The sequence below is a fragment of the Schistocerca gregaria genome, chromosome 3 (assembly GCF_023897955.1).
Source record: "Schistocerca gregaria isolate iqSchGreg1 chromosome 3, iqSchGreg1.2, whole genome shotgun sequence".
NCBI classification, from domain to species: Eukaryota; Metazoa; Arthropoda; class Insecta; order Orthoptera; family Acrididae; genus Schistocerca; species Schistocerca gregaria.
The window spans coordinates 499445938-499518026 of NC_064922.1; positions in this window are offsets into that span (position 1 = coordinate 499445938).

Here is a 72089-nt window from a genome sequence, read left to right on the forward strand (position 1 = left end):
ATCATTAGGACGGCCTATCCTGTCGGCTTCTTTAGGTGTTGCGAACTCAGTAGTTATGCCTCCTTGCTGACTGGAATCCAATGGAACTGTGAAATATTGTTGGGGTTGAGCAGATATTTATAGCTGATTTCGATTCCTGGCGACCGCCACGCCCTTTCATGCTCATTTTTTTGTCAGAGTACTCAGTGTTACTTTGTGAAACGCTCATAGCTACAGCGTTCTCCAACTCCAGTAGATGAAATGACGGGCGAGGTCTTAATAAACTGAGTGCTGTATCCCAAGCCTTGTCTAAATTGACTATTCGACATCTTTATTTCCATACACTCCATAATTACGTTTACCAGAGACTAGATGTTTGCATGACACTGTTCTCGTCATACTTCATTTCATGACTGTTTTGGAAACGGTGTTCAGCGACAGCCTATCTTTTTGGTTGTTTTAGAAGCGTATGTCTCAGATATTCTACACACTGTTCCTCGTCTGTTCTAATTGTCCGCCTGACGTAAGACATGCTTGCGTTCCGATTAACTGAGGTGGAAAACACTGTTCATATACAAACAGCCACATGCAAAGAGGAAATGAGAGAGTACAGTTTCTAGAAATTGCATCTTACTGTATAGTGCAACATAAATAGATCTCAACTTATATTTTACCGAATACAGTGTCAGAAATATTCTTATTCCGTACTTTTCCCTTCTGGAAACTAGCTAGTACTATTGTTTTCTTTGCCACCATAAATCCAAACAAGCCTTTGGATGAATTTATAAAATGTAATCTATCGTGTGTGCTTCCTTCGTTTCACGAGAAACCAACAATGTTTTTGCTACATAATACCGTTACTCTGTACGCTCTATTCTTTGCAAGCTTGTGGTTGAATGATGGTCTACAACACGAGAACCAAGCCTGCAGCAGTTAAAAATTACCTTGCGAATGTCACATAGGTCACTAATATATTCATAAGATCGTTTTATCAGGCAGGTATGTGACAGTCGTTGCATCACTTAACAATAAATCAGTGACTGTTGCGGAAGAATTATGGTTAAGACTCAACGGCTCTTCAACATCAGCGTATTAGAGATTGTTTACATCGGGAAATCTAACTTCATAACAGTACAATACTTATGGTACGCCAACATTCAGAGAGCGCAGAAAACTGACAGATGACATCTGTTCGTATTTCTCGCCAAAGCGTACGTTTCTCCTCTGTCCAGTTCTGTTCAAATGGTTCAAATGGCTCTGAGCACTATGGGACTCAACTGCTGTAGTCATTAGTCCCCAAGAACGTAGAACTACTTAAACCTAACTAACCTAAGGACATCACACACATCCATGCCCGAGGCACGATTCGAACCTGCGACCGTAGCAGTCGCACGGTTCCGGACTGCGCGCCTAGAACCGCGAGACCACCGCGGCCGGCCTGTCCAGTTCTGTTTCGATAATTCAGTTACTCCCCCCATGAACCATGGACCTTGCCGTTGGTGGGGAGGCTTGCGTGCCTCAGCGATACAGATGGCCGTACCGTAGGTGCAACCACAACGGAGGGGTATCTGTTGAGAGGCCAGACAAACATGTGGTTCCTGAAGAGGGGCAGCAGCCTTTTCAGTAGTTGCGGGGGCAACAGTCTGCATGATTGACTGATCTGGCCTTGCAACATTAACCAAAACGGCGTTGCTGTGCTGGTACTGCGAACGGCTGAAAGCAAGGGGAAACTACAGCCGTAATTTTTCCCGAGGACATGCAGCTTTACTGTATGATTAAATGATGATGGCATCCTCTTGGGTAAAATATTCCGGAGGTAAAATAGTCCCCCATTCGGATCTCCGGGCGGGGACTACTCAGGAGGATGTCGTTATCAGGAGAAAGAAAACTGGCGTTCTACGGATCGGAGCGTGGAATGTCAGATCCCTTAATCGGGCAGGTAGGTTAGAAAATTTAAAAAGGGAAATGGATAGGTTAAAGTTAGATATAGTGGGAATCAGTGAAGTTCGGTGGCAGGAGGAACAAGACTTCTGGTCAGGTGATTACAGGGTTATAAACACAAAATCAAATAGGGGTAATGCAGGAGTAGGTTTAATAATGAATAGGAAAATAGGAATGCGGGTAAGCTACTACAAACAGCATAGTGAACGCATTATTGTGGCCAAGATAGATACGAAGCCCACACCTACTACAGTAGTACAAGTTTATATGCCAACTAGCACTGCAGATGACGAAGAAATTGAAGAAATGTACGATGAAATAAAAGAAATTATTCAGATAGTGAAGGGAGACGAAAATTTAATAGTAATGGGTGACTGGAATTCGAGTGTAGGAAAAGGGAGAGAAGGAAACATAGTAGGTGAATATGGATTGGGGCTAAGAAATGAAAGAGGAAGCCGCCTAGTAGAATTTTGTACAGAACACAACTTAGTCATAGGTAACACTTGGTTTAAGAATCATGAAAGAAGGTTGTATACGTGGAAGAACCCTGGAGATACTAAAAGGTATCAGATAGATTATATAATGGTAAGACAGAGATTTAGGAACCAGGTTTTAAGTTGTAAGACATTTCCAGGGGCAGATGTGGACTCTGACCACAATCTATTGGTTATGACCTGTAGATTAAAACTGAAGAAACTGCAAAAATGTGGGAAATTAAGGAGATGGGACCTGGATAAACTGAAAGAACCAGAGGTTGTACAGAGTTTCAGGGAGAGCATAAGGGAACAATTGACAGGAATAGGGGAAAGAAATACAGTAGAAGAAGAATGGGTAGCTCTGAGGGATGAAGTAGTGAAGGCAGCAGAGGATAAAGTAGGTAAAAAGACGAGGGCTGCTAGAAATCCTTGGGTAACAGAAGAAATATTGAATTTAATTGATGAAAGGAGAAAATATAAAAATGCAGTAAATGAAGCAGGCAAAAAGGAATACAAACGTCTCAAAAATGAGATCGACAGGAAGTGCAAAATGGCTAAACAGGGATGGCTAGAGGACAAATGTAAGGATGTAGAAGCTCATCTCACTAGGGGTAAGATAGATACTGCATACAGGAAAATTAGAGAGACCTTTGGAGAGAAGAGAACCACGTGTATGAATATCAAGAGCTCAGATGGCAACCCAGTTCTAAGCAAAGAAGGGAAGGCAGAAAGGTGGAAGGAGTATATAGAAGGTTTATACAAGGGTGATGTACTTGAGGACAATATTATGGAAATGAAAGAGGATGTAGATGAAGACGAAATTGGTGATACCATACTGCGTGAAGAGTTTGACAGAGCACTGAAAGACCTGAGTCGAAACAAGGCCCCCGGAGTAGACAACATTCCATTAGAACTACTGACGGCCTTGGGAGAGCCAGTCATGACAAAACTCTACCAGCTGGTGAGCAAGATGTATGAAACAGGCGAAATACCCTCAGACTTCAAGAAGAATATAATAATTCCAATCCCAAAGAAAGCAGGTGCTGACAGATGTGAAAATTACCGAACTATCAGTTTAATAAGTCACAGCTGCAAAATACTAACGCGAATTCTTTACAGACGAATGGAAAAACTGGTAGATGCGGACCTCGGGGAGGATCAGTTTGGATTCCGTCGAAATGTTGGAACACGAGAGGCAATACTGACCTTACGACTTATCTTAGAAGAAAGATTAAGAAAAGGCAAACCTACGTTTCTAGCATTTGTAGACTTAGAGAAAGCTTTTGACAATGTTGACTGGAATACTCTTTTTCAAATTCTAAAGGTGGCAGGGGTAAAATACAGGGAGCGAAAGGCTGTTTACAATTTGTACAGAAACCAGATGGCAGTCATAAGAGTCGAGGGGCATGAAACGTAAGCAGTGGTTGGAAAAGGAGTGAGACAGGGTTGTAGCCTCTCCCCGGATGTTATTCAATCTGTGTATTGAGCAAGCAGTAAAGGAAACAAAAGAAAAATTTGGAGTAGGTATTAAAATACATGGAGACGAAGTAAAAACTTTGAGGTTCGCCGATGACATTGTAATTCTGTCAGAGACGGCAAAGGACTTGGAAGAGCAGTTGAACGGTATGGACAGTGTCTTGAAAGGAGGATATAAGATGAACATCAACAAAAGCAAAACGAGGATAATGGAATGTAGTCCAATAAAATCGGGTGATGCTGAGGGAATTAGATTAGGAAATGAGACACTTAAAGTAGTAAAGGAGTTTTGCTATTTAGGAAGTAAAATAACTGATGTTGGTCGAAGTAGAGAGGATATAAAATGTAGACTGGCAATGGCAAGGAAAGCGTTTCTGAAGAAGAGAAATTTGTTAACATCGAATATAGATTTAAGTGTCAGGAAGTCATTTCTGAAAATATTTGTTTGGAGTGTAGCCATGTATGGAAGTGAAACATGGACGATAACTAGTTTGGACAAGAAGAGAATAGAAGCTTTCGAAATGTGGTGCTACAGAAGAATACTGAAGATAAGGTGGATAGATCACGTAACTAATGAGGAGGTATTGAATAGGATTGGGGAGAAGAGAAGTTTGTGGCACAACTTGACTAGAAGAAGGGATCGGTTGGTAGGACATGTTTTGAGGCATCAAGGGATCACAAATTTAGCATTGGAGGGCAGTGTGGAGGGTAAAAATCGTAGAGGGAGACCGAGAGATGAGTACGCTAAGCAGATTCAGAAGGATGTAGGTTGCAGTAGGTACTGGGAGATGAAGAAGCTTGCACAGGATAGAGTAGCATGGAGAGCTGCATCAAACCAGTCTCAGGACTGAAGACCACAACAACAGCAACAATTCAGTTACTGAAACGTATTCCTGTGAATAAAATTTCTGTGTGTTTATGGTCCTCAAGACTTTGGGTTTTAACTCTAATTTTATGTCTACATCTATACTTTATACTCTGAAAGACACCTTACGCCGCGCGCGTTAAATATTATAGGCTGCGCACGTGTCATACTTCGCACCTTCCATTTCATTTCTCAGATAGTGCGTAGAGAGCATGAGATTTTACGCCACGTTCGATGCTTCCGTTTTTACCGATGTGGTCTTTATATTAAATGTGTGAGACGGTACTTTGAATAGCAAGTAAATAAATTCACGTCGAGTTTTATGGCTTATGTTTGAATTTTCTCACTCCCTTTCTTTATTGAGCTTGCACATAATCGAAGACTCAAGGTAGTTCGGTAAGACGTTTTTGATTTATTTGCTACACAGATAAATTAATATAAAGGTTTCCGCAAGCATTAAAGCGCTCTCGGTGGGCGTTCGCATATAATATACACTGGTGTGCAGTTAACTCAAGGACGAAAGTAGCTTTTGAATGATATGTCATGCAAGTAACGCAGCTCAATGAAACTTTTATCATACGTAGAAAGTACTGCAGCATAGTATGCAATGAGACGAGTAGAAAAGATACTTTTATTCAAAGAAAATAATTACACTGAAGTCACAGCTATTCATTATGGTCCCTTGCACATTCGAAAATGCGTCTCCCCAATGCATACCGCAGATGCTCGATGGGATTTATGTCGTGGAAACGGGCAGACCAGTCAATTCGCTGAATGTCCTATCGTTCCCAGAGCTCCTTCATCTGAGTTCTTCGATGTGGTCACGCACTGCCATCCATAAGAAAGATGTCAGGGCCAAATGCACCCCTGAAAAGACACTTATGGGGAAGGAGTACAGTGTAACGAAAATATTGACTGTGAAGTGTGCCACAGAGGTTAGTACACCCGTGCAAAGTTGTGCATCCCCACAGCACAGCAACCGGCCCACAGAAAGGATCATGCTTGACAATACTCCTGCTTGCATTGTATGTTCCAGCCTGTCGCCACATGAGGATACACCCAGCACTGTCGAGCATGATCGTTTTGGTGGTGTAGGTGTTATAATGGAGTGGCATAGTTTTGCATTGATTACTAGTCTCCAAAACTGTGAACACAGTACAGTCACTGGTCAACGTTACTGTGACAATTTACCCCTTCACCACGTGCATCGTTTCATGGGTGTGTTCGGTGTGTTCGGCCGTGACCTCTCTGCCCGTACTACCGACGCTAATCCCAGCAAGCACGTGTGGGATGCTTTGTAGAGACGTACTGCACCACGTCCAACTGTCCCAATGACCGTACAGCAGTTGTCAACCGCGTTGGCTGAGGATAGGATCAGCCTACAAAGATATCTTGACGAATGCACACCCATACAACAAGATCTCCTCACTAGACTTGGCCAGCATGGGAGCATATTGCAGAAGGGGCCTTGGCGTTCGTGGTGATCACACATTCTATTAAGAACCATTCCCGCAGTTGTAACGTCCAAGGGACCACCATGAATCGCAGGGCTTCGTTGTACTAGTAAAAATTTTCTTTGAATAAAAGTGTCGTTTATATTCGCCTCATTGCGTATTTATTGTAGTTACCGTCTATACTATGCATGGTCCAAGTTTTCATCGAGAGATGTTACTTGGCAGTGGTACTTCATACGAAAGATACTTTGGGCCTTATGCTTTGTTCTGCTGTTTATTTGACGTTTGAGAACCAAATCCTATGTAACAGGTCTTGATGTCAGGTGGCAACTGATACCCGTTTTCGCACCTCATCGGCATTTCCTCGAAGCGGAGGAACAAATATTCTTTCTTGAACGTCATCTACAAAAGTCCATTCAGTTTAAATCAGGTGACTGTGATGGCCAGTATACTGTTCTACAACGTCCGATCCAAGCTGGCATACTACTATGGACATATGCGACAACTCCACGACGATAATGTTGTGACGCGCTGTCTTGCTGAAAAATAAATTTTGTGCCCATATCCTGTTGTAATTGGGGCATTAGATAATGTTTAAGCCCGCCTAGGTACGTTAGGCCAGTTACAGTTGACTAGCCAAGAAAGAAAGCATCGAAAATTTTTTACCGTTTACAATGCCAAAGAAAAGAACAACCTTAGGCAAGTTCCGTATGTGTTCGATTGTCTGACTATTCTGCTCACCCCATATCCTAACATTATTCCAGTTTACCTCGCCACAGGTATGGACGGTACCTCCGTAACTGAACACAACTTTGTTAAGAAATTCATCTTCGGTCTTCATTTTGTTGTACATTTCTACACAAAACTCAGCTGATTTTTATTTGTCGCTTTCTCTTAAGGTCTGCGAGGGAACCAATTTTTAGGGTTTGAATGACAGGCGTTTCAGTAATGCCTTCCAGACTGCAACACTAGTCACATTTAGTCCTTAGCTGGCATGTCTCGTTGATATACCTGGTCTAGAAGACTACCGATCTTGTTCAATTTCTGCTTCAGAGATTGCTGGCCGCACCTAACCCAGCGTCCTATGCGATACACAGCCACTTTCTCTTAAAAGATTGCACCGATTTTAATAAAAGTTTGCCTCTGAGGTGATGGCTTGCGATATTTGGATGTGAGTTGTCTCAGAACTGTACTAGCTGATTTGGATTCAAGAAGTCATAAACAGTACTATGCACGCTCTACACCATTTTACTATTCCACATGCCAACTAGTGGAAACGTCGGTAACTAACAGTATTGGTTGGGCGGGAGTAAAACTTGAAGATATACTGCATTCTGTGCGGTGTTAAACATTTCTCTAAGTTTACCTATTTCACAATTAAAGGTTATTTTTGTGTAGCTAATTTATAAACACCTTGTATACTTGGAGTCACCTACCTATCGTTCACACTGGGACCCAGAAGACAAGTTTAGCTCGCAACATTTAATAAGTCATTCTTCTCGCGCTACGTAGACAGGCGGAACCATAACATGTGGGACAAACTGAATACCCTCTCTAGGACTCCGGAAGACGTGCCTGACCCTATTCGAATCCACCTCGCGGATTAATGACGAGGTCCGGTGAGTCGGCCATCTTGTATGAGCTGTTCAGGCAGTTTCTTATACTCCAATAGTTGTAATACCACGTTAGTACCCACAACACGCCTCAGTTACACGCTGCGCAATTTAGCATACGTTCACAAACGTGCACCTGTGCTCTTTAAGCCCTTAATCAGTATTAGCAGCAAATACGCACCCTCGCTCATGCACTTCACAGAGGTTTGAAAAGTATTTGGGTGTACACTGAGAAGCTAAAACATTGTGACCACCTACTTAATAGCTTGTTTGTCCGTCTTTGGAACGAAATACATCACTGATTCAGCATGTCAGGGATCCAAAGTTTGTTGGTAGGTTTGTGGAGGTATGGGACATTAGATGTTTATCCACAGGTCGCGTAATTCGCGTAAGTAACAGGCCGCCGATTTTTGTACGCGGTGATAACGACCCAGTTTGGTCCATAGGATTTACATCAAGCGAACTTGGTTGCCGAGACATCAACGTGAGTTCACTATAATATTCCTTAAACCACTGTAGCACGGATCTGGGTCCGAGGAACAGACAATTATACAGCTGAAAAATCAGCGGTATAATCAGGGAAGACATAAACAATGAAGGGGACTTGGGCGCTGATGACTGCGCAGTTGAGCGTCCCATAAACCATACATCAACGTCATCATTATCATCATGGTGACGATGATGATCTTTGGTTTATGGGGGCTCAACTGCGCGGTCGTCAGCGCCCGTACAAGTCCAAAGTTTTACACAGTCCAATTTTGTTTGCACAACCCGATCTATTCACTGTCACGAATGATCATGATGACGAAATGATGAAGACAACACAAACACCCAGTCGTCGCACAGACAAAATTCCCAAGCAGGTCGGGAATCGAACCCAGGACCATCCGAACCAGCGGCAGCAACGTTAGACACTAGACCACGAGCTAGGGACTCTGCCGGCCATGCCCCCTCGATACTGAAGAAGGCAGTCACGTTGATTACATCTGAATAAGGCTAAAGATGATGACAGGTGATCTTCCTGATTTTCTGCGGAGTTACACCTACATCCTGCTTCCGTCGCATCAACAAATGCTTTACGTCTGCATTACTGTTTCGATTAAATTAACAGAGGCCACCGTAGTAAGTACCGAAAGCTGTTACAGACTGACATAAATACGTAGTTTCTTATAACATTGCATATTTGAGAACTGTCAGATTCGTGTTTCTGTATCAAAGATGACATAACTAATTTACGTTATAAAATGAATGACATTATCAGACTTTGTCTCGAAAGTATTTTTGCAAGTACACAATGCAGCCCCTATTGCATTGATAAGCATAACATGCTATATGATTAAATATTACGCTGAATCCATATATATTATAAAAATGGATGTACGAATATATGTCTATACAAGGTGAGTCAGGAAGAAAGAAACGAGTTTTGACGGGTGATAGCATTCGTGAAGAAATGGTTCAAATTGCTCTGAGCACTACGGGACTTGACATCTGAGGTCATCAGTCCCCTCGAACTTAGAACCACTTAAACACAATTAACCTAAGGACATCACACACATCCATGCCCGAGGCACGATTCGAACCTGCGACTGTAGCAGTCTCGCGGTTACGGACTGAAGCGCCTGGAACCGCTCGGCCACCGCGGCCGGGGATATCATTAATGATTCTGAACGAAAGATGTGGATATATGCCCTATTTCGAATGGTTTCCGAGATAGAACACTTTTAATGTACATTTATTTTTATTTATTTTCTGTATTATCCATTATCACTGTTTGCAACATATGTAGAGGAAGTTGAGACTAATGTTTTGATACAGAACGCTTGTGGTCTATCAAGGCGGAAAACTACCTCTAACTGGCCTACGAAAAGTACCTAATCTAAAGTGCATGCGCGTCGCGCGAGATTTTCAATATTCTCGCAATCTCTCCGCGCAAACTGTTGGCACTGGACAAGAAATTAATATTACGCTTTTTGTAGCATATTTTATTAAGCTCAGTTGTGTACTGAGAAACGTTTTCTTTCGAGTGTGTGGTTTTCGAGTTATTAGAGAAAACTGTACAAAAGTGATATCAAACGTGTTCTACTCGGCAACCATTCGCAATAGGGCATATGTTCGTATGGAGCTTTTTGTTCAGAATCACCTATACTATCGCGTCTCAAAGCATGTATCTTTCTTCTTCAATCACCCTGAATGTTCCACGTCTCCTCCAGCACCACAGGACCATCTTCAATCAAACTTGGTACACATATCATTTATGTCTGGACAGAATCGCTGTGGTGGTGAGATTTACCTACCTATCAAATCTACGGAGGTGCGGGTGAAGAAACAGTGTAGCCCGCGACGGGTAAATACCCGTACTTTAGTCATCCAGTATTTGAGAATGAGAGCAGTTAGTGACTTGCAACACACTTTACTCATAATTTCAAACTATTATGAAACTTTACTTCGCTGGCAACACCAACTAAACGATTAAATGAACTAAATTTATGGCTTACTCCATTTTCGCTGTATATGCAGTAAAACTATCGCATGAAGAACGACGCTTAAATTTATTACTTCTTTACAAATAACCGTATCCGCGACACATTTTACAGACGGTATTAACACCTACCGCTACATGTACCAGACAAATTTAACATTGTACGAGACATAGTTCAGGGGATATGATGACAAAATACTGAAATGCGTGAGAAACTACAGCGTCGTGTATGATGTTTTAATTTATTAACTCTCTACAATTGGCTACACATTTCACTGACAGTATCCATATACCCTGCTGAATGTACTAAGGAAAATATATCATTGTTCGACACATATACTCTGAGACGCCATAGACACTGGTATGCGTGAAAAACTGCCGGTTCCTGCAAGGCTTTTAAATTTACTACTTCGTTGCTACCAGCTCTGTTCACAACACTTTTGACAGATAGTAACCACATCTATGAGTGGATATACGTGTAAAACTATATTTCTATACGGTACAGCAAATACGAATTCATAAACATCGAGCTGCGTGAAAATGAAACTGCAGGGTGAAATTCTCTATAGATATAGGCGAAAAGTGTGTACAGATACGTGTAAAATACGTTAAATATAAGTTAAATATGTTTGACAAGCCCGTACGCGGGCAAAGCAGTGGGTACCTAGGTCGTCCTAAACTTCTGGTACGAATTTGGTACACATGTTAGCCACGATCTGGCAAGAAATACTTTGGGGGTAAGAACAACCAGCCCCATTTTGGGCTGAGCATGAAAAAAGTGAAGAGAGGAGGGGGGAGGAGGAGATGTACAGAGAGAGGCGCAGGAGGAGGTGTACTACTAGAAGACTGAATAAATACTTACCCCGGCAACGCTAGTGAACATGTAATGATAAACGAACTATAGGGTTGTGACGACACACCGTAGCAGACGACGTTGTATCTGAAAATGGCCTAAGTCAGTAGAAACAGGTCGTAAGTGTGGTCTAGACTATTTTGATCTTTAAATATATGGCCAATTTTTAATAGTACCCCAGATATGACACCAACTCGAAAAGCAACATCATTTTGCTGTAGACTACTGATGAAATGCTGCTCAGAAAATTTCACAAAATCCGTAGTAACTGTATAAATATTATTGGATTAGGATGGACTGTAGTATTAAAATATTATTCTGATAGACGTCTTCGTTCTTAGTCTACTGAATGTGAATTACGAGGTGTGACTTCACTATATGAAAATTCAGGCTAGGCATTCTGGAGGAGTTAAAATGGCTTACATTAATAACCGTGGATGTAGGTAGGTATATGCGAATGTTAATAAAACGTTTTTTATATTTGCTGATCTCGAGCTATATCCCCACAATCCAGAAACTTTCTGGACTGAATTAATGAAAAAGTAGAAGAAAGTTAAGATGGTGGTTCTAACGCTCCATGTGTTCTCTATAGTCTCACCACACATGACTACAATGCACGGAATGTTCATACAACCACATGAAGCTGTCATAGAAGTCCTTCTTTGGGATGTTGTTCAATTCGTGCGTCACATTGGCTTCAATGTCGATTATGACGACAAGCGTTGGACATTCACATGAGTTTCTGCACTTTGATGTTTCGTGGTAGATCCGTTTTGATAAGAATAAGTCTCGTTTACAGCGATGACTTTACGTACAAAAAAATTTTCCGGGTTTTTTATTTTAGATCAAATCGCGGCAGGCTACTTCACGACGTTCTTTGTTCGCGAGTCAAGGTGTGCAGTGCATACTTTGGACCAACTTTCCTCTTCTTCAAAACATTGCGGTGAACCACTTGAACATTTGATCTTTATAAGTCACTGCATCACGATTTGTGTCGCAACAGCCGGCCGCCGTGGCCGAGCGGTTGTAGGCACTTCAGTGTGGTACCGCGCGACCGCAGGTTCGAATCCTGCATCGGGCATGGATGTGTGTGGTGTCCTTAGATTAGTTAGGTTTAATTAGTTCTAGGTTCTAGGGGACTGATGACCTCAGAAGTTAAGTCCCATAGTGCTCAGAGCCATTTCAACAATTTTTGTGACGCAACAACGTTGACACACTGCGGTCAAACGTCCACTAATTAACACTCCCTTATTATGATAGCCTGTAGGGGGACGGCGTGGTCTAGTCTGGGGGTACGGAGTACTTTTAATATTTTTGATGACGAATGGTGACTTGTAAGTAGCCATAAAACGGTTGCGAAGCTCTCAAAACGTTCCTAATACAGACTTTACGTAATTGTCTTGAAAGAAAGACATTTGACAACTCTGTATTTGTTCTCCTTTTTCGTTTTTGGTTTATCTTTTTGTTTGTCCATCCTTTTGATTGGTTTGAGGGATTTGGCGGTTCACTTATGTAATAAAATGAAACACCTACAGCATTCTTTACGGTGCATTTTATTAAATGACTATCAATTTCAGTGCCTCAGTACACCGCAGTCAGGCCTTAACTAACGCTGAGGGGGTAGCTCCAATCGTATACGCAATTCATCGGTGGGCAACATCTACTAGTCGGTTGGTAGTTGATGGTTAAAGACACAACATACTTATTAGAGGTAGTCTGGGAAAACCAGTTGATAGATGTTGGCCACTGAAGTATCGTGTATAACACTGGAGTAACCCCCTTAGCGTTATTTAATGTCTGAAGATGGTGTACTGAAGCACCGAAGCTAGTAGCCGTATGATAAATAACATCGTACCGACGGCTACCGTGTTCCATCTTATTACTTATTTTCCTTTTCCTGGGAGCAGGAAACCCACTTCGTCCTCCCCCGCCTCTTGCAAGCGAGCACGGCCGCTATTGCATGCACACAACAGAATGGTTTACGTCTACTTCAGTACTTCACAGGCCACCCGATGGTGTGCGGCGGATGGTACTTCTGGTCGCAGTAGCTGATCCCCCCACTTCCTGTTCGATCCTCGAATGACAAATGGGAAGAATGATTGTCGGTAAGAGTCTGTATTCAGCTCGCTCTCATTTCTCGGATTTTCTGCTCGTGCTCATTTCGCGAGAGGTATACGGTGGGGGAGGGGGAAGTAATATGCCGTCCAACAATATGTTGTGCGGCTCCTCCCGGGATGTATGATACCGAAAGTTCAACAGTAAACCTCTCTGCGACGCACAGCGCCTCTCGTGTAGCGTCTACCACTGGAGCTTGTTGAGCATCTGGTTGAATTCACGTCCGTTGTTTACTATATTTACTGTTGTCAGTGCAAGTTACCACCGTAATCAACGCGCTGGCGTAGCACCGGGAATAGAATCTGTCTCCAAGCTTTTAGGACAGGCGGCTTGTATCTGTAGGTTTTTGCTACAAAAAAATGGCAAATGTGTGTGAATTTCTCAGGGAGCAAACTGCTGACGTCATCAGTCCCTAGACGTACGCACTACTTAAACTAACATATGCTAAGAACAACACAGACACCCATCCTCGAGGGAGTACTCGAACCTCCGGCGGGAGGTGTTTTCCTACATTTCGCGTAAATTTTGTAACGATGCGACTCCGCGAAACTTCTTTTGTACATACTCGCGGAAATTTCGAGCACTGAGTCGGTTTCCTCAGGAAGCTGGTTTCGCGCCGGAGACAGACGTGTTGCTCTGCCGCCGCGCCGCTTATGAGGGCCCGCGCCGGACGGGAGCGCCTCGTTGCGAAACCGGTCGCAGTTGTGTTGTGCACGCGCCGGCCCTCCGAGCTGCAGGAAGTGGGGTATTCGTGCAATCTTGTGAGAACATCGCCGGCCGAGCGGGCAGAACGTGTCAAGGCCAGTGTGGGTGGCTGCTGGCACGCGGCGTTGTGCAAGGCGGAGGCGTCCGCCCCCCGCACCGCCCCCGCGATAACGCGGCGCCGCTTCCTCCGCGTGGCGCAAGCCGGGCCTCCCAACTGGGCCACAGGAATGAGTCCCTCCACAATGACATGCTGCCCATTGCAACCCTCACAGCTGTCGTGTCTGGCACAGTCATAAAGTTTTAACTTTTACTTCGAAGATATAAGGGTACGTAGGTAATTTTTTGATTGCGCACACCGCTAGCCAAAATAAGGTGGCGCAAACTACTGATAAACTAGTGCACCGAGTAGGACATCGTTTTCTATGTTTGAAGAGGAACAACGTTGCAACAATCCTGGAGGCTAGAGGGGGCATTTTCCACCTCCTGGAATCTAAGGCACAGAATCCTTATACATTTACAGACATTGTAATTTCTGACTGTACCATGGAACTAGCTTTTCCGAGGGAGAAGGGAAATATTGTGGCTTTAGCAATGAATGCATCACTTGGATTTTTATAGTCTTCTGAGCCCGCTGCGTGCTATATGTCTCTTAAGGACATTGCATAGTTATAATGCCAAGTATTCTGCTAAATTTGATTGTTTTATTTTTACAATAGGCCTATTCCGGCTGAACTGTCATAATCAGGTTATCCGTAAGTAATCGTAAATAATTTTGGTATTAGAACTGTGTGATTATTTCCTAAACGAATTCCATTATTATACGTTTTCACATACGACCGACGGTTTTGACGTCCACGTGATATCAGTGGTTTGTCATTGTCTATTTGCCTTTTAATTACGTTCCGTTGCTGTTACTCTAGCATTAATGGTCGTTTATTACCTTATCAGACTCATTACTTTATGTAGTGGTCAGATCGTACAATGCATTTCAGTATTTTCGTGTGCTTACTTGACAATCCAGCGATATTGTATGATTACAGGCAGTTTTATTTATCATTGCAGTTGTGTAGGTGTTGATCTTTGCTACAGTTCTACTTTTCTTCTACTGTGCGTTATATCTCTGTCTATATATTTTTCCTTTTAAAATTCTATGTATTTTTTAACTTTTGGTATTATTTAGAATTTTTGGTAGTCTATTTCCTTAGTTATTACTTATTTTACTTAGTATTTCCGTGTCCATATGTCGTTCTGACCTCCTTTCGTAGACAAATTTCGGTATAGTCTGCGTTTAGCCCTATCTGTTTCTATTCAATTATAGAACGAATTAAACATTTCTTTGTTACTTGAGTATATTAGTGATCATATGAACAACATAATCTAACAACTACATAAAGTAATAAATCAGATAAGATGGCAACCGACCATTATTACACCAACAACACCAAAAGAATGAAATTCACACGCAAACAGATAAAGAAAGAATGGCCGATATCACATGGTTGTCAAAACCATCAGACGTATGTAAAAACTAGCAGTAATGAAATCTATTTAATAAATACCTATAAAATTAGAAATAATGTACGAAAATTATGTAGCATTAGTTACAGATAATCTGATGATGGAAAATCAGGCGAAATAGGGCTGCTGTAAGAATAAAACAATCAAAATTAGCACTGTACAACGTCATTTGGATTTCTTTGCTTGTCAGGGTAGTCAAGAAAAAATTTACCTTTTCCTTTCCGCGGAATTGGTTTCCGCGCAGTCCTATGCTGAATATGCTGAATATTTCTCTAATTTTATTTAAAGTATTCTGATATTCTAATTTACAGTATTTGCAGAAAATGAATTGCCAGGAATATGTCTTTACGTAAGAACGTAACATTTCATATCTCTTATTTGCATACGGATTACATAGCTCGAGCTTCGTTTCGGCGAAGTGCCTGAAATGACTAAGATTCACAACACTACTACACAGAACTAGAAAATTCGTTCGACGAACCGTGCTCATATTTATGGGTAGCAGGGACTCTACTCGTGGGGTAGTTTGACCCTTTAAAAGGAGGGTAAATTGTGGCTGTCGTATTGTGTAGAAATTGAAATTTAATGAAATAATAAATTTCCCTAGCAGGGCAATGACCTTAACGAACGTTCGTACTACACACTCATTCTACACCTATCCCTACGGTCCACAAACTGCCGATAATAACACACAGTGGCATAAATGAAATAAAACTATTAAAAGGCTGACGACTAACTTACCTTGACAAAATATTTATACTCTCCAATAACCATTATACCTTTTCCTATCTTATTATGTCAATATAAATTTAACTCACGTCCATTATACGAACGTAACCTTTAAACTTAAAGTAGTTTCTTTAATGGCGACTATAACAGTGCCCTTTATTACGTAAAAGTACCCACAACCGTTCTCATCGACTCCTAGAACAAGAAAGAGACATGATGCATTTCCTCTTGATGAAGTAACAAATTCATGGATTAATAATACCGACGCAATCCGAAGAGCACCTAGCGCTCTCGCTGCTATAGTCAGTGCATGTAAATCAAATAAATGTTTTGGACGCACTTCGCCCATTGCGTAACATTAATGATCAAGTTCACAATACAATAACGAGCGGTGCAAATGGGACAAAAATAGTACACCTGCAGTCATCGCGGATGTGAAGACTGACAGAGCATTACCAAGACGTTCCTCAGTGTATACTATGCAGTTCCTCCTGCAGCCCTTATCGAAGGGGACCACTGCAGCATGACGACGTGCGGAATCCGGCGCCTATACCCAACATAAGATAAACGTAGCTGCTAAACATCCGGCCCCCACTTGCACAACGACGCCCCCTGTTGCAGCTTCGCTATTTAACCACAACAGCGTTTTACAGTATCCCTGTGCTCGAGAAAGCCCTTTCACTGCTTACTGATACACTTTCTGTTATACAATCGCAGAGCGATTGCTGTGGACTTTGGAAAGCATACTTTTGAAACACACGAAGTCTGTTCATCTATACTTTATCTGTGGATCCATTTGCATCAGTCTAAATAAAATACCACATTCTGCAGTAGAAGGAAAGACAAATATGAGAAAGTGCAAGGTAGAATATTTCTCTAATTCTTGAACATGGATCTTCTCAAACTCAGCGGGGTGCAACGCAGCTCAAGATTTATAGAATTACGATTTTATTAGTCCAGTTTTTACGGCTGCGGAGTAGTATGTCAAAAATGGACTGTCTCTCTTCAGTGGTACGCTGGTTAGCGTCGATTTCACCAGACAATATGTTTGATTTGTGAGGTTTCTCGGAGCCATTTCTTCGAATAGCTGCTGGTAAACCTTTCAGGATGTGAGATCGTGGTCCAAGAAACTCTTGTGTTCTTGACGTTCCGTCTAGGACTGCGCTGGACATCCTCAGAGGCGCTCCTCCACTGATTCTATACGACTGACCAGTCGGAGAGCGACTTAAATACTGTAGGAAAGGAGGAGTGGTCGAGGTAACACGTGATGAGCAGAATAATCTTTGTCAAAGATAAAACTTACCTATCGATTGTCGTCTTGTCAAAGATAAAATGGTTAGAGTTTCTGCAGAGCTAGTATCCATATGTCGCTGCGCGCCATTACCTCCTCTTCCATATTAAAATTATCCTGATGCTTATAAATTTCAATTGCTTCTCTACATAGTCGTGGATACAAAATTACCACAGACACACGGAATTTTGTATACACCACATGTCAACAGAGGAGGGCATTTCTCCTTCACAGAACGGAGTACTTGACTTATTTTCTTTTTTGATCTAAAGACCGGTCTGATGTCATGTTTCTGTAAAATCTTACCGATATGATCCGTTACAGACTAGTTTCTTGGACCACGACCCCACATACCGAAAGATTTGCCAGCAGCTGTGTCATCCGGTCGTGAAAGCCTTCATTCATTTCTTAGAATGCTGGCACGAGCTAAGCTTTACTAAAAAAACAAGTTTGAAAACTGATTCCATTAAACTATAATTATGTCAGTAAACTGTGAAAAATAGAAGGCAGGAAAATAGCTCGATAAAACCATTGAGATGATACGTTCTGAAGTTTTAAAAGTGGAGATGATTAACCGTTTATAAAGCTCGTTTTTTTTTCTACTTAGAAGAGTACCAGTTCATGACATTTCTGTGGTTGTTTTTGTTAAGGAGCAGTAGGATTTTTTCAATTTTCAGACTTTTTTGTATTTCAGATTTTTTTATTTTCAGGGTCAAACTAACATTAGTATGTGGCGAAAAATATCTTTACGTGAAATGTATTTGCGGTTGCGATTACGGACAACGACCAGCAGTATAATGAAATTACAACAGTGAAAATTTGAGCCCCATCGCCGACTCGAACACTGATTTCCCTCTTATCGCGAACCGTCAACTTACCATTAGGCTGTCTGAGTGCGACTCATGGCCAGACCCAAACACATGGCTGACAACATATGAAAGTTTGGAAGTCACCATGAGTCGTGTTCGTTTAACCAAGTGGCGCCGGCGTGGTAGCTCAGCGTGTTCGGTCAGAGAACTAGGTGGTCTCTGTAATAAAAATATATGTGACTTCCGCTACGACCACATACAAAGAAAAAAACAAGTTAAGACGACTGCTTGCAGTAAGCGGGAAATCCTGGTTCGAGTCCCCGTTTTCCACAAATTTTAATTGTCTTCACTCCATCACACAGGTGGTGATGCTCGTCCATGTTCGCAACTGGGAATACATTTTATTAGCAGCTGTAGTCACCGTACATCGCAAATCGGAATAACACAGGCACTGCAATATCGTATCGTACCGTAAGAAAAAATCTTTTGTGAATATTTTTGGTTTTATTCTCTAACATGTTGGATACACTGTATTTGATCATATGTGGGATGTAATTTCATACTGTTAAGTCGAAAATGTGGAATCTACATTTACGTTGATAATAGAAAGAGATATACTTTTCATCTATTAATGAAGTAAAGGGTGGTTATAATTTTCGCTACTTGAGAGGACCCCGTAAAAAACGAGTGACTGCAGGACATTGAAAGTGTGGAAACATTTTGTAACGAGTTGGGGAAGAGAAATAACGAATAAACCATTGGGAGGAAATGAAACACATTTTAATTATCACATGACAGGTTAACATTTGTTATTTGCGTACACGTTCAGGGTCACGGAAGTTGCTCATTGTGACGACCATCTGCATCCACGACAGCCTGGAACCACATTAAAGATACAATTTCGCAAATGTTCCCAACCCTTTTAGAATGGTGGACGATGGAATGTTCTGCTGTCGTGACACAGCTCGTGCGCATTGCGTCCACAATTCTCAGCCATCGCAACAGTAACTTCAACTATTTGTGGCACAGTTGGCCCACGAGATATTCTGAAACCGTCAGTTACTTCGAATCACGTCCTACAGCTCCGATGCGGAAAGCGGACCTCTCCATATTGCTTCAATGCGTCGATGGTTGCGAAGAGCACCAGTATCATTGCTGTTGTTTTCATCAAATAGCTTTACGAGTAAGGCTCTGCTCAAGTTGTTCAGAACCATGTTGACTGCCTGGTACTGTAATACAGAGTTGTGACTGTGTTTTGATTCGACGTCGCCGTACTAGACTCGCATTCGAGAGGACGGCGGTTCCATCCCAAGTTCAGCCATCCAGATGTAGGATTCTCCTGATTATCCTAAAATCGCTCCGGCAAATGCCTGGATGGTTCCTTCGAAAGGACACGGCCGGCTTCCTTCCCAATCCCTGGCACAGTCCGAGCTTGTGCTCCGTTTCTAATGACCTCGACGGGAACGGGACGTAGAACCCAACCTTGCCTATTCCTTCCTTTTAGTCGTACCAGTACCGGGGCCCAACGGCAAGTCTTGACACTATCACTACTAATAACGTGAATCCCGTACGGCGTAGTCTGAACGTCATTACTACAAAGTTGGGTACGCACAGGCTAAATAGTCTTCCGTCCACGCTGATTCAAGTATTGAAAGTTTAATTATACCACTCTGCATGTTAACGATCTAACTATTAAAAATTAATGAGTTGGAACTATCGGTGCCGACCAGAGTGGCTGTGTGGTTCTAGGCGCTTCAGTCTGGAGCCGAGTGACCGCTACGGTCGCAGCTACGAACCCTGCCTCTAGTATGTATGTGTGTGATGTCCTTAGGTTAGTTAGGTTTAATTAGTTCTAAGTTCTAGGCGACTGATGACCTCAAAAGTTAAGTCTCATAGTGCTCAGAGCCATTTTAACCATTTTGAACTATCGGTCATTGGACATGTAATACGTTTAGAACTTCCTGTCAAATTTAGTTCTGATGTACTCGTTCTCAAACTCAGCGATTCAGCTCTATCAAAACGGCAATTTTGGAATTATGGTACCTCTTGTATAAATTTCTACGGGCGCTCATTATAATATGACACAACAGTTAGGTTCCACAGACAGTTAAAAGGTGCTGAAACAAATCTGATCGATGAAGAACGAAGTGACGGACCATCTCTCTGTGAAAAAAACAGTGAAACGCCAGAGGAGGATATGATGCTCGAAGACCGGCATATCTCTCACGCTGCCTTTATGGGCGTTCAAATCTTGACTTTCCTTCCTCCCTTACGTAGTGTCCAATTTCTTCTTCCTCTTTATGCGGGTAAGTAATGCTGGGGTGTCAAACATCTCCAGACTGACTATGAGGTGATTTTAGAAGTAGAACATTTTCTGAGCAGCCAAACTGCACCATTCTGTAACTAACGGGTATCGTCGAGTCATTCATCGTTGCGAAAAATGAGTAAAGTACGACTTTGTAGAGAAGGACTAACACCATTAGCAAGTTTCACGGGCGCAGAAGGTTTTTGTTGCCGTTGCTGTCTTCAGTCCTAAGACTTGTTTGATACGGGTCTCCAGTGCAAGCTTCTTCATCTCCATCCACATCCATTAGGACCTACTTACTGTCTTCATCTCTTGATCTCTTTTGTAGTGCCACAAATTTCATTAGTCCCCAGTTCGATTCAGTACCTCCTCATTGTTTCTGTGATCTACCGTTCTAATGTAATATCCTCCTGTATCACCACATTTCTAAGACTTCTATTCTCTTGTTGTCTGAACTGTTTATCCTCCACGTTTCAGTTCGCTGCACTCCAGACAAGTACCATTAGAAAAGATTTTCTGACAGTTAAATTTGTAATCGATGTTCACAAACTTCTCTTCCTCAGATAAACTTTTCTTGTAATTGCTATTCTATATTTTTGATCCCCTCTACTTTGTCCTTCATCAGTTACTATGCTGCCCAAACAACAAACTGTATTCACTAGTTTAAGTGACTCGTTTCCTAATCTAATTACATCACCATCTCCAGAATTAATTCGACTACATTTCATTACCCTTTTTTACTTTTTTCGATGTTAATCACAAAACCTCTTTTCAAGACACAGCACCTTCCGTTGAACTGCTCTTCCAGGGTCTTTCCAATCCCAGAAAGTATTACAAAGTCTTCGGTGAACCTTAAAGTTATTTTTTTCCTCACAGACCTTTTAATTCTTTTCCAAAGTCCTTCTTTGTTTCCTTTCTTGTCTGCTCAGTTTACAGATTGAATAACACGGAGGATAACTACAACCCTGTTTCACCGCCATTTTAGTTACTGATTCCCTTTCATGTCCGTCGACTCTTACAACAGCAGTCTCGTTTCTGTACAAGTAGCAAATAATCTTTTGCTCCCTACATTTTACTGCTCCTGCCATTATGATTTTAAGGTTGTACGCCAGTCATCACTGTCTAGTGCTTTCTCCAGGCCCCTAACTGCAACAAACGTAGGTTTGTCTTTCTTTAACATATCTTTTACCGTAAGTCGTAGCGTCAGTATTGCCTCGCGTGTCGCATTTTATTACAGTACGTAATATTAGAATATCAGCCGCACCTAGAAAAAAAGCTCTGTGGATAAATGTCCCGAAGTTAATACTTCATGTCATGTTATGTTATGTTATGTTAACCGGGGACCTAGAAACAACGGAGAGGCTCCGTCCTCGCTGCAGCCGCAGTGGTCCGCAACCCTGCGACGACCATCACAGTCCACTTAAACCCTCCGCCGCCCCACACCGAACTCAGGGTTATAAGTTAATACACTCCTGGAAATTGAAATAAGAACACCGTGAATTCATTGTCCCAGGAAGGGGAAACTTTATTGACACATTCCTGGGGTCAGATACATCACATGATCACACTGACAGAACCACAGGCACATAGACACAGGCAACAGAGCATGCACAATGTCGGCACTAGTACAGTGTATATCCACCTTTCGCAGCAATGCAGGCTGCTATTCTCCCATGGAGACGATCGTAGAGATGCTGGATGTAGTCCTGTGGAACGGCTTGCTATGCCATTTCCACCTGGCGCCTCAGTTGGACTAGCGTTCGTGCTGGACGTGCAGACCGCGTGAGACGACGCTTCATCCAGTCCCAAACATGCTCAATGGGGGACAGATCCGGAGATCTTGCTGGCCAGGGTAGTTGACTTACACCTTCTAGAGCACGTTGGGTGGCACGGGATACATGCGGACGTGCATTGTCCTGTTGGAACAGCAAGTTCCCTTGCCGGTCTAGGAATGGTAGAACGATGGGTTCGATGACGGTTTGGATGTACCGTGCACTATTCAGTGTCCCCTCGACGATCACCAGAGGTGTACGGCCAGTGTAGGAGATCGCTCCCCACACCATGATGCCGGGTGTTGTCCCTGTGTGCCTCGGTCGTATGCAGTCCTGATTGTGGCTCTCACCTGCACGTCGCCAAACACGCATACGCCCATCATTGGCACCAAGGCAGAAGCGACTCTCATCGCTGAAGACGACACGTCTCCATTCGTCCCTCCATTCACGCCTGTCGCGACACCACTGGATGCGGGCTGCACGATGTTGTGGCGTGAGCGGAAGACGGCCTAACGGTGTGCGGGACCGTAGCCCAGCTTCATGGAGACGGTTGCGAATGGTCCTCGCCGATACCCCAGGAGCAACAGTGTCCCTAATTTGCTGGGAAGTGGCGGTGCGGTCCCCTACGGCACTGCGTAGGATCCTACGGTCTTGGCGTGCATCCGTGCGTCGCTGCGGTCCGGTCCCAGGTCGACGGGCACGTGCACCTTCCGCCGACCACTGGCGACAACATCGATGTACTGTGGAGACCTCACGCCCCACGTGTTGAGCAATTCGGCGGTACGTCCACCCGGCCTCCCGCATGCCCACTATACGCCCTCGCTCAAAGTCCGTCAACTGCCCATACGGTTCACGTCCACGCTGTCGCGGCATGCTACCAGTGTTAAAGACTGCGATGGAGCTCCGTATGCCACGGCAAACTGGCTGACACTGACGGCGGCGGTGGAAATGCTGCGCAGCTAGCGCCATTCGACGGCCAACACCGCGGTTCCTGGTGTGTCCGCTGTGCCGTGCGTGTGATCATTGCTTGTAAAGCCCTCCGGAGCAAGTATGGTGGGTCTGACACACCGGTGTCAATGTGTTCTTTTTTCCATTTTCAGGAGTGTACTTTACTTTTCGGAAATTCTGTGTTACGGTAGCAATCTGCCTGTTAACATTGCAGAAGGTGCTTGTTGTAGTTACCACTCGTTCTTATATCTCCTTGAGTCCTTCTGAACAGGTCGAAATTGTGTGAACATACTTCCATCCTCGGCTTTCGTCACATGCATGGAGTATACTCTCTTGTAACATGCACGCTTAGCCAAGGGGTGTGGACTACGCCAGTACCTTCAAATTTCCCATAGCCAGAAACCTACGGGATTAAGGCCAGATGAACGGGTAACGAATACCACTGAACCTTCTATACCATTTCACTTATCATTAAACTTTGTGCTTGGTACTGTCGTACGATACAGAGAAAATAGTGTCATACCACACCGTGGATGAATTATATCCGTTGTCTTTCAAAAGGTTGATGTTCTCTAACAGCAAAGGTAATCTTTCACACAGTGCTGCGAAGCTATTTCTTGCGAGTAAATAGCATGTGGTCATACATACAGTAAAGTGAGTCTGTCATCCAAAACTCTTACCCACCCATTGTCTGATATTAAGGGTGTCTTGATGTCAGGCTTCCATATTTCATGGTTAGCGTCTGTCCACACTTCGTTACTGTGATAGTGAACTGTCTCTCTTTGTGTGAATCCACAAACTAAGTTTGAGATTCGGATGTTCAAACCTCTGTTTCAGAATCCATTAGCAGAACAGTAACCCAGCATGATGGTATTGTTGCTTGAGAACTACCAGATGCTGTCAGAAATATGGAGAAAGTAACTGTTCTCACACAACTGAACACGCGAGTGCATGGTTGCACGCACATGTTTCAGCATGGTCTTCTATTCTTCGTAAAACTCACTCGGTGATATCTGGCTCATGAACTGTGCGAGGTCTACCCCAATCTCTTGTTGTATCTGCGAGTGTTCTCGTTTCAGCAAGTCTCTAAAATCCGCACTAAGAATTTTTCTTCTTTTTCGTATGGAACGTCACATTGAGAATCTCGTTTGGTGCACATGACACATTTCCATCGATTAACACCATTGGATCACTATTTCAAGTCCGACCATCAGTAATTATATGTTATCATTAGGGAAGATTTTTGAAATTTATTATGTTTGTAATGTTTATGTCTTCTGGGATACCTGCCTATGTGTCCAGGAGATCAATTCTGTTCTGGCTCTACGTTTGTGTCAGTAATAAAAAGGCTTTCAGTTATAACTGTTGGACTATCATGACGACTCCGCTGTATGATTTGGACTTCATTGTAGTTTAGACGTGACATTATTTGGTGGAGCCACCGAGTACTGCAAACCGTCTACATCAGGAAACGTAAACAGACAACGGAACCTATAATCCCTATGTTCCTAAACAGCAGCAAATCAGCAGCACTGATGCCCGTCCATCAGTGTTTTCCGGAGACGCTGGTCATAACATGATCAAATAGCTGAAATAAATCGAGCAAGTCGCAAGGTAGGATGTCAAGACGTGTTCTCCAAATGTGCACTTTTGCTTGAACGGTACATCCCTTTAATGGTTCTAGAACAAGAAAGAGAAGCTCAGTAGCGGGAACAAATTCCTCGCTTTAAATTGCCTTCTATCTTATTGGCATGACAGACCGCAGTCCGTTTTCAGTACCTTATCAAAGTGACACTCGTATGTTCACACTGTACCAGTATCCCATAAATGCATCGCCAGCGTGACAACTTTCGACACGAGGTCAAGGTTCAGCACCGTTCGGTATACAGCAAACAAACAAATGGAATAGCTGAGCAAGTGGGAGGTTCTACGGGTATTCACAGCGCCCGAGGGAAACTGAAGTAGTTATGCTAATGCCGGTCGCCCGCATCCCGTTACGCATATCAGCTCATTCTGCGTTGACTGCCCGGCCGTCAACTCGAGACCGTACTTGAACCCTCTGTGGCCTCACTCCCTCTCCCTTTAATCAGGAACGTATCGACTCCAAACGTGGATGCGGCGAGGCGGCCGTAAATGGATTTGCATAGAATGCTAATCTGTCAGGGCGGACTGGCATTGTTAACGCTGCCGGCAGAAGACACCTCCTTGACCCTGGAGGCGGCGGCGGCGGCGGCGCAGTCCGCGTCCGCGGTGCATAAATCAGCGCCACCTGTCGACCGTCGCCACGGTCGCCGCCGCCGCCGCCGCTGAACTTTCCCTGGAGTCGCCGAGTGTGAGTCGGCCGCGCCCACGCCACCGCTCGCGGCACCGCTATCTGAACTCAGGGTCGGCAGCTGGGTCTCACCTGATCGAATACCGCGCGAGCTACTGGCACGGAAGGAATCGAGCGTTTAAACTAACCTCTGACGGCATTCAGTAACTTCGCAGCACTGGATTTTTCAGTGGTATGGGACTGTAATGGAAGCGAAATAAAACTAAGTTTACAACATTTGTAGACTCGGAGAACCCTTTAGACAATGTTGTTGTTGTGGTCTTCAGTACTGAGACTGGTTTGATGCAGTTCTCCAAGCTGCTCTACCCTCTACAAGCTTCTTCATCTCCCAGTATCTACTGTAGCCTACATCCTACTGAATCTGCTTAGTGTACTCATCTCTTGGTCTCCCTCTACGATTTTTACCCTCCACGTTGCTCTCCAGTACTAAATTGGTGATCCCTTGATACCTCGGAACATGTCCTACCAACCGAACGCGTCTTCTAGTCAAGTTGTGCCACAAACTCCTCCCCCAATTCTATTCAATACCTCCTCATTAGATATGTGATCTACCCATCTAATCTTCAGTATTCTTCTGTAGCACCACATTTCGAAAGGTTCTATTCTTTTCTTGTCTGAACTATATATCGCCCACGTTTCACTCCCATACATGGCAACACTCCATACAAATACTTTCAGAAACGACTTCCTAAAACTTAAATCAATACTCGATGTTAACAAATTTCTCTTCTTCAGAAACGCTTTCCTTACCATTGCCAGTCTACATTTTATATCCTCTCTACTTCGTCCATCATCAGTTATTTTGCTCCCCAAGTAGCAAAACTCCTTTACTACTTTAAGTGTCTCATTTCCTAATCTAATTCCCTCAGCATTGACCGACTCAATTCGACTAAATTTCATTATCCTTCTTTTCCTTCTGTTGATGTTCATCTTATATCCTCCTTTCAAGACACTGTCCATTCCATTCAACTGCTCTTCCCAGTCCCTTGCTCTTTCTGACAGAATTACAATGTCATCGGTGAACCTCAAAGTTTTTATTTCTTCTCCATGGATTTTAATTCCTACTCCGAACTTTTCTTTTGTTTCCTTTACTGCTTGCTCAATATACAGATTGAACAGCGTCAGGGAGAGGCTACAACCTTGTCTCATTCCCTTCCCAGCCACTGCTTCCCTTTCATGTCCCTCGACACTTATAACTGCAATCTGGTTTCTGTACAGATTGTAAATAGCCTTTCGCTCCCTGTATTTTACCCCTGCCACCTTCAGAATTTGAAAGAGAGTATTCCAGTCAACATTGTCAAAAGCTTTCTCTAAGTCTACAAATGCTACAAACGTAGATTTGCCTTTTCTTAATCTTTCTTCTAAGATAAGTCGTAGGGTCAGTATTGCCTTACGTGTTCCATCATTTCTACGGAATCCCAATTGATCTTCCCCGAGGTCGGCTTCTAACAGTTTTTCCATTCGTCTGTAAAGATTTCGCGTTAGTATTTTGCAGCTGTGACATATATCACTGATAGGTCGGTAAGTTTCACATCTGTCAACACCTGCTTTCTTTGGGATTGGAATTATTATATTCTTCTTGAAGTCTGAGGGAATTTAGCCTGTCTCATACATCTTGCTCACCAGATGGTAGAGTTTTGTCAGGTCTGGCTCTCCCAAGGCTGTCAGTAGCTCTAATGGAATGTCGTCTACTCCCGGGGCCTTGTTTTGACTTAGGTCTTTCAGTGCTCTGTCAAATTCTTCACGCAGTATCATATCTCCCATTTCATCTTCATCTACGTCCTCTTCCATTTCCATGATATTCTCCTCAAGAACATCGCCCCTGTATAGACCCTCTATATACTCCTTCCACCTTTCTTCTTTCCCTTCTTTGCTTAGAACTGGGTTTCCATCTGAGCTCTTGATATTCATGTAAGTGGTTGTCTTTTCTCCAAAGGTCTCTTTAATTTTCCAGTAAGCAGTATCTATCTTACCCCTCGCGAGATAACCCTCTAAATCCTTACATTTTTCCTCTAGCCATCCCTGCTTAGGCATTTTGCACTTCCTGTCGATCTCATTTTTGATACGTTTGTATTCCTTTGTGCCTGCTTCATTTACTGCATTTTTATATTTTCTCCTTTCATCAATTAAATTCAATATTTCTTCTGTTACCCAAGGATTTCTTTTACCCCTCGTCTTTTTACCTACTCGATCGTCTGATGCCTTCACTATTTCATCCCTCAGGGCTACCCACTCTTCTTTTACTGTATTTCTTTCCCCCATTCCTGTCAATTGTTCCCTTATGCTCTCCCTGAAACTCTGTACAACCTCTGGTTCTTTCAGTTTACCCAGGTTCCATCTCCTTAAATTCCCACCTTTTTGCAGTTTCTTCAGTTTTAATCTACAGTTCATAACCAATAGATGGTGGTCAGAGTCCACATCTGCTCGTGCAAATGTCTTACGATTTAAAACCTGGTTCCTAAATCTCTGTCTTACCATTACATAATCTGTCTGAAACCTTTTAGTATCTCCAGGGTTCTTCAACGTATACAACCTTCTTTCGTGATTCTTGAACACACTGTTACCTATGATCAAGTTATGCTCTGTGCAAAATCCTAACAGGCGGCTTCTTCTTTCATTTCGCAGCCCCAATCCATATTCACCTACTACGTTTCCTTCTCTTCCTTTTACTACTGTCGAATTCCAGTCACCCATGACAAAGTTGACTCGAATATTCTCCTTGAAACTGTGAGGTTAGCAGGGGTAAAATACAGTGAATAAAAGATTATTTACAACCTGCACAGAAACCAGACGGCATCTTTAAGAATCGAGGATCGTATAAGGGAAGCAGGGAGTGAGACAGGGCTATGCCCTATCCCCGAAGTTATTCAGTCCGTATTTTGAGCCAGCAGCGAAAGAAACGAAAGAAAAATTAGGAACTCGAATTAAAGTACAAGGAAAAGAAACAAAAACTTTGATATTTGTCAATGAACCCGTAAGTCTGTGAGAGAAAGCAGTAGAACGAAATGGACACAGTCGTGAAAGGAGAACGTGACACCAATAAAAGCAAAACAAGAGTAGTGGAATCTGGTCGAGACAAATCAGGGGACGCTGAAGGAATTAGACTAGGCAATGAGACACTTAAAAGTGGCAGATGAATTTTGCTATTTGGGCAGCAAAATAACTGATAATGGCCAGAGTAGAGAGGATATAAATTATAGACTGCCAATGACCAGAAAAGTTTTTCTGATGAAGAGAAGTGTGTTAGCACCGAATACAGATTTAAGTGTCAGGAGGTCTATTCCGAAAGTATTTGTATCGATTGTAGCCATGTATGGATGTTAAAGATGACCGATAAACAGTTTACACAATAAGAAAATAGAAGCCTTTGAAGTGTGGAGCTACGGAAGAACACTGAGGGTTAGGTGGGTGGATCACGTAAGTAATGACGGGGTACTGAATAGAACTAGGGAAAAAATAAATGTGTGACACAACGTGACTAGAGGAAGGGATCAGTTGATAGAACACACTCTGAGACATCACTGGATCACCAATTTAGTACTGGAGGGATGTTTGGGGGGTAGAAATTGAAGAGGAATGAATACAGTAAGCAGATTCAAAAGGATGTAGGTTCCAGTCGTTTTTCTGAGGTAAAAAGGCTTGCACAGGATTGAGTAGCACGAAGAGCAGCATCAAACCAGTCTTCGGGCTGAAGACCATAACAACAACAAAAATGGAAGCGAGACTGAAGATAAAGTAAGACACGTTCATAGAATTTGTCGAACTCGTAAAAGCATTCGACAACATCAAATGGTGGTGTTCGAAGTTCTAGTATATGGTAAGCTGCAGGGAAAGACCGCCAATAAACAATATGTACAAGAAACAAGAAGGGACCATAAGACTGGACAACCAAGAACGAACTGCTCGAATTCAAAAGGTTTCCAGACTGGGATGTAGTCTTTTCCCCTGCTGTTCAATCTATACATCGAAGAATCAATGGTGGAAATGAAAGGAATGGTCAAGAGTCGGATTAAAATTCAAGGAGAAACGATATCAGTAATCAGATTCGCTGATGACATTGCAATCCTCAGTGAAGGATGTGTTGAGTGGTAGGGAGGGTCTAATGAGTAAAGAATATGGCGTGAGAGCAAAATGATGAAAGGCGAAAGTAATGAGAAGTAGCAGAAATGAGAATAGCGGGAAACGTAAAATCAGAAATGGTGAATACAAAGTAGATGAGGTTAAGGAATTGTGCTACTCAGGCAGCAAAATAACATATGACAGACGAAGTAAGGAGAACATAAAAATCAATGTGTCAGGAGAACGCTACTAGTATCAAACATTGGCCTTAATTTGAGGAACAAATGTCTGAGGTTATAAGTTCAGAGCACAAGATTTTATTGTAATGAGACACGGAGTATGGGAAAACCAGAAAAGAAACTTTTGAAATGTGGTGCTAAAGAAGAGTGCTGAAAATTAGGTGAACTGCTAAGATAAAGAATGAGGCGATTCTCTGCAAAATCGTCGAGGAAAGACATATATGGAATACACTGAAAAGAAAAAGGGACAGTTTGGTAGAAATTCCTTTAAGACAGCAGAGAATAACTTTCGTAGCGCTCGAGGGACATGTAGAGGGTACAAAATGTAGAGGACAGAGATTGGAATTCGTCCAGCAAATTACTATGGACGTAAGTTTCAAGTGCTACTGTGAGATGAAAAGGTTGTCACAGGAGAGGAATTTGTGGCGGGGAGCATCAAAGTAGTCAAATAACTGATGACCTAAGAAAAAGGGGAGTGGGGCTGTCTGTAGCTATCCATATGTGTTACGCAAGACAGTTCGTGAAAACCGATGTTGACCGAGGAGGAGGCGTGATGGAACGAAATTTATACCATACATTAGTGACATGACAGTACACAAACGATTCTACTTATAGAACTGTACACATACTTTACCAGTGAGAATTCAGCACTACGTGAGGACGCCGAGTGCTGGATTAGAGCCTCTAGACGTCGCGATATGGAATCAACGAAGATGTAGATGTCCTACAGGGGAACACACCGCCACGCGGTTTGTGGGCGCGTGTCCACAAGCACAGCCAGTGATTGCGGCAGCACCAGAGCGAAGAAGTTGCTGACCAACCACGTCCCAGACGTGTTCGATGAGCTGCGTGTCAGACGTACGAGCAGGCCAGAAAAGGAGCATAACTGACTGACCGCTCATACACAAGTGTTTACATGTATTTGAATCTGAATGGAAAGTCCAACAGTCCATAATAACTGTACTTATTGAAGCTAACTATAGAATCACACAACTGATTTCGCGACTTTTAAGTTGCTTCTTCTAGTGTATATCTGTACAGAAATAAATTAATACTTTGATAAAGGGGAAACGAAATTATCTGAGATGTTTACAAGGTCATGAGTAAACAGATGTAAAACAGGAATATTATATTAAGCAACTAGTGATGAAATGTTGTCAGCTCCATCTCTTCTTTTAGTTACTGCTTTACTGTTTTTCAATCAAGGATCAGTTTCTGATTCCTAATTCCATCCCTTGGCTTTTATAGACTGGACATTCATCACTTACGCTAATTTTACCAATTGAAGAAGGCTGGGAAGTTTGCATAACCGCTAAGGCGTCCTATAATAGCTCCCTGCTTCGCTAAGTGGTAACGTGTTTGCCTACCAATGAACGGGCCCGCGATTTTCTTCGTTCGTGGACTGGGTGTTGTGTTCTCCTCGTCATCACTTCGTCATCACCGGCACGCAAGTCACCCCGTGTGGCGCCACCTGAAACAAGACTTGCAACTCGCCGGCCGAACTTCCCCTGCGGGGCATCCTGGCCATCAATGCCATACCATCATTTCAATTTTTTCTCCTATACCATATGACATAGCATTGTAAGTAACCATCGTTAGATATGAAATTAGAAATCTTATTTATTATATACGAATAATCCCTCCATTTGTGGGGTGTATGTAATTCATACCTAGTTTCCTATCAGATATATAATATTTTCTTCCTTATCTACATCTATTCACTCAGTACTTTTAAAATATCTCAGGTAACGTCATTTCCTCTTTATCAAAGTTTTACTTTATAACATTTTCTGTGCAGATATACACCAGAAGATGCAACTTAAAAGTTGCGAAACCTGTTGTGTCAGTCTCTAACCAACTTCAATAAATAAAGCTGTTGCGGGCTATTGGATTTTTCATTCAGTTTATTTTACGTTTTAACACATGTATGGAAGCACCTGTGTTATGCTGAATGAACGGTCATTCAAATATTTATAATTACTGTAGCTGTGGCTGCCCTAGTTTTCAAATTAAAATCATCTATAGGGAAGGAGCGGTACCCCTCGTTCTTCAGAGAAGGCTTGCACGTTCCTCACCACATGGGGCGTCCAGCTGAAACATGACAGGTGGAGCTGTGTGAAGAAGGGGCAGCGCCTCATGCTCTAAAACATCTCTGATGTACTAGTTGTTGTTTACATTGTCCTTAATAAGTAGGACACGAGACGGCATGTTACACCATGCGGCACCCCAAAAGTTTGACCGCTATGCCACTCAACAACGCAGTCTGCCCGATTGCACATACCAAGGGAGTGTCTAACACTAACAGGGCCTACGTCGTAGGACAAACAGAAGCGGGACTCGTCCGAAAATACTGCACTTTGCCATTCAGCGTGCCAGTTCACGTGAACACTGCCATCTGAGGCTTTGGTAATTTCTCGTCAGTGGAAGCCGACACATTGCCATTGCCAGCTCTCAGCAGGTGGCGTCTACCCTTCCAGGCAGACATGTCCACACTCGCTAGTGCTCCAGTGTCAAGCCAACAGAGTAAACGAAGCTGTTCTCCGGGTTACGGCTGTATGGACAAGATGTGTTCACTGTAGCCACAGCGCGATTTTCAGTACCTGCTAGTCGCTGTATACGATCCTATTCCAACCGTCGGTCCCATATACACACCACTGTCGTAGCAGCGTGCCCTGTATGAGCAGCAGTGTCACGGTACGACAAAACCGTTTCCGTGACACCAATTCAGCTGCCCTGTACGAGCTATCTGACAAGCTGATAATGCACCCTTTCACGTCGACGAGGTATAACGGCGCTTGCTTGCATGTTTCAACTTCGTCTGCTGGCTCTGCACCTACTGAGAGTGGCGTAACAGCGACCTGTCAGATCATACTAGAGATGGCGCATCTGGGCCTGCATGCGCACCATCTCTCTGCAATCTTAATGACGCATCCTGGTTTCACTTTTCTACAGATATCTTTCCTTCTGAGTCTTGCAATTTTCACAAACAGTAGCTTCCAATAAAAATTGGAACAATTTCCAAGCATATTTTCAGCAACAATTTATTATATCTATATGTTGTTAACAGCACTAAATGCAGAGGACATTAAAGCGGTGTCATCTTTTATCTACAAGGGTCACTCAATAAAAAAAATAGATTTAAAAACAATATGGTACGAGAAGCATACATTGCTTCCATATTTTTCAACGTAACTCCCCTAGAGCTCTAAGAACATGTGGTGTCTGTTCTTTGGGACATGTCCGAAAGAACGGACACCGCACATTAACTCGACAGGCCTAGCTGGCAAATGAATCCACCTTCTTCAGTGCGCATGCACAAATGCGTCCGAACTCCTATGGGAATCTCGGAAGAGTGAATATGGAGGGAATGGACAGGGGCTGGGGACAGGTGGCGCTCCATGGGAGTGCGGATCAGCTGTGAGGTGAGTCGAGATAGTGCAGTTGCGGATGAGGTAGTGGTTATCGCACCTGCACGAGAAACAGGAAGTCCCGGGTTTGAATCCCGGTGCAGAACACATTTCCACTCGTCGCCGCCGATATAGTTAACGGCAGTAATCCCTTCACTTTCCTTTCCTTTCTTTCCCTCTTCACCTTCAATTTACACTACTGGCCATTAAAATTGCTACACCACGAAGATGACGTGCTACAGTCGCGAAATTTAACCGACAGGAAGAAGATGTTGTGATATGCAAATGATTAGCTTTTCAGAGGATTCATACAAGGTTGGCGCCGGTGGCGACACCTACAACGTGCTGACATGAGGAAAGTTTCCAACCGATTTCTCATACACAAACACCAGTTGACCGGCGTTGCCTGGTGAAACGTTGTTGTGCTGCCTCGTGTAAGGAGGATAAATGCGTACCATCACGTTTCCGACTTTGATAAACGCCTGATTATAGCCTTTCGCTACTGCTGTTTATCGTACCGCGACATTGCTGCTCGCGTTAGTCGAGATCCAATGACTGTTAGCAGAATATGGAATCGATGGGCTCAGGAGGGTCTGCGCCTAATAAGATTATCATATTCCTGTACATAGCCATCTAGAGAAATGTATAGACACTTTGTCAAGTATCATAGATATGTGAGAATAAGATTAACGTACCAAGACCAAAAGAACTTCAGATTGTCAATTGTAAACAGCATCCAGAATCAAGTTACGTAATATCTATGGTTTTTATTATTTTAATAAATGTGTGTGAAAATTAATCAATTTGTGTTTAAAGTTCGTCGCCGTCAATTTGCTACTCTAAGCGTGCAAGTGGCATTTCTATCGTCTGACCAAACGGCAGAAGATAAACACGCCACAATAAGACCACGAGACATATTGCTGACACTCGCCTACTTCATTAGAGCGACAAGTCAAATAATCTGATGGTTTGTGTACCGAAGGTCTTACAATACCGCCGGCCGCGGTGGTCTCGCGGTTCTAGGCGCGCAGTCCGGAACCGTGCGACTGCTACGGTCGCAGGTTCGAATCCTGCCTCGGGCATGGATGTGTGTGATGTCTTTGGGTTAGTTAGGTTTAAGTGGTTCTAAGTTATAGGGGACTAATGACCACAGCAGTTGAGTCCCGTAGTGCTCAGAGCCAATTTTTTTTCTTACAGTACCCACACCACACCGATGGATACCCGTTTATCACCTGCATTTCTTCTTGGTGTAGCAATTTTAATGGCCAGTAGTGTACATATAATCCCATCAAGTTCTTTGTATTTATACTAGCGCTGGACAAGCTTCTCAATTCCACGTGCAAGAATTCTTGCAGGGCGTGTACGCAGCTGTACTGCTGACCGGATTTCCTTATCATCAGCGAATCTTGAGTCACTATGAGCGTCTTTCAGGGTGGGGGGAGGGATGAAAGTGATAATCCGGTGCTAGATCCGGGTAATACGGGGCTGGGGCAAGCAGACGAACTTCAGGTCTCCCTGCACACGTCCATGCTCCTTTCTTTCATTTACAATATCAAATATTTTGAAACCTGCCTTACACACACTATTTTGAACATCAGCACGTCCTGCAAAATATGCCGGGTTGATCCGAAACTAAAGTTCATCGTTGCTGCAATATATGCTCGTCGTTGCTGCAATGCCACTCATCGCTATACCACAATTTACAAGTATTAACTCGTCAACTCTCGCAATGTTGATCTCCGTGATTGCACAGACAGACATCCTGAGCGTGGCGAGTCTTTAACACTTGTTACATCCCGTCTGAACTTCTCTGACCACTCGTACACCTTTTTGTTCGACTCAGACAACTTTCACCATATTGCACTGCCATCCGACAGTGAATTTCGATTGGTTCCAGCCCTTCAGATAACAGAAATCTAATGACACTCAGCTGCTTCATGTTGGTAATGGTGCCATTTTGTTTCACTGATTATCATATCCTTCGCAAGCCAGGCGTAGCCAGCCCCATCTAATAATAGATTCCAAGATTTTTAAAAAAAAGGGACGCCATATTGAGGAACTTTGCAGAAACGTCTTCGCTAGTCATCGAGGATCAGTACGAAGCGGGGCCCATACTGAAGATAATTCTACTCCGAGCAATAAGATTCCAGGACGAAGACGTGTCTGTAAACGCCCCGTACAGCATTGGGATACCAACCTGGCCGTCGCCCGCGCTACGGATCGTCAGCAAGGAATGATGGTCTGGGGTGCCACTTCTTTTTGTACCTGGACCGTTTTTGTTGTTATCCGTCCGGCACAGAAGTACGTCGACGATATTCTGCACCCCGTTTTGTTGACCTTCACGGCAAGCCATCCTTTGCATATATTTCAGCAAGATAATGAGCGTCCGCATGCGGCGAGAGTTTCTACTGCTCGTCCTCGTGCATGCCAGGTCCTACCTTGGACAGCGAGGTCGTCGGATTTCTCCCAGATTGAGAACTTTTTTACCATTATGGGTAGGACCATCCATTCATCTTGTGTTTTTGACGATCTAAGATGCCACCTGGTCAGAATTTCTCCCTCAAGAGGACACCTAACATTTTTGTCAATCCATGTCAATCCGAATAAATGTTTGCATAAAGGCCAGAGGTGGGCGAACGCGTCATTGACTTGCTCAAATTGCGAAGTTCTTTATCTTGAACACATCATCCATTTTTTTCTAAAATTGTGGTCATTTGTTTGTCTGTACATGTACATCAGGTCTACCGATTTCGTTGCCATTCGGATACTCCCTTCGTGGTGCGCCGTTTTCTTTATTTTTATTTTTCTTGAAACTTAGTTCTAGGACAATACCGAAAAAAAACGGAACTTTGTTGAAGTTTTTTGTTTTTTAACAAATTTTTCCTGTTATTTGTTAAATGGACCTCGTACGTATTTCCTCCGAAAACCACTATAGGACGATGGCTGAGAGACCATAATTCATCACATCCATAAAAACACCAGACAAAAAATTAGTCATATCTGGAAGAATTTACAACACAGCCTCTCTGAGTAAAGGCCTCAATTTGGTGAGAAAGAGCGTACTCCAAGTGTCTTCAGATACGTTTTATTCAACTAAAGCCAACACTGGTGATTAGATCCCGTAGAGCGATCCAGCTGCGAGGCTGTTTCTTGCCACGTCTCACGTGCTATTCCAAGAAGTTGCAGACGTTTGCTGTGGAGCTAAGTTCGGATCATTAAAAGTGCGATACGACATTCTTTAAAGTACGAGCCTAAGTGTGAGGTGTTGTGAACTCGGCTGCTGCTATCTCTGAAGATGAGTGTGTTCACGTCGTAATCTCCAAGAATATGTAGAAGAAAGAGCAACACTTTCTCACCAAGAATGATGAAATAAGCATCATGGACCACGTTCACGGCAACCTGAACAAGAAGGCGCAAGTCATGCCACGATAAATACCACAAAAATATCACAGAACAACCTCTCGACAGGGCTACACCCTCCACACACACACACAGGGTTACACACGTCAGTGGATGATCGATGCACATCACATTTGTACACTGCCATATGATAATTATGTCCGTTTCTGGATCCCTGTGAGTAGCGGTGAGTTATTACCATATGGTAGTATCTATAAATTAAGGTAGTTCGCTCAGTTTGGGGTAGTGATATCTGTGACTTAGAACAAACTCATTAGTTCAACTATTTGGCTGTTGTGAACCCAGCGCATGTGTGACGTAAAAAATGTATTTATCTAATTAATCAGGCTCATTTCAGTTTCGAAAATTTTGTAAATATTTAATGTTAGTATCTTGTAGAATGTTTATTGTATTTTGCGTTATTATTATGCTTTGTCTGGTGTTATATGTTGTCAATGTTTGAGAGCGTGCCGAAGTACACATGTTGCGCATTAAGCATGGGCTAGAGCATGGGGCTGGCTCACTACTAGCCTGATGCTCACTTCTCACACGCTCTTTCAATTGTCCGTGACTTTCCGCTATCTACTTACATTCCTTTCCCTTTATTTGCTAACATCACTTGTTTCATCCAATCTTTCGGTGCTCTTCCCGTTCTTCTCTCTTGTAGCCGCAGTTTCCATACTCTCTCGGCCAACGATCTTGCCCCATTGTTTCCATATGCAGAGCATTTCAAATTCAGTCCCCTTTTATTCTTTTTTCAAGAGACGGGACCCCACACCTCGTATATATTTGTCACGAATCTGTTAACTGATGTAAATGTTAAGGACAACACACGCGTAATGAAATGTCATGTCTTTATATAAAAGTATTCAGAGCTTAATGTTAGGCGAAATGTGAAACAATTATCTTCAAGTGAGAAAACCATGAACTACACACTGAAAATAAAGGTACATTATAACATAGTTATGTGACTCAATATGAAAACCACACGTTAAAAAAACATAAATGGTTGACATTTTTACAGCGTTATCGCACATAGCGTAAAATAAATTACATAGTCACACTATAAAAACCGTGCTAGGTAGTGACCTCATTCTTTTTATAACTATATTCGACGTTAAAGCTGTGAACAGATTTACACTACATAGACTCGATTGCATCATCCAGCTAATTTTTCACACTATAGTAGTATGTTCGGCGATCTGTTTTAACACAAATATCTTTGCTTCTCTTCATTTTCCAACATTTATGTATAGCTGCTGATGTATGTTGAATAGCTGCACTATGTTTTTATTCCTTTTTGTACGTCTGTAAACAATGCTTCTATAGATGTAATGTTATGTTACCTCATTATGCTTTTTGAATTGAGTCACATGACTGTGTAATAGTGTACTTTTCATTGCCCAATTCACGGTTTTATCACTTTACGACACTTATTTTATATTTCGCATAACACAAAGCTTTAGTACTCATATGTGAGTATGTGACATTTCATAACGTGTGTATTGTCGTCAACAGAACATCAGTTAAAAGATTCGTGACATTTCAAGCCTGTAATACTACTTAACGTATTATTTCCCCTATAGGAACTTGAAGATGGATAGTCGATCGAAACTGCATGTGTAAACATTGAGTTTTGCAGCATTTAAAGGTTTTAATATGATATTTTTCAATTACATTTTTTCCTGCAACCACTATTTTTTATTTGAAAATACGCTTTTGTTAATTTCGCAGAAGAGAAGCGTTAACTCAAAATATTATTTTAATAAGTGAGATTATCTTTAATGGTCGTAAAAAGTATCTCTTCATATAAAGAAATGAATTATGTTTATGGAATGATACTTATTAGCAGAAACTGAAAGAAACAGATGCGTATATAGTAATAAATTAATTACATTATACTTACGACTATATGCTCTTCCAACGAACATCTTACTACTCCGATTAGCCTCCCTTAAAAGGAAATGCGTTCTTCTACACTGAAGAGCCAAAGAAACTAGTACACCTGCCTAATATCGTGTAGAGCCCCCACGAGGACGCAGAAGTGCCGCAACATGACGTGGCATGGAATTGACACCATGGATCCTGCAGGGCTGTCCGTCCATAAATTCGTAAGAGTACGAGGGGGTGGAGATCTCTTCTGAGCCGCACGTTACAAGGCACCCCAGATATGTTCAAGTCTGTTGACTAGTGGAAGTGTTTAATCTCAGAAGAGATTTCCTGCAGCCACTCTGTGGCAATTCTGGACTTGCGGAGGTGTCGCATTGTCCTGTTGAAATTGCCTAAGTCCATTGGAATGCACAATGAATATGAAAGGATGCTTACGTATGTGTCATCTCTCAGAGTCGTATCTGGGGTTCCATATCACTCCAACTGCACACGTCTCATACCATTAACAGAGCCTCCACCGCATAGGTCCCCTGCAGGGTCCATGGATTATATCCGTACACGTCCACCCGCTCGATACAATTTGAAACGTGACTCGTCCGACCAGGCATCAACAGTCTCATGGCGGTGTTGACGGACCTAAGTGAGGCGTAAAGATTTGTGTCGTGCAGTTATGAAGGGTACATGAGTGGTTGTTCTACTGCGAAAGACCATATCGATGATGTTTCGTTGAATGATTCACACGCTGCAGTTGTTAGTGGCCCAGCATTGAAATCTGCAGCAGTTTTGTCTTACATAGGCATTTCCCACCGCAGTGCTGTATTCTGCCTGTTTACATATCTCTGTAATTGAATACGGATGCCTATAGTAGTTTTTTTGGCGTTTCAGTGTAAAATAAAAACTGCTGTTCGTTGCTGTGTGTGTCTGTAACAGACTATAAGTGTTTCTACGTGCAGAATTTGTCCCTGTTTTGCCTGTTGGTTTAACAGTGGAGGAAAGACGATATGTTAATGTCGAGAAAAGTACATATTCTTTCCATGAGTTCATCGTCTGTATGATGACAATCCAGTAGTCGTCTGTATAAGTAAAAGCATTTTGGCATCAGTTTGAATGGCAACTGATAAAGGTTCACTGAAGGAAAGGCGAGAACAGTAGAACAAGATTGTTATTTATAGCCACCCAAGACAGACATAAATTTTGTCCTTCCAGGATGAATTATGGAGCTGGAACTGCTCTGTGCAAGCGATAATATCCCCGAGGAGCAAAAATAAATAAATAGATGCGAAGGTCTGATCAGCCTGGTTAACCTTTGCCGCGAGTGGCTGGTATGCGACTGCAGGTGCTTAACCTCGGGAACATTTAGCTGATTTCTTATTAATCTATTCCGCTTTCCCCGACGCGTAGCTGATGTACGCAAAGGACTTTACAAGGAAGCTCAGTCGCAGAGGAGCGCTTAGGGCTTGAATTACACATCCAGTGAGCTTAAGGGCAACACGGTGCGAGGAACAACGAGCCACGGTATCGGCCCCGTATGCGATTTTATCGAGGCGATGCCTGTCGCGGGGCGGGTGCCCACATTCCCGGGGCGAGTTCCCATGACCCAGTGGGGCGCGATCATCGCCGCTTTAATCGCTGATGACTGGTCCGGCGCCGATACGATCACGATTCGGTCGCGGGAGCACACGCCGCCGCGTGTTCCGTAGGCAATTGCAAGCATTTTTCCTCCGCGAACCAATCTAGACGTACAAGGTAGTCGAACTAGGTTAATAAAGTACAGTAAGGAAGCGGTAATGCGGCTTCTTACATCCAGTGATTAACGTGGGAAACTCTTGCAAATCTATTTTTAAAAAATTGTAGTTAATGGTGTTCTTGAATTGCTGAACAGTTATTACATATCTGTTGCACTAAGCTCTTAATCGACAGACTCACGTATGCCAGATACCAGTAGTGACCTGTGCCAGTGCATTAACGTATCCCCTACGTCTTGGTGGTACTGGTACAGGTCACTGCTTTTATGTGGTATTCCGAATTTTTCTCATGTTAAAGAAGACAAATTTAGTCATGGTGCTGGATGGCTTACCGTGGCTATTGTTAGGTGTGGAGGTATTGAGAGTACTGACGGCCTCGTAAGTTTTAATGACTGTGACGTCATTCCTTACAGCATGTTTAATGTTGATGAGGTTTTTAATAAATTTATTAGTAGCTTTCATTTTTACTGTACGATGCCTTTTGTACTGAGGACTCGTGGATGTCGCAAGGTGGATCAAGATGAAACTATTTGTGTGTACTGTAAAAGATCTGGTGTTTATGAAGGTGTGAAACTTGTTGGTGACTTAACTGTATATTATCATGAGCAAAGAACCCTCGCGTTATGAAATCGAACTGCGACTCACAGAGATGCACAAGGCTGCCTCACACAGAGAGTACCGAACAATACGAGACTGGGATAGGAGGGAGAACCGATAGGTACTCGAAGTACCCTCTGCCACACACCGTCAGGTGACTTGCAGATTATGGATGTAGATGTAGATATAGATGTAGGCGGCACAGTGGTTAGCGCACCGGACTCGCATTCGGGCGAACGACTGTTCAAATCCGCGTCCGGCCATTTTGATTTAGGTTTTCCGTGATTTTCCTAAATCGCTTCAGGCAAATGCCGGGAGGGTTCCTATGAAAGAGAACGGCCGATTTGATTCCCCGTCCTTCCATCATCCGAGGGACCGATGACCTCGCTGTTTGGTCCCTTCCTCAAAACCAACCATTCAACATAGAGAGCATCCCAGAGTTCCCCTGAGAACTACAACACCAAGAAGAATCGCTTCTCAGCTTTTTACAAGATAAATGTGTAGCTTTTTTCTGTTGCATTAAGCTCTTATTCCACATAATCACTTTCCGTGATTTTAGGCATATGTATAGAGATGCTAGACACCAGCAGTGACAAATACTAGTGAATTAACGTAGCGCTTAGATCTTCATGGTACTGGTACTGTTGACACTGGTACAGAGTAAGCTCTGTTGTGGGTATGTACCACCTAAAGAGCTTATGCACTCATTTTAATAACCATGAGCCATTCTTCTACCTTTACATTGGTGATTACTCCGCAATTCACAATTAAATGCCTTGCAGACGGTTCATAGAACAATCTTCGAGCTATTTCCCTACTGTTCAAGCTATTCCTCTACTGTTCCATTCCGGAACAACGCATCGGAAAAAACGAACACCTAATTCTGTCTGTGCGAGCTCTGGGTTCTTTTTATTAGATTATGATGCTAACTTCTCCCTATGTAGATGGGCACCAACAAAGTATTTTCACACTCTGACGAGAAAAGTGGTGCTTGAAATTTCTTGAGAAGATCCTGCTGCGACGAAAAATACCTTCATTTTGATGACTGCCACCTCAAATCGCGTATCATAACCGTAGTACTCTCTCCTCTATTTCGTGATAGTACAAAACAAACTGCCTTTCTTTGAACTTTTCCGATATCCTCCGTCTATTCTAGCTGCTGCTGCGCATCCCACAACTCAAAATAATTCTCCAGAAGAGGGCCGACAAGTGTAGTATGAGTAGTCTCTTTAGTAGATCTGTTTCATTTATTAAGTGATCTACCAACAAATCACAGTCTTTCGTTTCCTTTAACCACTGCTTTATCCCTGTGATCTTTCCAGGTTGAGTTATTCGTAATTGTAGTATTTAAGTTTTGGCTGAATTTACAGCTTTTGGATCCGTGTGGATTATATCGCGTAACTTTTCAATATTTAGAGTCAATTGTCACTTTTCGCAGCATACAGATATTTTGTCTAAATTATTTTCATTTGGTTTTGATCATATGATGATTTTACAAGCCGGTAAATGATAGCATCATCTGCTAACAGTCTGAGCGGACTGCTCGTATTGTGTCCTAAATCGTTTATGTAGTTCAGGAACAGCAGAAGACCGGTAACACTTCCTTCGGGAACGCCAGATATTACTTCTGTTTTACTCGATGACTTACCGTCAGTTACTACCGACCGTGACCTTTTCGATAGGAAATCTCGAATCCAGTAGCACAACTGAGACGGTACTCCATAGGCACCCAGTTTGATTAGACGTCACTTGTAAGGAACAGTATCCAAAGCTTTCTAGAAACCTAAAAACATGAAATTAATTTGAGATCCCCTGTCGATAGCATTTATTACTTATTGAGAATAAAGATTTAGTTGTGTTTCAGAAGAATGAATTTTTCTATTTTTCTAAATCCTTGTTGGCTGTTTCTTAATAAATCGTTTTCTTCGAAGTAATTCATAATGCTTCCCCCAGGAGATGGTGATAAAAAAGCGTATACACGTTTTGAAAACAAGAAATCTCATAATTGTAGGAAAATGAAACATATAAATCAATAATATGAACATGGCACGTTTAGACCGTGACGCTCCAACAGCAACTATGGCACCAAAATTTCATTGAGCCCACAAAACAGAAAGTAGTTAAATATATGAAATTACTAATAAGCTCACAGTTCTAAATTATAAACATGGTCCTATACATAGAGTCTGTGAAAAGCTCATGGTCCTTGGATAACAACTGAAGATTAACGATAGGGATGCAGCACACAAACTTTCCAAATCAAATACGAAGCCTGAACGCCACGATGAACACAAAAAAGTGATAAACAGAGTAGCGTAATATGTTCACAACGCCAAAATCAGGCAAGCATGTTACGTTGGATGCAGTGTTACGGGCACTGATATTCTATATAAGAATTTCCGTAGGTGAGGGAAAGACAAATTGAAAAACTGTTTCTCAATTGCCACCTGTCCAACTCAAAAATTTTTTTCAGCACCAGCCAGCTGCCACGCTCCAGTGACTTATCATCCGTAACGATACCCTGACTAACACTTTACAATAAATACAATAACGAGAATTTTTTCTGAAGCGGCGGCCAACGATGATGCCAGCTTTAGCATGATTAAGGATCTTGAGAGTAGTTTAGTACCAGTCTTGACAGACACACTGGATTTCTCTCTCCTTAGTGGGATAAACCCTCCTCAATGGAAAAGAAGTATCGTCCAACTGGTTGCTAAGAACTAAAATCCACAATCAGCTAGTTGTTACGGGAAAATTAGCACCCGATCTGTTGCATCCAAAGCATTTGATATCGTCATATTCAACTGAGGAAAGAGAGTTGCACCTGGAAGATAATGTATCTGCGAATATATTATGTCTCCTGTTCGCTGTTTTAAGTTAGTGATCGTCTTTAGAATCACATGAAGAAACACGCACTAGAGACTGCGATAAGCAGGTTTTGGCGTTTTCAAAAATGGTTCAAATGGCTCTGAGCACTATGCGACTTAACTTCTGAGGTCATCAGTCGCCTAGAACTTAGAACTAACTAAACCTAACTAACCTAAGGACATCACACACATCCATGATCGAGGCAGGATTGGAACATGCGACCGGAGCGGTCGCTCGGCTCCAGACTGTAGCGCCTAGAACCACACGGCCACTCCGGTCGGCTCGGCATTTTCTACTTTCTTTTTTCTATTTTAAAGGCATGAGGTTCTGTACTGCTCAGCGTTTGTCAATATTACGGGTTTTACATACTTAACTACTAGATATTACACTAAAGCTTTTAGGAAGATTTTGTTAATTCTTCAGTTACAAAGTTTTATGATGAGTCCCAGAAACCAGACGGGGAAGGTTTAGCAGATTATTGGGAGCTCCAATGTTAGGCGCGTTATGGAGTCCCATAGGGAAAAAGGGCGTCCAGAAAAGGAAGCTCGCCATTCTATCTGGGGATCTAATCAGGGATGAGGAGAAGACCCCGTCTGTGGATATTGGGCGTACAGGATGCAGTCGTCCACAAGTTGTAGCTCATTTCGAGATACAGACATCTGTCGCTTGGTTTCTGAGGTCGGCTGGTGGGCGTGGTAAAGACTTGTTCTCCGATGTCGAGTGCAAGCAGAGATCGCACTTAGCAGCATCGGTCACAGAATGTATCGGAGACCTTTGGTTTGGAGCCGAGTGAAGGGTCTCAACCAAAGACTCCGTCGATTCTGTGACAGTCTTCACTAAAGATTTCTGGATCAGCATTATAGGGTGGAGAATTGTAGGTCTCCCGTTGGTAGGTCAGGGGAGCAAAGAAAGCAGCTACTTGGGTAACAGAGCACTTGTGGAGGTAGCCTACGCGCTAATTTGAGGGCCTCTGATGAACGACGGTCCGTCAAATGTTAGAAGATTGATTAAATGTTCAGAATAAGTATGTTATCTTTTTTCTGCTCTTGTAATAAGATTGGGTTCGAAAGAGGAAAAACTTTATCTGTTTGTACCTAGAGAGCGAAATCATATCACGTTCAAATTAAAGACACATCAACTGTCAAAAGTTTAACAGTAAATTCTCCAAGTTTGCTTAACAAAGTTCCTGAATTCACAATCGGAGAGAATTCACAGTGGATGAAATCGAACCAGTGAAAAGACTGTCGACACAAATAGGGGAGTGGGGAAGAGGATCTGAATATATTGTGCTCACTAAGTATTGATTCACTGTCAAGGTGTGTGTATATGTGTAAGAGGTTAAGATGATGCATGTTTTTTAAGTATGGAACTGCACTCTAATTTATCTGTCTCCGTTTGAAGACACTGAAGCAGTGTATATGCAATGTAGCGTGATTCAGGTACAGGCACGTGAGCACCAACATGTAGGCAAGGCGTTAGTGTAGCATACGTGTCCTACCGACATATCTGCGGTGAATGTGGAAACGTGAACTACGGCGGTGCTATTACCAGAGGTGTCCAAACAGGACCAAAGTGATGTTATTCCTTTCTTGATTTCCGAAGTACAAACACTGGTAGACATCCATCAGAGAATGAAGAAAGTGTATGGGACAGCATGTGTGCCGATAACCATAGCGAAAATCACCGATGCGGAGTGGTGCACCGAGCTCTGTTGGTCGCGCTTCAATATAAGACTGACGTCAACCTAACCAAAGACTGCGGTGCTGATTCAGGTACAGCAGTTTAAGTGCACACCGTTCAGTGCAAATTGTTGAACATGAGGCTCTGCAGCAGATGCCTCTGATATGCTACCTCCATTTTGACCAAAGGACATGGTCAGTTAGGACTGCAGTGAGGACGGAATCACCAAGACTGCATATGGATCACTAAGGACATGTCGCCTTATAGGATAAATCACGTTTTTAATTACACCAGGCAGTTGATCGTGTCATCACTATGAACATGTAGCCTTATCGGATAAATCACGTTTTTAATTACACCAGGCTGTTGATCGTGTCACTAGAGACATGTCGCCTTACCGGATAAATCACTTTTTTAATTACACCAGGCAGTTGATCGTGTCATCACTATGGACATGCCGATTTTTCTGATAAATCACGTTTTTAATTACACCAGGCAGTTGGTCGTGTCATCACTAGGGACATGTCGTCTTATCGGATAAATCACGTTTTTAATTAGACCACGCACTTGATCGTGTCATCACTAGGGATATGTTGCCCTATTGGATAAATCACGTTTTTAATTACACCAGGCAGTTGATCGCGTCATCGCTAGGGACTTGTCGCCTTATCGGATATATCACGCTTTTAATTACACCAGGCAGTTGGTCGTGTCATCACTAGGGACATGTCGTCTTATCGGATAAATCACGTTTTTAATTAGACCACGCAGTTGATCGTGTCATCACTAGGGACATGTGGCCTTATCTGATAAATCACGTTTTTAATTACACCAGGCAGTTGATCGCGTCATCACTAGGAACATGTCGGCTTATCTGAGAAATCACGTTTTTAATTAGACCAGGCGATTGTGGCATCACTATGGACATATCGCCTTATTCGATAAATCACGTTTTCAATTACACCAGGCAGTTGATCGTGTCGCCTTATCGGATAAATCACGTTTTTTAATTACAGCAGGCACTTGATCGTGTCATCACTAGGGATATGTTGCCCTATTGGATAAATCACGTTTTTAATTAGACCAAGCAGTCCATCGTGTCATCAGTAGGGACATGTCGCCTTATCGGATAAATCACGCTTTTAATTACACCAGGCAGTTGATCGTGTCATCACTAGGAACATGTCGGCTTATCTGGAAAATCGCGTTTTTAATTAGACCAGGCACTTGATCATGTCATCACTAGGGACATGTCGCCTTATCTGATAAATCACGTTTTTAATTACACCAGGCAGTTGATCGTGTCATCACTAGGGAGATATCGCCTTATCTGATAAATCACGTTTTTAATTACTCCAGGCATTTGATCGTGTCATCACTAGGGACATGCCGATTTTTCTGATAAATCACGTTTTTAATTACACCAGGCAGTTGGTTTTTGTCATCACTAGGGACATGTCGCCTTATCGGATAAATCACGTTTTTAATTACACCAGGCAGTTGATCGTGTCATCACTAGGGACATGTCGCCTTATCGGATAAATCAGGTTTTTAATTAGACCAGGCAGTTGATCGTGTCATCACTAGGGACATGTCGCCTTATCGGATAAATCACGTTTTTAATTACCAGGCAGTTGATCGTGTCATCACTGGGGACATGTCGCCTTATCGGATAAATCACGTTTTTAATTACACCAGGCAGTTGATCGTGTCATCACTAGGGACATGTCGCCTTATCGGATAAATCACGTTTTTAATTACACCAGGCAGTTGATCGTGTCATCAGTAGGGACATGTCGCCTTATCGGATAAATCACGTTTTTAATTAGACCAAGCAGTTGATCGTGTCTAGATTCTCCGTCATCCAAGCGAACGGCTAGTGGTGCTAATGTTATACTTCAGTAAAGATTCAGCTGGATTTCCATCGACCCCGCCATAGCTATCGAAACCACTATGAAAGCGGTGTAATTAAAAGTTATTGAGAATCAGCTGCATCCCTTTATGGTTGATGCGTTCATCGACGGTAATCGCATTTTACAGTTAATGTCCGTGTGACAAAGCTAAGGTTGTGCTACAGGGGTTTGACGAGTATGATAGGGAATTCATGTTGATGTCTTGGCTACCAAATTCGTGTAAATTTAACTCGAACTCGATAGGGCATCCAAGTCAAGCTGCTAATCGCCAGCTCCGCGCTCACAAATCACCGCCTCATTTTTTGAGGAAATTGCATCACCTACCAAGGACTTGTTGATTCCATGTCAGGCAGGATCACTGCAGTATTGCTCTAGAAAGGTGGACCAGCACACTATTAGGCTGGTGCAGTAACGTTTCGGTTCATCAGAGTACGTGTTATACGACAAGGCAATGGCTTGTACTTTGGTGTCTGTCGTTGTACATGTGAATAGAGTTTTGAAATTCTGTTACCATTTATTATCATTACACTAGGTTTATTTCATTTGTTTTTTTTTTTACTCCTGTATTCTCCATGGTTGTATTTTAGTGCTGATAACCGCCCTCCCATGGGAAGTGCCCAGTTCTACTACAGTTTCCTTGACATTTAAGTCTGAGGGTTTGTGGTTTTTCAGTCATTTTGTTGCTTTGGTATTAAAATGGAATTGGTTTATTCACTGTGGCATAGGGATTTCATCTGTGTAGATAAAAAATTTTTGTTGATACGTTCGTTTATTTAGTTGAGAAATAAGCAACAAATTTATTGCAAGCTGTACGTCGAGTATACGCCTCATCGTTTGAGAATTTATTCGAGCAGAAAGTTACCTCAACCCTTTCATCGGCTTCTCCTCGTCATACGCTGTACCTGTAATAAATTTAACGTCAGGCACGAGCATCAGAGACGTATTGACAGTCTGATCTTCATAGCTGGCAAGAGAACAGGAACTTGTGTAGTTCTCAAGGTAAACGCGTTGCTTGTGTCGGCCGGGTCACGTCTAGTCTCGCCGCTGGTTCAAGTTCACCTAGTACTCCGCTCTCGCATTGCCATAGGATGTCCGTTTCAAGTATTTCATTACCCTTATCGTCAGAGGAATTATTCATAAATATTACAGTAATGTCGCTACGAACATCTCTGTTTTACCATGAATTGAATGTACCTTTCAATCATGGAGGTATACGAAATAGAAGGGTGTAATTTTTTTTTTTCACCACCAGTTTATTAGTCTTTCAGCTATCCAGATAGCTCAGATAGAAGATTCATACTATGTCTCAATTCAAAAGCCCCTAATTCGAATCCTGAACTGGTAATTATAATGGAAAATTTCCAGTCACCTTGATCCGAGTCTTGGGGAAGCTATATTCGTCCAGTAACCAGTGATTCTTTGGTATACTCTTGTGAATACCATAAGAAGAACTCTATGCGTGCTTACCAGTTATTAAAATAATGGAAACCTAGATTAAAATGGAGAGTAGTGTTTCTTGAGTTGACGCTACTATGCAGCCATTGAGATACACACGAAACATATAGGAGACATTTAACGTTCATATTGAGTCACTGATGATGCGGCACACTTTTTGTGTTGTTGTAACAATCAAGGGACCTAAAAGGGGAAATTGGTTTCCAATTGCCACTCTGTAATCACAGTATGAACTAAATACCGTGTATAGAAACGTTAAGTTTATAGTAAACGAGAAATGAAGTGGATGATACGACTCCAATCCTTAATGTAAGAACTGATACCTTCTAATGCATTTATTAATATGAAAAACTTGAACAGTTCAAGCACCACAAAAAATATGTCTTCCATAAATTTCGTATGTTAGGATTTTACTTCTTATCGAAAGTCCCATCATTAGGGTTTACATTGTTTTATGAAACCTTGCAAAATGCAGATTCGACTACTTCACCAGGCCATTGCGAAAAGCTTCAATCGAAACTTGGAAATCTTGATAATGGATCTTACGGTCCGATATTCGTATCGGACATAAAAGTCAAAAAGTTCAATATAGATACAGTCGATGAACTTTTATCCTCAAATACATTGCCTGACAGAAAAAGAGAAGCACCCAGAAGACATAGGAGAATGCGAATGTAACGTCGTTTCCGTACGCATCACTGACAGATATGTACAACATGAAGAGTTGCATTTCTCTGTGACAAGTAGAACGCTGTGACGTTACAGCAGCCAAAAAGGAATCCATAAGGTTTGCGAGCGGACACAGCTTTGCCCGCACTGTTTGTTGTGGGTTGAATGACGGACAAAGCCACTCGAGGACGAGTTTGACAGTAAAAAAGGGGTGGTAACGGGCCTCATGATTGGCCGTGCGGTTCTAGGCGCTGTAGTCTAGAGCCGAGCGACCGCTACGGTCGCAGGTTCGACTCCTTCCTCGGGCATGGATGTATATGATGTCCTTAGGTTAGTTAGGTTTAATTAGTTCTAAGTTCTAGGCGACTGATGACCTCAGAAGTTAAGTCGCATAGTACTCAGAGCCATTTGAACAATTTGAACGGGCCACATGAGGATCGCGCGGAGCTGCAGAATACGGCACCAAGTTTGAAGTTCCAGCACTAGAAGTTGGCGCCTTTTGAGCCTCTGCTGTTGGGTCGGTCTGAAAGAACAAAAATAACCTGGTGAATAACAAACGTTCTGGATGCTCTGAAAACAAGTGTCGGAATTTCGCCTGTTCGGTAGCTGCGGGAACAAAGAATGTTGGAAAACGCCGCCATGACTGTCCAGAGGAACCAGCAAAAATTCTGAATATATCTCAATAAAAAAGTGAACCCACAAATAAGAGGACAAAATTATGACGAGGGGGAGGGTTTACGACGAACAGTTTCCAAGTTACGTTATGTTAAACGTTTTAAAAATTAATAACTTGACGATACCCTTATCGACTTTTTTAAAAAAGTTTCCATTACCATTTCTCATAAAGATCCACCAAAGATTCAAAACAGCATTGTTATAAACATTACCAGTTTTGAAAAAGACTGAGATGTGTATTCCATGCGGGAAAACGATGAATTTTACCTATGAGATTAATTACCATGTTCAAAGTATCTCACTATTGTAAAATAAACATAGTTAAGGAAGTATGAGTATGCTTACTGTTAATTGTTTATATCTGCTAACGAAAATACAATAGCAAATAGCGTTTTCCAAGATGGAATTAGAAATCACTAGAAAACTAGTGAATGTAATTAAATCTGAACTCAGCTGAGAATATTTGCATACAAATTCGTGTATAATTTTAGTTTTTGTATGTTCTGGAAGGAAGAAAGTACATTTTCAATGCGAGCATGCAAAACCCGGACAGTCGTCTTGGCACGAACAGTCGGATTTTGGCGGCACCAGGAGGCGAACAATCTGATTCTGGCAGTATTTGGAGGCAACCGTTGTGCTGAATTTTGTATGCGCGACAAGATGGTCGTTCGGGAAAAGAGTTGAAATCTTCTTAAGTGTCTAAATGGACTTAGAAAATTTACCTGTGTGACCTTAGAAAAAACAAGATTTTTCGTCAGGGAACTACTCAGAACTTCGAAATTTTACCGCTGCCCTTAGAGAGTGAATTTTTTTGGGTCTTGTAATTTTTGCCATTTCGCAACTGACGAACTTTAACTTAACTCTTAAGTGACAGGGTTCAGTATAGTTGCCAGATTTTGGAGAGTGCGAGGTACTGCCTGGGTTTATTTACGTTCTCATATTGACCTAATAATATTGAGTACTGGAAATTCATAAACTTGTTGCTGTGAGAAGAACGGAAAATAAATCACTTTTTTCACATACTTCAGTCCGTCATTATAGTGAACTCTCTTCACCCAAATTTTTGTCTGCCTTTAATTAATAGCTCATTTTTCTTTGTTGACGATTCTCAGCCATATGTAAAGTGTGACTGACTGCTCGCTAGGCTTAAACGCAGCCAAATTGCATAAAAATATCCTACCATGCACAGTGGCCCGTAGTAGAGAGCTACTAACCGGAATGTTGACTCACTGATAATCCGCACGGTTCAAAGCTAATTCAGTTATTTTGTGGACAAAAGGCTTCAAGAGACGTAGAGACACAAAGGAAGAACAGACATGGCTGCGAGTGAACATTGATCTGAATCGATGGGAAAAGTTGAAAATTCGTGCGGGATCGTAATTCAAGCCTGGGTCTTCTGCCTGACAGGCATATACTCTGGCCTCTTTCTTTCTTTTTTTTCCACTCCTGTGCAATTGGTCAGGGCCGACTTTGTATGACATTTATTCTGGTTGATCGCTGTATACTTCACCCAGTTTTTCTCTTTATTACAGAGGGCAGCCAATCATCTCACCGAACACCGCTCAGCTTCCTTCCCGACAGCACTAATCCCTCCGAGCACAGCGGTCATCGCATCCTCACAGACTCCACCAGCACGCCTCACGTCGGGACCCAAATTCTCAACTTGTCCACATATTACTAATGTAATGCCTATGGCCCATTATCCTCATTACTCGCGGCAAATTGCCGATTGCAGTAAGACTTCGAGCCCGGTGTGCATCCTCACAGAAGAGATTATTGGCCTTCTTCGTCTTAATTAAATATATGCGGTGCCTGTTCTTTTGGACGTGCCTAATGATGTTAGTTCTGACGATATTTGTGAGGATGATGTCAGACATATACCATTATTAGTTGAACTATGGAAAGAATAAAAAGGAGTGTGATTTTGAGTTAAAGGATTGTGTATACAGGGCCAAGTGGATACACAAGTGGGCACCAGAAGATTGTGCACTTAGCAAATATCATTTTAAGGAGTTAGGGGAGCGAGGTGAGAAGGATTAGGCGTACTATGATGCGCTTACAAAAATATTTCATGGGGATATAATATTTTATGTATTAAAGGGAGAGTGTGTATTCATGATGGAAGAAGATAGGATGGGAAGTAATTATACCACAGGAAATAATGATTCCGATAGTGGAAAAGGGGATAAAGGTGATAGAATCAGTAATTTCTTGATTTATAATAACAAACAGTATAAGGGTATGAGAGAAGAAACAGGGTGGATGGAGAAAAATGAAAACAACTATGAGGCCAGTGTTTAGATAGGTTTTGCGAAATATATTCAGAAAGCGGAACCAAAAATATGGGAGAAAGAAAAATTTAGTTTTTCCAAGGGGGCTGGAGGCGTTGAGTGTAAGGTATACTGAATTTCAAATTGCATTTGAGTTAATATTCGCAGGGGATGATGAGGTCGAACTGTGTAGCGGAGGTCAGGTGAGTAACGTGTTGAAAGATTGCACACATGAAGTAGAGGAGGACCTTTCAGGTGCCACTTGATTAAAGAATGAATGCATTGAAAAGGTGCAGCCAATAACTAATGTTAGAGTGGGAAACGTGTGTGGGTAGATTCTGGCAGTTCCATTAGTGTAATAGCAGAACATTTTTATAATAATGACTTACACGGTAGTTGGATTTCCAGTCATAAGGATGAGAATTAAAAATGCCACTGAGAATTGTAGCAAACCAGGGAGGACGGACACTGTATCAGATATCAGCACTCGAGGTGAATTGTTTAGTCATGCTTTCCTTGTGATTCAAAACTTTAGCTTAAATATGGTGCTTGGTTCTGATTCTTTGAGTAAGCACGCGGGACATATTAACTGTAAACATCAGGTGCTAAAAATTAATGTTGAAGAAGGCATGAAAAAAAAATCAAAACTGCAATAAATGAAGATGACTTAGTGGCAAGCTTGGATATGGCTCAATATACAATGGATGAAAAGGACGTTACATCCCACTTAGATGTAAGATTTTTGGAAGGATAATTTTGATATGGGGATTTATTTGTATTTAATTATGAAGGCTAGTATCATTTTGCTGGTAGATGAAAATTTTTTAGACAGGCTGACTTAAAGCAAATATGTGCAATTCCATATAAATTATGTGAATGAGTTAAAAGAGTGGAAGATGGCGGAAAGGAGGAATATCATGGTACTATAACGATCAGTAGCAATAATACAGCATAGCAGTTAAAAAGTAATTGATTTGAATTTGAAAATAAGAGTATTAATTGAGACGTAACGTGGAACTGTATTTAGAGATTTTGTTTTGTTTTTATCTCTGGCATGCGCTGTTGCACTCGTGCATGTATAGAGATATTTACTTGGACACATCCTCAATAACATTCTTGGTGCTTGGCGCCGCCGTTGGTGGCCAAATTTTGAGTAGCTAATGAAGAAAATCAAATGGCTCTGAGCACTATGGGACTTAACATCTATTGTGATCAGTCCCCTAGAACTTACAACTACTTAAACCTAACTAACCTAAGGACAACACACAACACCCAGCCATCACGAGGCAGAGAAAATCCCTGACCCCGCCGGGAATCGAACCCGGGAATGGGAAGCGAGAACGCTACCGCACGACCACGAGAGCTAATGAAGAGTAGAGTAACTAAACAGTACTTTTAAGTCACTGTTATTATATTTTTGTGTACAAGCTAATATTTTGGTTTGGGTTTCTGTAAACAACTGAAATTTTATTGACTGCGTGTACATTGATTGATACGTTGCTGTGAATTACTATATTTTTTAACTTGATAGTAGTAAGCTCAAAGTAAGATATTGAGTTACAGCAATTGAACTTTGGATTGTTATTCAGAAAAGGGCTGGTTGGTTCACTAATACTTTCTCATGACACTAGTCACTTGAGTTGTCAACTCTGAATATTAAGGATGTCACGTCATAATATTAGTACGTTGGGAGAAACCTTGTCTCAGTGTAGTACTGTCGCAATGCTTTGGGCCTTTATGTTTTTGAATGGAACAAGTTGTTGTGATAGAACTGAAAAGTAAGAACTTAGTATGATTTCCTTGCAAACACCAGAAACTATTTATTTGTGACAGACCTCGCCGTGAAATATGGTGTTGATTGTTTAAAGTGTGAATGGTGGAGGGAGTGGGATCCGATCCGCCCTTTACTCGTGCTCAATGACCAGTCGCAGGAATCCCATTGAGCGAGTTTTGGTCATGTCAGTTTCATGTAAGCTGGGTGTCAAGTGAGCATGAAACGCCGCCTGCGGCCAGAGTTGCTTTTTGTAACGAAATGTGTAATAAGTTTAGTGTCTGTGCAGAGAAAAGTGTATCACAAAAAAATGATTTTTTTACAGTTAAAACAAATTGAGAAAAAAGGGACTACATGATAACGGACATTAATTCTTTTTAACAGCGTAACTGTGTCCACGAAAATTATAATTAGTTACCTCTTGTTTACTATGTGTTTCATACAAAACTGTGCTTCACATAAATACAGAAAAACGTGACTTTAGGGACATTACATTTTGGGATCTATTTAATTGTTAGGTTTTGCCTACATTTTTCTAGTTGTATATTTTTTATGCTCAGTAATACTGATATATAAGCATGTGTTTAGGGTGGGCTTAGGGTTGTAAGTGATGCTGCATAAGTTAGTTTTAAGTTTGCTTCGCTCCGCGAAAGTGTTGAAATCTTCTTAAGTGTTTAAACGTGGACTTGTAAAATTTCCGTGTCCTTAGAATACACAAGATTTTTCGTCAGGGAACGATTCAGAACTTCGAAATTTCACCGCCGACCTTAGCGGGTAGATTTTTTTTTAGTCTTATAATTTTTGCCATTTCGCTACTGAGGAACTTTAACTTAACTTTTAAGTGAGAGGGACTCGGAATTGTTGCTAGATTTTTGAGCGTGCGAAGTACTGCCTGGGTTTCTCGCGTTGCCGTAGCTACAGTCAGATTGGAATTTCTTAAACTTATTACTGTGAGAAGCAAAGGAAATAAATCCAGTTTTCTTACATACTTTTATCCGTTAGTATAGTGAGTCCTCTTCACGTAAATTTTAGCCTGCGTTTGACTGAAAGCTCATTTTCCTTAATTGGCGACTTTGGACCGAATGTGACGAGTGACTGATTGGTCAATAGACTTATCACAACCAAATCATATAAACAATGTAACCATCCACTGTGGCCCTTGGCAGAGTGCTACTAACTGGTACACTGATGATCTGCACAGTAGAGCCGCGTACCAGTGTGAGGCAGCGTTATCAGCACCTGACAGAGCCGACTGGTCGAGTCTCTCTGGATCCGTAGTGTATTCGGATGTGACAATGGCCCGATGTTGGTCTGCCAGGCTAGCTCGTCGTCAAAATTTAAGTCAAGCACGTCTGAGCACCAAAAGGGAGAATCCAGATATTGTACACAAAACGTATCGTAACCCACTCACATCTGTGCCTGTCATTCGAGAACAAGTAACGGACCCTCTACAACTTTCTGTGTCATCATCCACCTTTGGTCGGAGAGCAGCATCAGCTGGACTAGGCAGTCACCGACCCATGAGTAGGCTGCAATTAACACTGAACACAAAAAGCTTCATTAGGAATTTTTTGGAACATTCTCCTTACGAAGACAATGATCGATTAAATTATATTAAAATTATTTTAATAAGACAGTCCAGGTCACTAGTAAGTTGTATATATTTCGTTTGGTGACAGATTTAGGTTTTTTATCAGGCATCATCGGATCATTCTTTTACTCCTTGGTGACGGCAGAAGCCGGTAGCGTGGAGCAGGCCTCTCTGGGGGCGTGTGGAACACTGAATTTATATTAACAGACAACTGCGTTTCGATAGATGCCATGAACTGGAAGCGCAACCTGCTGATTAACTGTCCTACATAGTGTTCAGTGATTAACTGCACTACTGCATCACCCAAGATCGAAGGCGAGTGTAGCAGCGACCCCAGGAAAGATCACAATTTCTTTACTTTTTTGAGTGTTTTGAAGAGATACAGCACTGGTGATCTTGGCATAAAGGTTTTGGAAGCCATCCGGTATGACTTCAGGTTACGGGCTCAAGTGTTTTCAGGGAAATATGAAGGTATAGCGGTACGAGATGAAATCGTGGCGGACCGACTCAAACTAATCAGAAGACTGATGACACAATAAAAAAGGAAAAGAGAAAAACCCAAGTACGTCACGGACGACCTGCATTCTACTGTGTTGCCTCAAGTGACAGTATCGTGCTGCATCTTTCTCGTCCACGTACAAAACGTGTCACTGTGAACTGCGAAATCTCTGTCGTGGCCTGCAAGTTTTCTAGGTCTGTTCCTGACAGAACATGCGTGGGGTCAGCACGGACATCAATATCGTCCCGGTGCCAGAGCACAGGACTTTTTTTTGTCATCAGTGTCTTGAGTGATTTGATGCGGCCTGCCACGAATTCCTTTCCTGTCCTGTGCTAAACTCAGCATCTTTGGAGTAGCATTTGCGTCATACATCTCCCATTATATGCTGAATGTATTCCAATCTCTGTCTTTTTCTTCTACAACTTTCTCTAGTAACTTGGAGGTTACTGGCTATTGTCTTAACACGTGTCCCATCATCCTGTCCCTTCTTCTTGTCAGTGTTTTACATAGGTACCTTTCTTCGCCAGTTCTCCGGAGAACCATCTTATTTCTTACCTTATCAGTCAATCTAATTTTCGAAATTGTTCTATCTATGGCACCTCATCTCAAACGCATCCATTCTCTTCTATTCTGTTTTCTCATAGTGAATAATTCACTACCACACAATTATGAGCTCCAAATGTGCAATCTCAGAAATTTCTTTCTCAAATTACTTCTCTTGACCAAGACTGCTTTCTTTTCCAGTGCTAGTCTTTCTTGCTTCTTCGGCCACGAGTTATTTTACTTCTAAGGTCCCAGAATTCCTTAACTTGAACTGCTTCGTGATACCAGTTTAAGTTTCTCGCTGTTCTCATTTCTGGTACCTCTCACTTTTTTTTCTCGCCTCTCAACCCATATTCTGTACTCATTAGACTGTTCATTCCATTCAACGGATCGTGTAAAGCCTCTTTACTTTTACTGAGAATAGCAATGTCATCAGCGAATCTTATCGCTGATATCCTTTCCCCCTGGATTTTAATCCCACTCTCGAACCTTTCTTTTTATTTCCGTCACTGCGCCTTCGATTTTTAGATTGAACAGTAGGGGCAAAAGACTACATCATTTTAATCCGAGCGCTTAGGTCTTGGTCATTTCGTCTTGTTCTTCCCTCTTACCTCTTGTACATATTGTATGTTAACTGTTTTTCCCTAGATCTTACTTTTATTTCTTTCCGAGTTTAGAACCTGCACTATTTTATATTGACAAACTCATTTTCCAGTTCAACAAATCCTGTGAACGTCTCGTTTTTCTTCAGTCTTGCTTCCAATACCAACTGCAGTCTCAGAACTGCATCTCTGTTTGCCTTAACCTTTCCTAAAGGCAAACTGATCATCATCTAACAGTTTTTCAGTTATCTTTTCCATTCTTCTGTATATTATTCTTGTAATCAACTTTGATGCGTGAGCTGTAAAGCTGGATGTACGATAATTATCGCACAGTCGACTCTTGTTATCTTCGGAATTGCATGGGTGATATTTTTCTGGAAGTTGACAGAACATGGCCAGTCTCTTACATTCTACAAAGAAATGTGAATAGACCTTTTGCTGCCACTGATTTTAGAAATTCTGATGCAATGTTATCTACTCCTTCTGCCTTATTTGATCTCAAGTCTACCAGAGCTCTTTTAAATTGTAATAATGGATCCTCTAGGTCTCCCACATCAAACAGAATATTTTCTTCTTTCACGTCACCAGCCGCCTTCAATGTAAGTTCTCCTCCTATCCACTCTCTCCTCTGCGTTTAACTGTGGAATTCCCATTACTCTCTTAATGTCACCATACTTGTTTTTAATTTCACCGAAGGTTGCTTTGATTTTACTGTGTGCAGAGTCTATCCTACTGACTATCACTTCTTTTTCGATTTCTTCATATGTTGCGTCTAGTTATTTCGCTTTGGCTGCCTTGAACGTACTGTGCATTTCATGTTTAATGGATTTATATTTCTGTATTCCTATCTTCCCCTGAACATTGTTGTACATCTTTCTTTTGTCGATCAGCTGAAGTATTTTATCTGTTACCCAAGGTTTCTGCGCAGTTACCTTTCCTGTACGTACATTTGTCTGTCAAGTATCTGTGATTCACCTTTCTAGAGATATCCACTGCCTACTCTGGAACTTCTCATCCCAATATCCAGATCCTTAGCGAGCATCAAACGCGTCCCATCATTCCTCAATACTTCACTTTATCACTTTCTTCCACACTGATTCAACAGTACTGCAGTCTGCTCGTTACTGAATTGTGATGTATTTTCATAGCTGCACCTTTACACGCCTAGCAATCCAATATCTGACGTCGAAATTTCTGTTTTACCACGATGAAATGCAGGTGGAAACTTCCCCTGTCTCCGGGTCTTACCTAAGTATATCTTGTACCATCGTAATTCGTAACAGAGTAGTCGTTACTACCATCTGAAATTAATTACATAACTCAATTAGTCTTTCTCCTATGTCGTAAGTATTGCCAAGCCCATGGATATAAAAGAAATGTTCAAGAGTATAATTAAATTTCAAGGTGAAAGGATATCAATAAGATTCACTGATGGCATTGCGATAGTCACTTAAAGTGAAAAAGAAATGCAGGACTTGATGAATGGAATGAACAGTCTAATGAGTACATAATATGGACTATGAGTAAATCGATGAAAGACAAAAGTAATGACAAGTGGCAGAAATTAGAACAGTCACAAACTTAACATCAGGATTGGTGATCACGATATAGATGAACTTAAAGAATTCTTCTACCTAGGCATCAAAATAACCCATGACGGACGGAGCAAGGCGGAAATAAAAAGGAGACTATCACTGTAAAAAGGGCATTCTTGGCCAAGAGAAGTCTTCTAGTGTCAAACGTAGGAGTCGATTTGGAAGGAATTTTTGAGAACGTACGGTTGGATTACAGCAATACATGGTAGTGAAACATGGATTGCGGTAAAAATGTAACAGAAGAGAATAGTCTGAGATGTAGTGCTACAGGCGAATGTTGAAAATTAGGTGAACTGATAAGGTAAGGAATGAGGGGATTCTGCGCAGAATAGGAGAGGATAGGAATATGTGGAAAACACTGACAAGGAGAAGACAGAGGATGATAGGACATCTCTTAAGAAGCCGGGGACTGTCGTCTCTGGTACTAGAGAGAGCTATAGAAGGCAAAAACTCTACAGGAAGACAGGGATTGGAATACATCCAGCAGATAACTGAGGACATAGGTTGCAAGTGCTTCGTGGCGGGCCGCACCAAACTACTCAGAAGACTGATGACTCAAAAAAAAAAAAAAAAAAAAAAAAAGGCTTTACACTTTTTGCTGCTGTTGGTATTACTCTATAATCAACTGACCTGGAATCTTTCCACTCCACTTTGCTGACCTGCGCTATATCTAGATTCAGCCTTTACATTTATTTCTTCGTTTTTTTTTTTTTAGCTTTCCTAGTACCTCAGCCTTTTGATGTTTCCTTTTCCGAACTCGCAGAAATTATCCCGTAGTTGTTTATTCCAACTTTTCCTCGTGGGTACCTCTACCTTGGCAGTCGCCTTGCGAAGGTCCGACGAATGGGGGCTAGCGCGGAACCTCTTACCAATGGCTAGGTCTTCATGAAACGTTTGTAGTTTCAGGACACATGTCTTGTGGATACAGATTGTATGTCTTTAATGCCGTCGTTTCCAGTGTCTTATGCATCCTCATGCCGTTTATCATTACTGATTCTGTCCTTCTTTTATGATTAGTTTCCTGAGGGCTAGAGAGTGCCCTGTCCAGGCCGACTTCCTCTTTGGCAAGGCCTTTGGCAGTACAAGGTGACTTCTTATGACAGACCATTTCTGATGATTTTTATTCAAAGTGTAAACAGTGGCTTCTTTCGAAACTGCAATCCAGGACGTTTCTGTTGCCAGTCAAAGAAATTAACCGTAGACCAGAATAAAATACAACAGTTTTATGACACCCTCCTCAGCCGAATCATTACGTTTGTAATGAACGCAACGGGGTAAAACTTCATACTGTTAAGTGGGCTTTTATTGCCAAGTTGTTTATAAATTTGACTCGATTTTTTAATCATCGAAATAACATAACTGGGTGCTCGACTTTTTCTGTCATGAAGTGTATACACATCTGGAATCCTGGAAACCAATTCATTTCAAGTGCCAGGACACAGGAACAATGTGCATCTCAGAGCACTTCGTGGATGGATGCCGGTTAATGAGGAGTGCGCAGTGGTGGGATCCTCGACATCAGTGGGACAGCTTCGCGCTGACGTTCAGGGGCGGAGCCGCCAGCTGCCGAGGGATTCGGCTGACGTCAGTGTGACTCACGTGATCGGCTTACCCACAGACAGGGAGACGTGGGCGGCAGACCGCCGGTCACCGAGGAGTCACCGACAGCGCTTCCTGGCGGGCAATCAGCTCCGGGATCCGTTTAAGCTCAGCCGATGAAGTCTCCGCGCTGGCGTGGCCACCAGTTTCCGGCTTACACTGTCACGTAATTTCAGTGCCTCCTGTTCGAACAGTTCAACCACGGCCGGGACACATTTATATAATCCAAACAAAATGTGAAAACTATGGGAACTAGGTAATTACATCGCTATACAACAATGCAGATATCCAGCTGTTTACTTTCATAATGACATTTCGACTCTTTAATAATTGCTTTTGTCCGACACCTTAGCTGAATGGTCAGTATTTCTGAGACAAATGACCTTCGCTCGATTCGAGGAGAGTCGTGAAGTCTTCTTTGGTTGTAGCGCTGGAACAGGTTGCACTCAGTCTCATCAGGACATACGGAGAATTATTTCGAAGTTAAACAGCGGCTCTGGTATGGAGAATTCGATACTGGCAGTAGGCACTGACGCTTCTCCGAATCACCCGACCTCAGATTTGTGATGCAGTTGTGTGTTGAGGTGCTCGCGAGATGTAGTTAGTTTTATGACCTCTTCCACATTATTACACAAAAAATGGTTCAAATGGCTCTGAGCACTATGGGACTTAACTTCTGAGGTCATCTGTCCCCTAGAACTTAGAACTACTTAAACCTAAGGACATCACACACATCCATGCCCGAGGGAGAATTCGAACCAGCGACCGTAGTGGTCGCGCGGTTCCAGACTGTAGCGCCTAGAACCGCTCTGCCATCCCGGTCGAGCATATAGCTCTTATAGCGTTGCACGTACTTATCTGATCAAAAGGATCCGGACATCTGTTGGTGGACATTTATGATGGATGTCTCCACCTGTCGCTTTATGACAGCTTGAACTCGGCCAGGGACACTTTCAATGAAGTGCCTGAAAGTATGTGGAGGAAAGCAATCCACTCTTCCCGAAGAGCCGAAAATTTTGGGATCTGAAGCGAAATCGACGTTCTAACTCTTCCCAACGTGTATTCCAATGGACCCAGGTCGCGATTCTGGGCAAGACCGTCCATTTCAGGAACCTTATGATCCACAAACCATTGCCTCGCAGATGTTGCTTTATGACAGGGTACTGATACAAAAGTCCATTGTCTTTTGCACACAGTACACAACGCTATAATTTTTTTTCAAATTGTCCCACATTTGGCGTAATAACGAGATCACACCCTAACCACGAAAAACACCCGTGTTGCATCACCAACTCCTCCCTACTTCATTATTACTGCTACAATTGATGGCAGGTTAAATTATCCTGGAATTCACCAAATTGAAACCCTCCTAACGGATTGAGAGAGGATACAGCATGATTCATCACTCCAATCACTTGTTTCCGACGATTCACTTTCCAGTGGCGTCCCTTAACATTGACAACAAAAACTTGTAACTTATGAGGAGCTACTCGAATACTGTAAACCAAAGTTTTTGCGCCCTCCTAACAGCCACTGCTGATGGAGCGCTGATAGCACTTTGGATCTCATGAGTGATTTCTTCCACTGATTTTATGCAGTTTTTTAGAACCACCGTTCGGAATGCTCGACGGTCCCTGTCCGCCAGTATGTGAGATTTGCTTGGCCTTGGTCTTTTATTCCTTCGCGTTCCCACTTCACAGTCGCGTTACCTACAGTCGGCATGGGCAACTTTAGCAAGGATGAGATGTCCCCAGTGTATTCGGTAAGTGACATCCAATGACTAGTTCACAATCACAGTCATTGACCTCCCCTGGCCGACCCATTCTACTGTTACTTCTTGTCTACTGGCAACACAGTGCAACTCACTTTCTTTTATAATGGTGGGTCCGCCTCTGGTGACATCTAGTGGCCAGTTCCTCATTACAAAGGGGTGTTCTGACACTTTTGATGAGATAGCATAAATGAGAGACTGATATATTGTGTTTCTGAAATGAGGATATTTTTTTCATACATCTACAAGGCTGAAGTAGACCATGAGGAAACTACGGGTACCACATATCACTGAGAACGCAAAAATAATGCAACACATACTTTCATATCGATTTAGAAACTACATTTTTTCTCATCTCATCATACACTCCTGGAAATTGAAATAAGAACACCGTTAATTCATTGTCCCAGGAAGGGGAAACTTTATTGACACATTCCTGGGGTCAGATACATCACATGATCACACTGACAGAACCACAGGTACATAGACACAGGCAACAGAGCATGCACAATGTCGGCCCTAGTACAGTGTATATCCACCTTTCGCAGCAATGCAGGCTGCTATTCCCCCATGGAGACGATCGTAGAGATGCTGGATGTAGTCCTGTGGAACGGCTTGCCATGCCATTTCCACCTGGCGCCTCAGTTGGACCAGCGTTCGTGCTGGACGTGCAGACCGCGTGAGACGACGCTTCATCCAGTCCCAAACATACTCAATGGGGGTCATATCCGGAGATCTTGCTGGCCAGGCTAGTTGACTTACACCTTCTAGAGCACGTTGGGTGGCACGGGATACATGCGGACGTGCATTGTCCTGTTGGAACAGCAAGTTCCCTTGCCGGTCTAGGAATGGTAGAACGATAGGTTCGATGACGGTTTGGATGTACCGTGCACTATTCAGTGTCCCCTCGACGATCACCAGAGGTGTACGGCCAGTGTAGGAGATCGCTCCCCACACCATGATGCCGGGTGTTGGCCCTGTGTGCCTCGGTTATATGCAGTCCTGATTGTGGCGCTCACCTTCACGGCGCCAAACACGCATACGACCATCATTGGCACCAAGGCAGAAGCGACTCTCATCGCTGAAGACGACACGTCTCCATTCGTCCCTCCATTCACGCCTGTCGCGACACCACTGGAGGCGGACTGCACGATGTTGGGGCGTGAGCGGAAGACGGCCTAACGGTGTGCGGGACCGTAGCCCAGCTTCATGGAGACGGTTGCGAATGGTCCTCGCCGATACCCCAGGAGCAACAGTGTCCCTAATTTGCTGGGAAGTGGCAGTGCGGTCCCCTACTGCCATGCGTAGGATCCTACGGTCTTGGCGTGCATCCGTGCGTCGCTGCGGTCCGGTCCCAGGTCGACGGGCACGTGCACCTTCCGCCGATCACTGGCGACAACATCGATGTACTGTGGAGACCTCACGCCCCACGTGTTGAGCAATTCGGCGGTACGACCACCCGGCCTCCCGCATGCCCACTATACGCCCTCGCTCAAAGTCCGTCAACTGCACATACGGTTCACGTCCACGCTGTCGCGGCATGCTACCCGTGTTAAAGACTGCGATGGAGCTCCGTATGCCACGGCAAACTGGCTGACACTGACGGCGGCGGTGCACAAATGCTGCGCAGCTAGCGCCATTCGACGGCCATCACCGCGGTTCCTGGTGTGTCCGCTGTGCCGTGCGTGTGATCATTGCTTGTACAGCCCTCTCGCAGTGTCCGGAGCAAGAATGGTGGGTCTGACACACCGGTGTCAATGTGTTCTTTTTTCCATTTCCAGGAGTGTATATTAGTCAACCACTATATAATTACAGCTGGTTTATCGTGAGTTTTTATCGTGATATTTCAAGAGAAAAGACATAGGCACACATCAAAAAAAGGTTTGTATCACCGCGGTTCCCAGAACTCCTGAAGATAGACGTTGACTTAATATTGCATCACAGCCACAGTCCCTCTGACTTTTCAAAGATGTCACAAAACCTGCCCAAAGATGTAAACTACCGACCATGCTCAGCGCCTATTAGACGGAGGGGGTCAGACAGTCGATCAGTTCCAGTCATTCCACCAGGAAGGACGTACAGAGCTCGTGTCGTCTGAAGTTCAACCACGCCTAGACGGTCAATACTGCGGTTCGATGGCGTCCGCATTGTTGCTTTGTGCCAGGAAGGGCTCTCAACAAGAGAAGTGTTCAGGCGTCTTGGAGTGAACCAAAGCGATGTTGTTCGGACGTGATGGGGATACAGAGAGACAGGAACTGTCGATGAAATGCCTTGCTCAGGCCCCCCTAAGGGCTACTGCTGCAGTGGATGACCGCTACCTCAATCGTCGGAGACGTATTTGGAGGCAACCCGGTCGGGCTGAACACCTTAGACACACTGTCCAGCGAATGCAGCAAGGTGGAGGTTCCCTCCTGTTTTAGGGAGGCAGTATGTGGGGGTGACGTATGACGCTGGTGGTCAGGGAAGGCGCTGTAACGGCTGTACGATACGTGAATGCCATTCTCCGACCGATAGTGCAACCATATCGGCAACATATTGGCGAGGCATTCGTCTTCATGGACGACAATTTGTGCCGCCATTGTGCACATCTTGTGGATGACCTCCTTCAGGATAACGACATCGCTCGACTAGAGTGGCCAGCGTATTCTCCAGACATGAACCCTATCGGACATGCTTGGGATGGACTGAAAAGAGCATTTTATGGACGACGTGACCCACCAACCACTCTCAGATATCTACGCCAAATCGCCGTTGAAGAGTGGTACAATCTGGCCAATAGTGCCTTGCTGAACGTGTGTATAGTAAGCCACGACGAACACAGGCATACGTCAATGCAAGAAGACGTGCTACTGAGTAGTAGAGGTAGCGGTGTGTACAGCAATCTGGATCACCACCTCTGAAGGTCTCGCTTTATGGTGGTACAACATGCAATGTGTGGTTTTCATGAGCAATAAAAAGGGCGGAAATTATGTTTATGTTGATCTCTATTCTTGTTTTCTGTACAGGCACCGAAACTCTTGGAACCGAGGGGATGCAAAACTTTTTTTGATGTGTTTATTTGCACAATTGTCCTGATATTATTTACAGTGCGATGTGTTTTCCTTAGTAACTACTGCACTTTGTACTCTAATGTCACCGTGTGTTTCCGGTAACAGCCACACAAGGCCAAGTATAGTAATATCGTGGTCAAGTATTATCTATGAAATGTATGTAAACAAGTTTGTCTTGAGCGCAATGAAGTCTCGTGGTAAATTTTACTGTCCACTCTACTTATATTTTAGTCGCTGACTCTGAAATCTTATGAGTAACTTCGCGATTGCAGAAGAAATTATTTCTCATTAGCACAGGATACGTGGAAATAGTACACTGAAAACCTTAGGAGCTGCCTCTAGATGCGATGAAACCAATGGTAATTGATGTGGAAGACATAGGGGATCCAGCATTGAAGCCAGAATTTGACAGGGCGTAGGAAATCATGTGATAAAATAAGGCATTGATCACATTTCTATCGAACTTTTGTTATTGTTGGCTGTAGTGGCAATCAAACGGCTATTCAGTTTGGTGTATATGGTATATGAGACTGGAGACACACTATCCAACTGCCGGAAAATTTCATCCACACGATGCTGAAAGTAGGGAGGGCAGATAAGTGCGACATATATCTAACAGGAAGGTTCAACACTTAAATTATAATGCAGGATTAAAGACTTTCCATGTTAAAATTCTCTGATGACGTTGCTGTTTTCAGTGAAATTAACGAAGTATTGTAGGATCTGTTGAATAGAGCGCAAATACGTATTGAAAGTAATGCGGGGTAATTGCAAAAGTAATAAGGAGTATAAGAATTAAGACTGTCAACAAACGTAAGACCAACAATGTGGTTACGAAGTAACGAAATGAAGGAGTGTGCTCACTTGGATGAAAGAAAAAAATCATGATGGACAAAACGAGGAGGATATAGAAAACAGAGTCCCCCGAACAAAGAGAGCACACCTGGACAAAACAGAGCAAGTCTGTACTTACCAAACGAAGGTTTTCGGTTGAGGAAGTGATTTCCGAGAAGGTACTTTTTGAGCACAGCGTTTAAAGGAAGTGAATGATGGAGTAAGACTAAACCTGAAAGTAAATAGAAGATTTTGAATGTGACTCTGCAGAAGGCTGTTCAAATTTGGGTGGACTGAGGTTCTCCGCAGAAAGGAGTACGTGTAAAACACTGAGAAGAAGGCCAGGTAGAAGCTGCTATATTACTAGAGGCAGCTGTAGAGGGAGGAACCTGTCAGGGAAGACGGAGACTGGGATGGATCCAACAAATAACTGAAGACGTGGGCCGTAAGTGGTGCTCTGACCAGTCAGACTGAGACAATAGAAGTACTGGTCGTGATCTAAGTAACGCAAATCACACCTAAAGATGCACCCACAGAAAATGAAACTCATTACATTTCGCAAATGTGACGATCACTTTTTCGCATTACTGCCTTGTTGCCTAATGCTAATTATGAAAAGTACAATAAAGAAATCTATATAAAAGCTGCAAACAACGCACCAAGTATGATAGCTAATTTGTTCCATGTAAAATGTCATATTTTCTTGCTTCTTGAAACACATATGACAATGGCTAGTCTGCAGTAAAAGTCTTAACATATCTGTCCAAACAACAAAGAAATTTAAAAATTTGTGGTAATCAGTGTTCCATTACACGGTACAAACTGAACAAAATTGTTACAAACGTAATGGTGAATTCACACCTAATGGTACAGGAATACCGTCTCGTGTGCGTAGGTAGTGATCAAAATTCAGTGCTGCCCGACGTTTGTTTAGATTTATTTTAGAATTACATATATGATTTTACGAAAACAGTGATGAGACATCTGCTTCTTTCTCTGTTTAGCACAGGAGTAAGAAATATTTAATGCTCAAATTCGGAAACATTTGTTACTGATATTAATTACGCATTCCGTTTGCTGCTTTAAACCGGGCTTTGAATGAGATTTTCAACACAGTTAACAACAAGAAAATTAAAGAATGCGCACAAGTAGTCAGTTTATCACTTTAGCTGCGCCACACTTTTTGCCGAAGGAGTCGTGGGAACCGTAGCTGGGACTGTTTGCAGACATATTGGGGTCACACTGTGCTCCGACATAAAACAGCGGTTGGTGATCAACGGCAGGTAGCGGTCGTACTATTATGAAGGCCATTGGGGCTAATGGAACCGGTTAACGACGGGTAATGAAGTTAGGGAAGCGACAGCGGTGCCGCTACGGGAGCGCGCTTCACACGACTCCAACAAGGCTCTTAACAGCACACGGGCGTTATTCTGCTAAGAGAAAACGTCCACCGGAAGAACGTGGGTTACATACAATCCGCTTTTATTTGGTCATTCCTCCCGTTTTGGTGAAACAACGTTATACCTTCCCACAGACTTACCTGACAGACCCGAAAATGGATCGAATAGCTCCAGTTTAAATGCCAATATTTTAGGTTTCTCTTCACTATGACCGTCATCAAATACTGTATCCAGTCACATTTATTATACTCCATGCTTCACACATCCATTACCTGGTGGATTTACGTCAATTTGTCAGACTTTTATGTATATACGACTATTTAAAAAAAGGTATGTATTGTTGTTATGGTGTTGTCCCTGTAGTACCCTGCCCACTCGCCTAATATAGGGAGCCTAGGAAGCTGTTTTATCGGATCGCTAGACAACAATTCAAGCAACTTGTATTAAGGATATAGGGTACTTTTCGAGCTCAATATTATGTAAAAAGCAACACCTATTTCTTTCAGGCACTGTTTATATTGTATATGTTTTACAGATTTTTTGTTGATATCAGGTAATGTAGCACACTTTCTAAACAAATTAGAAGTATTTTGTGTATTTTTGAACCTGATTGGGGTTATTAAAAAATTACCAAGAAATTCATGCAATTTTTTTTTCCTAAATGCTTCCTCAAATTGAGCTACCATTTAATCCAATATTATACATTTGAGACGACGAAATGTTTACCACATACGCATGACACAATGGCTGAGGTACTAGAACTATTTAATTCCACCTATTATGTGTATTACAAGGATAAAAAATATCACACCTTATATTTTAATTTTTATAATTTTTTCCTAGTAAAAATGTTATTTTTTCTATAATTTAGTTTATTCTGCAATAAAGCTTAAGTCTACTACATATGTATGGACTATTGCAAGTTACAGAAAAAAATTTGAGCAATGCTTTATAAACTTTACCAAATATTTGTATCTGAATTCTGAAAAACACAACTTGCAGGAAATTGCGACTGAAGATATGTGTCCAATTAAACTGTGCCTCAGAACATTCCTGAAGAATAGTCTTCATCTTGCAGCATTTCTTCATCTTCAAGCTTCCTCTGAGAATTCCTTTTAGCACTTCTTGCTTCTTTGGTAACTTGAAGAACGAATGTTTCAGCTTCATGCACCCATTGTCTGTCACACGCCAGCAATTGATCTTCCATATTGGAACCACATTTTATGCCTAAATTTCTCAGGACTTCCAAACTTCCTGTCACTCCATCATTGAAACATATCACTGTATCTAGTACACCAACTTCTAATGTATTTAGACCTACAAAAACATTCTTGGGTAATCTTTCCCATATGCAGTGGTTGAAACTTTCATTTATATTCTGAGTGCATCCATGAAGACATTTACTAAGCAAAACAGGGTCACTCACGTCCTTAAAAATTGGTTTTATTTCATTCATAACAGGCTCAGGAAGAGAATGCTTATGATTGTATATTTGACCACTTCCTTTTGCTTTTTGGTAACCACACCAAGAATCTACTCCTTTAGTGCAAATTCCGTGAACAGGGTGGTCATCTGTGGACGACTTAGAAAAGTAGGTGGCTTTTTTCATTGCTGTAACATCATTCAGAGTTTCTGTCAATCGGCCTCGGGACTTAACATCTGAGGTCATCAGTCCCCTAGGACTTAGAACTACTTAAACCTAACTAACCTAACGACATCACACACATCCATGTCCAAGGCAGGATACGAACCTGCGACCGTAGCAGTCTCGCGGTTCCGGACTGAAGCGCCTACAACCGCTCGGCCACCGCGGCCGGCCCTCTTTTGCACATCTTCACAATATCCAGTTTTTTTACCAACATTGTCATCATAAACATTGAACTCATTAATTTTATTGAAAGCCTTAGAGCCCCCATCTCCTAGGTACTTCGTATATCTAACGTTATAAACGGGCACCGACCTTTTAAATATTTTTAGAGCTCCATCATACCTCCATTGTAAACATCATAATTCTTAGAACACTGATGTTCAATATGTCATTCAGTGCTACCATGGCAGGTGTGGCAGTACTTAGATAAGCACTCAACATCAACAACTTTTCCGTTCTCCAGAGAATAGCACTTACAACACCACTCGAGGAACGATGTCCTCGACGTTGCCAGGTCTCATCAAGTGCAACAGCAGTGTCCCTGGTTGCACTAATATTAACAGTTTCCTCTACTGTACGTTTCATAGATGCTTTAGACACAACCGTCAACGCACCTAAAAGTATTTTTATGTACTTGCTGAACCTACTGGGAGTAGAAGGTCCATTAAACCACAAAACGTTTTAGCAGCATTTTTTCCTTTTCCTATTGCATGCATTACATACACTAACTTCAAGTTCCATCTTATGAATTATGCACAATGTTCGAAGTCATTTTCGAGGCAATTTTAAACCAACACATTGTTAACATTTTGCCACTTCCTTTATCAAAGAAGATGAGATGCCCACATCAGGAACAACAAATTCACTACAAACAGCGTCATTGTTAACACAAAAATTTGTATCACCAGCAGGCGTGCCATGTGGGAGTTTCTTCCCTGAAGAACTTTCAACAGTGTGGCTTGCTTTTCTTGTCAACTGGTTACCAAGAAATTTCCTTCTATTTAATTTCTTGAAGAGCGGCGTAGTTCGTATTTATTGCACACAAAATGTTATGTACTTCCACAAGTATATGTAGCACTTGGGCAACAAACATTCAGTAACACGTGAACAAACTGCTTCAGCGAAACAAAAAGCAAATAGTAGCAAAGATAATCATTTACAGACACTATAAACCTGCATTGTTACCAAAATATACATTGTATCATAGGTATAATCACTGGAAATAGAAAGTTCACAGTTCTTTTCGAAATAATACTGGTTTCTGTAACAGAAATAAAGGGGGCTTGGCGGCATACATGACCATAACTTTAAAATTTGGTACGTATAGGTCATTTTCCATTTGAAACCATATAATGTATACAACAATGTAATCAGGAGAGACTATGTAATTTAATAAAGTCCTAAAAAATTTCGATTTTCCACCATTTATGAGTACCCTGTATCCTTAATGTTGTTTATTACAGTAAGTTACCCGCTAGGTTAGCCGATAGCACTTATGCACTGCTTCCTGTACTAGGGTAGGCGCGCTGGCCCCGGATCGAATCCATATGGCAGATTAACAACGAAGGGCTGGTGTACTGGCCAGCCTGGATGTGGTTTTTAGGCGGTTCCCCACATCCCACCTCGTGAATACTGGGCTGATTCCCATGTCCCGCCTCAGTTACACGACTCGCAGACATTTGCAGACGTTCGCACTATTTCCCAATCTACACTAGATGCAGACAGCTGGGGTACACTACTTCTGTCCCGGGAGGTATGGGGTGGCAACAGGAAGGGCATCCGGCCAGCCCTTGAAACTAACATTGTCTCACTCCATAGTCAACCAAGCAGTGGCTGGAGCGGGATCTGGATATTATAGTAAGTTAAATTTACAACACTTAACTTTGCATTTTCACAAAGGTGTGTGGCAAGCAAATGGAACAGGCCAATAATCAATGTCTTCGGTATATACAATTTCAGTGCAAGCAAAACAAGGCAGTTCATAAGCCACTGCTGCAGCGTTTTTATGCGGCTCTTCCTCCAGTCCGGACGCGGCTAGGCGGCGAGGCGCTTTATTCTCTTCGTGTAGATGCCGCTCCTGTCTTGGTGACGTCTTAGTCAGCGTACAATTGGCTGACGGCGTCTCACAGCTCTCTCAGCTCTTCCGTTCTTCCTCGTCGTCCGACGCTTGTTGCGCTAGAACAGTCCCTTGGCTCATTAAAGAGGGAGTAGAAGCTCAGAAAAATTAAATGATGAGGAAGGAAACAAGATGTGGCCTTTGAAATAAACCATCAGGACTGTTGTGTGCATCGATGAAGAGAAATCAGAGGAAACGGACGCAGATTTGAATCCCTGTCCTTCCGAATGCCCTGCTTATTATATTCACTCTCCCGTTCCCCTCCCCCCTCCTCTCCCGCCCTCCTCCCACACACACACACACACACTCAGACTTTCCTTCCATTACAAAATTGACGATTCCTTGATATCCCAGAATGAGTCCTATCAACCAATCCAATGCTTTCTTTTAGTCAAGTTCAACCCCAGATTTCTTAGTTCCCCAATTCAGTTCAGTACCTCTTCATTAGTTATTCGATTTACCAATGTAATGTTCTTCTGCAGCACATTTCCAAAGGCTTCTATTCTCATCTTGTCTCGACTGCTTATAGTCCACGTTTCAA